At 37.1% G+C, this 72,089-nt stretch overlaps 3 protein-coding genes and 1 long non-coding RNA gene across 4 annotated transcripts; all 4 read left to right on the forward strand.

The window, feature by feature from the left end:
* The first annotated feature begins 25,603 nt into the window (after positions 1-25,603).
* On the forward strand, positions 25,604-28,133 carry LOC114286220 (F-box/kelch-repeat protein At5g15710). The gene is made up of 2 exons (XM_082897930.1): positions 25,604-25,839; positions 26,122-28,133. The coding sequence occupies exon 2, from the start codon at positions 26,271-26,273 to the stop codon at positions 27,591-27,593; it is 1,323 nt and encodes a 440-aa protein (XP_082754056.1). The 5' UTR covers positions 25,604-25,839; positions 26,122-26,270; the 3' UTR covers positions 27,594-28,133.
* A 1,655-nt stretch (positions 28,134-29,788) lies between these two features.
* LOC145804198 (uncharacterized) lies at positions 29,789-37,342 on the forward strand. The gene is made up of 2 exons (XR_014345821.1): positions 29,789-36,285; positions 36,383-37,342. It is a non-coding gene; the product is annotated as an uncharacterized LOC145804198 (long non-coding RNA).
* A 12,267-nt stretch (positions 37,343-49,609) lies between these two features.
* LOC114286221 (uncharacterized) lies at positions 49,610-51,629 on the forward strand. The gene is made up of 5 exons (XM_028229345.2): positions 49,610-49,782; positions 49,901-49,962; positions 50,049-50,178; positions 50,628-50,686; positions 51,030-51,629. Exons 1-5 carry the CDS (start codon positions 49,683-49,685, stop codon positions 51,336-51,338), a joined length of 660 nt encoding a protein of 219 aa, XP_028085146.1. The 5' UTR covers positions 49,610-49,682; the 3' UTR covers positions 51,339-51,629.
* A 1,524-nt stretch (positions 51,630-53,153) lies between these two features.
* On the forward strand, positions 53,154-59,064 carry LOC114286222 (calcium/calmodulin-regulated receptor-like kinase 2). The gene is made up of 8 exons (XM_082897940.1): positions 53,154-53,526; positions 56,087-56,457; positions 56,773-56,926; positions 57,358-57,484; positions 57,776-57,861; positions 57,940-58,011; positions 58,138-58,341; positions 58,431-59,064. Exons 2-8 carry the CDS (start codon positions 56,138-56,140, stop codon positions 58,725-58,727), a joined length of 1,260 nt encoding a protein of 419 aa, XP_082754066.1. The 5' UTR covers positions 53,154-53,526; positions 56,087-56,137; the 3' UTR covers positions 58,728-59,064.
* Positions 59,065-72,089: the final 13,025 nt, after the last annotated feature.

Genomic DNA, 72,089 nt, shown 5'->3' on the forward strand with positions numbered 1-72,089 from the left:
CATTGAGGCCCAAAGCGCGAAGGACTAAGTAAGAAGGCCGCAATAGATACTCAGGCCCAGAAGGGCAAAGTCACTCCGGCCTTGGGAAGACAAAGTTACTTCGGCCCAAGGAGGTGAAATTACTCCGGCTCAAGAAGAGATAGTTACTTCGGCCCAAGGAAGAGTAAAACTACTCCGGTCTGGAGGCAACTCACAGTTAGGCCGGTCTCAGAGTTAGTCCGGTCACAGTATGTTCTGAGAAGGCCGGTTTCGGAGTTAGTCCGGTCGTGACTTACAATGGTTAGGTCGGTCAGAACTTGTTACTTGGAAGTTTGATCTAAGTACGTCAAAGGTTGAAACAGAACAGCCGAAGTAATGAGTTAGAGGAGAAGACCGAGCTAAGGATAGTTCGGCCCTCTGTGGCTCGGTATAGCCAATTTTACTTCGGTCAAATGGAAGTTCGGCCATAAAGAAAAACATCCCACTTGGTTTAAGCAGTGGGGGAGGGTGTAAAAGGATAAGCATTATCCTTAGGAGAATGAATCCTAGGAGGACTCTGCATGGAGAAATACAAGTCCTACTAGGATTGTGCCATATGAAACTTATAAAAGCTCACAAGCATCACCTTGGAGGAGGTAATTGAACACAACCTTTTGGAGAACATAAAACTTTGTCTATTCGTCAAGCTTACTGACTTAGGCATCGGAGAGGTTTCCGGCACACACCCGCCGGCTAGCTCACGTTTGTGTTTTCAGGTGACAAAGCGACGTCGTACGGAGGAGCGTGGACTTGGTCAACAGGATTATACGAGGAGAATTATTTCCTCCCCGTACAATTGGCGCCGTCTGTGGGAAAAACAGACAAGAAAAAAAACCTTTTGACTAAGCTTCTCCTTTTCTCATTCAATGGCACACATTGAAGACTTGCCGCAGTCCGCCGTCGACGGACTAACTCCAGAAGGGGGCGCAAGACGTGAAGGATTACCTTCTGTCCCTCCCATGGCGGATTTAGAGCCCCAACAACATAATTCCAGGAGGAGTGGCAGGGGAAGGCGGAATAGCAGCCCTCGACATTCTCAGAGTCCTGACAGGCAAAGGAGGAGGATTGATCCTCAAGCCCTGGAAGATCGCGTAAAGGAACAAGATGAACTAATTCGGAAGATGGCGGCGGACGTGGAGGCTTTGAAACGCCAGATGAAGACCAAAGATGTGGCGACAGGAGAGGGGCGCAAGCACAAGACGCCCCCTCGCCACTCAGAGAATCGTAGTAGGAATACTACACCCTCCCAAGGAGAGAGCAGAAGCCTCAGGACAGGCGACACTCACTCCTTATCTTCAAGGACTCGTCACTCCAGGTCTGAGAGGACGAGATCCGAAAGATCATACACTGAAGGAAGCACGTATTGGCCTTCACATTCACACCAAACCAGATCCAGACAAACCGAGCTACCCAGGTCATCCGACTTACGAACCGTGCTAGAAGAAAAAGCACGATGCAAGGAAGATGCCAGGGCAAGGGATCCACACCGAATTTCGGCCTTACAACGGTTGGCTCCTCGGACGCACGGAAGCGTCGAGGTTGGAATGCCAATACCGCGACCGGCCTACGAACCAACGGACAAGGCATTGGCAAGACTACAGACCTCGCCGTTTGTCCCAGCGATCGAAAACGCGCCCCTACCATCAGGCTTCCTTCAGCCGAAGTTCAATACATATGAAGGGAAGACGGACCCGTATTCACACCTGAGCCACTTTCGCCAAGTCATGGCCGTGTACAGGCGAAACGAGGCCTTAATGTGCATACTCTTCCCGTCAAGTCTGGGCGACCTAGGCTTGACTTGGTTCGAAAAACTCCCAGAGGGCAGCATAGCCTCCTGGGCCCAATTGGCAGAAGCGTTCGTAACAAGGTTTCGGACAAATACTAAGACACCGGTGGAGATAGACCAGTTACTCTCCATCGACATGGGTGAAAAAGAGACCCTCAAATCTTACAACAGTCGCTACTGGGAGACATTCAACCAGATTGGCGACTGCCCCACCAATCTAGCCATTGCGCAATACAAAAGAGGCCTACCAGTAGGGAACCGACTACGGGATTCAATTACCATGACGCCACCCCTCACCATGGAGGCCCTGATGGAGAGAGTGCATCAGCACATCAGGGTAGAAGAGGATGGCGCACGTGCAAAGGCGAAATCTAGCGCAACCGTAGTACCAGAAAAGAAGACCTCAGCAAAGGTCAATACAGTAGATCGGCAGAATAAAAACGGGCGTGGCAGACGAGATAACGGAGAAGACCCAGACAAAAGATGGTTGAGAATCCGCACTGCCATAACAACGGTATTCAAAAAACCAATATATCGGATTCTGAGCGAAATAAAAGACGAGCCATTTGTCAAGTGGCCAGCCAAGCTAGGGGAAGCTCAGAAGAATTACGACGACAGGTCACGGTGCACCTTCCACAAAGAAAAGGGGCACCGAACTGAGAATTGCACGCCACTGAGACAGCACTTGGAAGAATTAGTGGCAGCAGGCCACTTGGACAAATACATTGAAGGAGGAGCGCAACCGGCCCCCCAAGATCATATTGACCATCCCAATAGAATGCCAATCGATGCACCACCTCAAGGCATTATCAATGTAATTCATGGAGTTTTTGAACCCAAGCGCGTATGTGAGCTCAGAGGTTCAATCAAGAAGGCTGAGCACTTTAGGGAAGTATTAAGTGCCCAACCTGCCATCAAGAAGGGGAGGACAGAGGCAACAAACGTCGTGACCTTTTCAGATAAGTACTTAGAACGAATTTACTGCCCCCATAATGATGCCCTGGTCGTCACTCTCCGAGTCAAGGATTTTGACGTCAAGCGGATTCTGATTGACCAGGGTAGTTCATGTGAGATCATGTATTACGACACATTCAAACAACTAAAGCTGCAAGACAAAGACTTGGCACCTGCAGTTTCTCCCCTGATTGGATTCAACTCCATGCCAGAGTGGCCTGTCGGCAAAATAATCCTTCCAGTCAGAGCAGGAAGTGTAACAAAACAAGTGGAGTTCTGGGTATTGAAGGTCCCCTCCACCTACAACATCATCCTGGGCCGAACATGGCTGCATGCCATGCGTTCGGTAGCGTCATCGTACCATCAGGTAATGCGGTTCCCCAATGACGCCGGTATAATTGAAGAAGTCTATGGCGATCAGATCATGTCAAAACAATGCTTCGCCACAGCGAATGGAAGCCGAGCTGCCAAAGGATACGTTCATTCGGTGGAAGAACCAGAGAGTAATGAACTATTCGCGGACGTCGGCAAAGAGGCTGATCAGAAAGCGGTGGAAGACTTGGTGGAGGTAAAAATAGATGAGAAGAACCCGGATAAGTTCTTCTTGCTTGGCTCATCATTGTCCAGCGCTGAGAGATTAGAGGTCTTGGAATTCTTGACCTCTAATATCGAAGTGTTTGCCTGGACACCTTACGACATGCCAGGCATTGATCCAAACTTCATCAGTCACCAACTCAATGTCCACCCATCCGCCAGACCAGTCATTCAACGCACACGCAGATCGGCACTCCACCACGCCGAAATAGTGGCAGAAGAGGTAGGAAACCTGCTGGAGGCAGGAGCGATAAGAGAAGTGCACTACCCAAAATGGATCTCCAACACCGTCGTAGTGCCAAAAAAGAATGGTAAATGGCGTGTCTGCGTCGACTACAAAACAGTCAACAAGGCGTGCCCAAAAGATAGCTTCCCTCTACCAAGGATAGATCAACTGGTGGACCTAACGGCAGGACATAACCGACTTCGCTTTTTGGATGCATACAGAGGCTACCACCAGATCGCCATGCATGAACCAGACCAGGAGGTCACATCCTTCACAACACCAAGGGGGTTATATTGCTACAAGGTCATGCCCTTTGGCCTAAAGAACGCAGGGGCGACGTTCCAAAGGATGGTCACCAAGATGTTTGAACCATTATTAGGCAGAACAATGGAGGCTTACATCGACGACATGGTGGTCAAAAGCAAGGATGAGAATGACCATCTGAATGATTTGGGCGAGATGTTCCAGATCCTGAAGAAACACAAGTTGCGCCTCAATGCGTCCAAATGCGCATTCGGAGTTGGATCTGGCAAATTCTTGGGCTTCCTGGTGACCAACCGAGGTATAGAAGCAGACCCCTCTCAGATCAAAGCAATCCAGGAATTGGAGAGACCAAACTCAGTCAAAGAAGTGCAGCATCTCACTGGTATGGCGGCCGCACTCAACCGGTTCATAAGCAGATCGTCGGACAGACTACGACCGTTCTTCCAGGCTTTAAAAGCCAAGTTTGAGTGGGATGAAGAATGCGACCGAGCTCTGGAAAGCTTGAAGGAGTACATGTCTTCCCCACCACTACTTGTTACTCCAGTACCTGGTGAAGAACTCTTTTTGTACCTAGCAGTCTCCCAGCACGCAGTCAGCGCAGTGTTGGTCCGTGCAGAAGGAATACAACACTTGCCCATCTTTTATGTCAGCAAGACATTGTTGGGAGCCGAAACAAGGTACTTACCATTGGAGAAACTAGCATTAGCATTAATGATGGCATCCAGAAAATTGGCACACTACTTTCACGCCCACACCATAGTCGTCCTCACAGCCTTTCCACTAAAAGCTCTGTTTGAAAGGGCGAATTTTGAAGTGGGCAGTAGAGTTGGGACAATTCGACATCAAATTCCAACCTAAAACCGCAATAAAAGCCCAATCCTTGGCAGACTTCGTCGCAGAATTTACTCCTGGAAGTCATCATATTTGCCCCGTCGACCTGACTGACACAACCGAGCTAGGGACGGAAGTTGACGCCGGAATAGCGCAACCCCTAGTGGAAGGTAGTCAATCAAGCACCAAGGCAGACCATACTAAGGACAACAAGGAAGAAGCAACGAACAAAGGCTCACCAGCAGTTCAAACAGAGGACGAAGGGCAGACAGCCAACATGGACTTTGAAGAAAACATCATCCTTGACCCCACGGCATCGTCTGATCCTTCCACTTGCTGGAAACTATTCGTTGGGGAGATGTGGAAGCTCTTCGTGGATGGAGCATCCAACCGACATGGTGCAGGGCTTGGCGTGGTCCTCATCTCTCCAGACGGCCTAGTTATAGAACAAGCAATCAACCTTGGCTTCCCAGCATCCAACAATGAAGCGGAGTATGAGGCGCTTCTCGCAGGACTCAAGTCAGCACACTTCATGAAAGCAACCGAACTAATGGTATACAGTGACTCTCTGCTGGTGGTAAACCAAATTTCTGGCGAATACGAAGCAAAGGACGACAGAATGGCCAAGTATCAAGAGTTAGTCAGAACGGAGATCAAGAAGTTTGATGTGGTAAGGATAGAACAAATTGGCAGGGAAGAAAACAGCCGAGCGGACGAGCTAGCAGGCCTTGCCTCAATGGCAGATACATCAATCCCTCATCCATTACTCATCAACTTCTTACCAAGACCAAGCATAGAAGACCACGAAGCAGAAGAAGTATGTTGCGCAGAATTAGGCCCTTCCTGGATGGATCCCATCATCTTATTTCTAAAAAACGGCATCCTACCAGAAGAGAAAAAAGAAGCCAACAGAATAAGGGCAAAATCGCAGCGGTTTTGGCTATCTCCATCTTTGGCATTATACAAGAAGTCGTTCTCTGGGCCTTACCTCAAGTGCGTTCATCCCAGCAAAGTAGAAGCATTCCTGTTCGAAATACACGAAGGGGTATGTGGAAGTCATCAAGGGGGAAGGTCGCTCGCTTACAGGGCTATTTCACAAGGATATTGGTGGCCATATATGCAAGCAAACTCAGAGAAATATGTGAAGAAGTGTGAAAAATGCCAGAAATTCGCGCACCAAATACATCAACCAGCAAGAGAACTCCTACCCTTAACTAGCCCATGGCCTTTCGCAATGTGGGGCTTAGACATAGTAGGACCACTTCCAACAGCACCCGGAGGCAGAAAATTCTTTCTCGCAGCAACAGACTACTTCACAAAGTGGGTGGAAGCAGAAGCATTGGCGTCAATCAAAGAAAAAGATGTGAAGAAGTTTGTTTGGCAGAATATTATCACTCGGTTTGGCATACCAAAAGCACTGATCTCAGACAATGGAACTCAGTTCGACGGCAGAATCTTTAGAAGCTTTTGTGAAGAATACAAGATAGAGTTCTACAATTCCACACCGGCATATCCTCAAGCAAATGGGCAGGCTGAAGCATCAAATAAAGTCATCTTGGATGGACTAAAGAAAAGGCTAGAAAAAGCAAAAGGCAAATGGGCGGATGAACATCCCCACGTCTTATGGGCTTACCGCACCACGCCTCGGTGATCAACTGGAGAAACACCATTTTCCTTAGCCTATGGCATGGAAGCAGTGATCCCACTAGAAGTTGGCCTCCCCACAATGCGAAGCGAAAATTTTGATCCAGACTTAAATGGAGAAGCCATAGCCTTAGAACTCAACTTTGCAGAAGAAAGAAGAGAAAGAGCGTTGGTCCACATCGCCTCATACCAACGAGAGTTAATCAGAAAATACAGCAAAAAGGTGCATCCAAGACAATTCAAGATTGGGGATTGGGTACTACGCAAAGTGATGGGAAACAGCCTGATCCCAGGAGACGGCAAGTTAGGCCCAAATTGGGAAGGTCCTTATAAGGTGGTTAGGTTAGCAGGCAAAGGGGCATACCACCTAGAAGACAAGGATGGCAAGGCAATCCCTAGGCCATGGAATACGGCCAATCTCAAGTTATTTTACTTTTAGCTTTTTCTTTTCAAACATATGTAATTTTCTCTTCCTTCAATAAAATGAGAAATTCTTTTTAGCACGAATTATTCTTTGTAAAAGTTAGCTTGAAAGACTAAGTATATTACAAGCATTCTATTCTAAGTTAGCTGGAAAAACTAACTTAGAGGTTGGCTGGATTAAACCAACACCCTTCCTAAGCCCAGGATAAGGATCCAGGCTGCAGGACATTTGGTCGGAATAACCAAATACTATAAGTTGGCTGGAAAAACTAACTTCAATAGTTGGCTGGAATAAACCAACACTTGTTACTCTTCAGCCGAAGTAAGTGTATGGCTGAAGAGTGGTTGGCTGGAATAAACCAACACTTGTTACTCTTCAGCCGAAGTAAGTGTATGGCTGAAGAGTGGTTGGCTGAAATAAACCAACTCTTGTTACTCTTCAGCCGAAGTAAGTGTATGGCTGAAGAGTGGTTGGCTGGAATAAACCAACTCTTGTTACTCTTCAGCCGAAGTAAGTGAATGGCCGAAGAATGGTTGGCTGGAATAAACCAACTCTTGTTACTCTTCAGCCGAAAGTAAGTGCATGGCTGAAGAGTGGTTGGCTGGAATAAACCAACTCTTGTTACTCTTCAACCGAAGTAAGTGCATGGCTGAAGAGTGGTTGGCTGGAATAAACCAACACTTGGTACTCCTCAGCCGAAGTAAGTATATCGGCTAAGGAGTGGTTGGCTAGTAAGCATATTTTAACCAGCCAAAACCGTAATAACAGTTGAAGTAATTAGAAGACATCATAGCGCAAGCATACACATCAAAACCGGAGTAAGAGCAAAATTTCCATTCATTGAAAAAGTAAGTACAAGAGGGGCATAGCCCGGTTACAAAGACGAAATAACAAAAAAAAAAGGGTACAAAATTAAGAGAAAAGTTCATCAATTTCAGCATCAAAAGCCGCATCATCAACTCGAAGACCAGTCTCAAGAGGAAGCTCACTCTCGGCTGCCATAATTCCTTCGGTTGGAACCACGTCTTCATTCGGCTGCTCGATAGGATGGTCCTCTACCATGGGTTCCAACCGAAGTGACGGGTCGGCACCAACAACCGGAATGTCTTCTGGAGCAGAGGAGTCATCAGTGTCTGAGTCCTCCAAAAACTCTTGTTGCAGAGCGTCTGCATACGCCGCAAGGGACTTCGGTATGAAGTATTCTGGAGGGTTGTAGACCTCGGCCTGTTGGTCATGACCGAGCTGCTCAACAGCCGCCCTCCAGCCACATTTGAAGAACAACTCCTTGGCAGCATCACATTGTTTCACATAGGCTTCCTCCGCCTCTTTGTAACCCCGCTTGTGCCCCTCCTTTTCGGCCGCCTCCATGTTCTTTTTTAGTTCGCTTATTTCGGCGTCCTTTCTCTTCTCAAGCTTCAACAACTCCCGCAGATACTTGTCCTTCATAACGATGGCTGCTTTCTGCTTCTCCGCTTCCGCCGAACTTACTAGATCGGCAAGACGACCGTTCTCCGCTTCTAGCTCGGCCATTCTCTTTTCGGCTTCTAGTAGTTCGGCCGCCTTTGCTTCGGCTTCCGCCATCGCTTGCCTTGTGGTCTTGCGGAGTTCTTGGACTTTCCTATAAGTGATATTGTTCTTTTGCAAGGCCTGGCAATACAAAGATTTCCTCTCAGCCGAAGTAAAAGTTGGAAGAATTTAGACAGAAAAAATAGACAGAGCTACTTACCAAGATCATGGACTTGGAAGCAGACCGAATTGATTTCATTTCGGTGTTCAACTGCTTCAAGTGGTGCTCCATGTCCTTGGGAAGGCATACACTTTTGGCCAGGTTAAAGGCCAGTTGGTGATCTTTTTCAGCTACGACCGAGTCAGTGGCTTTGATGTTTCGGTCGTTGAAGGTCAGCGGCGGAGCCCACTTCGGAGATTCAGCTCGGTCAGTTTGCTCCGATTGAGGGGAAGGTTGAGGGCTGTGGGGGACGGATTCAACCTCATCGACAAGTTGCTGTTCGGTCGATGTAGGTCGGGCGCGTTTGGAAGGGCGAGAAGAAGAGGGCTGCTGAGAAGGGAGGGCCACAACGGCAGGCTACGCCTCGACGGATGGCTGTACTTCGGCTCTGGTTGTTGAAGTTAGAAGGGCCCTGACTCTGCTCTTCTTTGCCATTTCTTCCTCAGCAGTTAATGGAACAAGTCTTATCTCGGGCAAAGTTGGGTCCGGTTCCGGTGCTTCCTCAAGAAGAAAATCGGTTACCTTGGCTTTTCGGCGACCGCTATACCGGTAGGTCGGCTCGAAATTCAGAAGCTTAGCCCAACTCCTCTCTTGGCACCGTAGTGCGGCTCGCAAAATTGCAAGGTTGGGATAACTATATAGAGAACGGAGGTGGGCAAAATCTGCAAAAAAGAGAAGGGTTAGTTCGGTCAATGGACTGAAGAACCGAAATAAAATGCAAGGAAGAAGACCGAAGTTAAATTACCAGGCTCTCCCATTTTCCAATTTATAGGTCGGCCAGGAATTTGAGCTTGAAAATCCTCAAAGTTCCCAGAGACCCAAAAGAAATCATCATCATTAAGATCTTTATCCGGAGTGTGTTTAATTATCTTCTCTCGGCGGCGGCGAATTCTAAGGTAATAGACCCACCCAGCATTCTTTGAGCCAATAGAGTATTGATGAAAGATCTCGGCCAAACCAAGATTTAGTCCGGTTTGGTGGTTTAATGCTGCTATTCCCATTATAATACGATATGTATTGGTGGACAGTTGGGTGGGGCACAACCTAGTCTGTCTAAGAAATTCGCAGATTAGCGGTTGGACAGGAAACCGTAGTCCGGTTTCTATTATGGATTGAAGGGTAAAAGGGACGAAGCCTTCATTGTCCCAGGGAGTAGCATCTTTCTTGGCCAACACCAGTTGGACATCATCAGGAAACTGGTAATCTTGCCTAAATTCGGCCATGCCACCAGGGGTTTCGACTAAATATCTATACTTACCCATTTGTTGTATAATTTATGAATAAATTATTTCGGTTCAAAAATTAGGCTCAGTAGCTCGGTTGAGCACACGCAGGAATGCCTGGGCAACCTAAGTCTGCAAGGTAGAAAACAAAGGGGTTAAGCACAGATCGTTGGACCGCGCTACAAATTATAAGCAAGATATGCAAATCCTACTTCGGCTTAGTGGGCTGGTTCTACCTCGGTTTATCAAAAGGTTTGTTAGCTCGGTCTTGAGCAGATTAGACCGGTTTATCGTCTAGGGGCAGCTTTCTGAGTTCGGTCTAAAAAACTAAGAAAGCTGGTCTAGCCCCAAGGCCTAAATCAGTTGTGGAATGAATAAAGTTACTTCGGTTAAGATTCTAGGGGCGGCTTTCTGAGTTCGGTTTAGGAACCAAGAAGACCGGCTTGGCCCCAAAAGCTTAGTTCGGTTGACAACCGAAGTTCCTAGTTTCCTATATTCAAAATGTGGTGGTCTTATTTCGGCTAAAGTGAGTCAGGCTCTGGTAACCCATTGAAGCATTTAAGTTCTAGTTCGGTTCTTGACTACAGAGATCTACCTGTGGGGGCAAACAGGATCCTAGTTCGGTTACTATGTGATTTTGGATCTAGGGCTGGTTTTCTACATAATAGTTCATACATGCATGGAGTTCTACTGGTTTCTTCATAAAAAGTACGAAAGCAAAGCAGATAAATGGAGAAAAATGTTTGCAAAAAACATACAAGGCATGGAAAGTAAAATACGAAAACATAGAGAGCAAGATGGTTAAATTTTCTTACCAGAAAAGAGAGAAAGGAGACTGGAGTCGGAAACGGTGGCAGCAAGAACACAAGCTTGAGTATGGAAGTAGAGGCACAGAAAGAAGATGAAGACAGAGAGAGAAGGTAGATGCAGGTAAATGATTCAGAAGTGGGAAAGTTATTTTGTGAAAAGGGACTGTCCTGTGTAAAAGCAGAAAGGGCGGGAACTGTTTCAAATTCACGAAGCACGAAGACGGCGTGACAGCCGTCCTTAGCCAATCAGAGCCTGCCACGTGTCACTGGAATGAGAAGCGTTACAGACGCTATGATTGAAGAGACGTTTTTGACCGGACAAAACAGGGCCCGGAGTAAAATTAGCTCGGCTGAAAAATTCGAGGGTTTTTAGCTCGGCTGGAATAGCTTAAAACGACGTCAGCTCGGCTGATGGACTGGTAATCCCAATCATGCTATGCAGATGGAATTAAGGGGCAATTGAGAGGGTAATTTTTGGGAAAAATTGGGCCGAGCTGCGAGTTGGGCATTGAGGCCCAAAGCGCGAAGGACTAAGTAAGAAGGCCGCAATAGATACTCAGGCCCAGAAGGGCAAAGTCACTCCGGCCTTGGGAAGACAAAGTTACTTCGGCCCAAGGAGGTGAAATTACTCCGGCTCAAGAAGAGATAGTTACTTCGGCCCAAGGAAGAGTAAAACTACTCCGGTCTGGAGGCAACTCACAGTTAGGCCGGTCTCAGAGTTAGTCCGGTCACAGTATGTTCTGAGAAGGCCGGTTTCGGAGTTAGTCCGGTCGTGACTTACAATGGTTAGGTCGGTCAGAACTTGTTACTTGGAAGTTTGATCTAAGTACGTCAAAGGTTGAAACAGAACAGCCGAAGTAATGAGTTAGAGGAGAAGACCGAGCTAAGGATAGTTCGGCCCTCTGTGGCTCGGTATAGCCAATTTTACTTCGGTCAAATGGAAGTTCGGCTATAAAGAAAACCATCCCACTTGGTTTAAGCAGTGGGGGAGGGTGTAAAAGGATAAGTATTATCCTTAGGAGAATGAATCCTAGGAGGACTCTGCATGGAGAAATACAAGTCCTACTAGGATTGTGCCATATGAAACTTATAAAAGCTCACAAGCATCACCTTGGAGGAGGTAATTGAACACAACCTTTTGGAGAACATAAAACTTTGTCTATTCGTCAAGCTTACTGACTTAGGCATCGGAGAGGTTTCCGGCACACACCCGCCGGCTAGCTCACGTTTGTGTTTTCAGGTGACAAAGCGACGTCGTACGGAGGAGCGTGGACTTGGTCAACAGGATTATACGAGGAGAATTATTTCCTCCCCGTACAATAATAATTTATGAATGCTTTATTTGAAAATTAAAAAGTTATTAAAGAAATAAAAGCTATGTTTAAAATATTTCATAAAAAGTCTATATGCTATTGCAAGCTCAAACCGACCATTATGCCAACTCTAAAAAAAGTAGCAAATCACAAGTTTGTCAATTTAACTCAATATATATGAATCCTTATTAATTTTATTCTGTTTTAAAGGGTTATTAAATGAATTGGATTCTTTTAATAATTATTTGAATTTAACTAACTAGTATAAAATATAAAATTAATATAATTATAATTTATCATTCCAAGCATAACTCCAAAAAATAAATGGACTCAAAATTTTAATTTAATTTTAGGCCAACCCAAAAATATTGGCTTGGGTTGCATCGGTCATTATTCTGCACGAAAATTCTGTATTAATTATTATTTTTATTTTTTTGTTTATATTCATCAATCTAAAATTATATAAAATAATATTATCATTGTATTTAATATTTATATTATATATTTTTTTAGGTGTCCAGCTGGGCTTGTGTGTTAGATATGGACATATGTATATGTATTGTTGGAGAGAATTGGATTAGACTGTGTAACGGTTGGAAATGATGGGGTCTGGAATCTGGACAAGGTCCCTCACGGCTGGCTCTGATGATCTGTTCCTCACGGCTGTTGTTCGTTCTATTCTGTGAAATGTCTCAAATGTATTATTTCCTTGGCTTCATAGGGATCCACACACATTAATCATATAAATCAAATATTTTTCTTAAAAATTTAATTTGAATGACAAAATTTATGGACAATGGGAATGTGAATTTAAATTGATTCTTCATTATTAAGAATGTAATTGATTTAGAACAGTTGGTATTTAGGTAAAATTTTACACCGAATTTATAATGACGGTTTTATTATATTGAGAATCAATATAAATCAATTTTTTTTATTAAACTGTACCAAATCGCATCAATTCAAATGGTTTGATTCGGAGCAATTTTTGGTTTACGATCTTTCAAATTTGAATTACTTCTCAAATTTTTAGTATATTAAATAATTTATATATAAATATTAAATTAGTCATTTGTATATTATTTCAATATCCAATATAATCATTTACAAAAATACAAACAAAATAATTAAGCAATACTAGTGTTTAAGTTTTTACCGAAGTAGAATTAAAAACAAAATATAATATGAAAACCAAAATCTTAGCTCTGAAGAAAAACTAAAATTTAAAACTATCCTCCCAAAAGATAAAATCACAAGTCTATCAAGTAGAGTTGAAATAAAAAAATTAAAAATGACATAAACATCTGATATAGCTACATAGACATAATTGTCACGACTTGCTCCTCGTACTTAAGGGTTAAGTATCGTGATAGCCAGTAACTGAAGTTACCTCTGGTCAATTCTTAAACAAATTACTAAACGCGAGTGGAAAAATATTTAAGTGAGGGTGCCAAAATGATTATTGGAGCTCTTATTTTTATAACAAAATTTATTGACCAAAAAGGTTGATATTTACATATGAAGAATAGAATTATAAATACTATAAAAGTGTTGCGTGTCTATTCCGCAAATCCGCGTCTAAGACTCTCTAAAAGCTATTTTTGAATTATTTTCTGAAAATTGGTAAATAGTTATAAGCACATGACAGAGTGAAAAATATTATACTGAGAGCATGAGGGTATAAAATCATCATGGATAATTATTGGGCTTAAAATATTATACTGAAAGCATAATTACCATAGAAATCATTTGGCATATATACAGAAATCATAGAAAATTATAACCACGGTATAAAACGGAACAGAACAGATGTATAAACAAAAAGAAGTGGCTTGTACGAACTTAAGAGGTGGCTTGTACGAACTCTAGAGGTGGCTTACACAATAGTGTAGCACTGTTCTGTACAACACTTTGCTCCACACCATAATTTAGAGGGTCAGTAGATCCATGACAGACAAAGGGTCATAGAGTAACTAATCAGATGGCCAATGGTTATTTAAGTTTTCCAAAGCATGAGACTTTCGTGTTGATACTTATAAAATAATTACTCAAAACACATTTTAATAAACAGTTATATCTATGGATTTTTCTTATTATATCAAATAAGATTCATAAATTAAAAATGCTAATATAATTTATAAAACACAAATTGCGTAAAATAAATTATGGTAACTCAAAATATATATAAAATATATTATGGTAACTCAAAACATACATCAAATATATTATAATAACTTAAGATATAATATAACTCACTTTAAAATTAATACTTCACTTTTTCTTTTCACTGTTCAAGACTTTCTTGATTTTCAATATTTTTTTTCCCTTTCTTAGGCGAAGTTTGGGAAGATGTAAAAAAGTCAAAAAGTCAAAAAGTTACTCAAAAAGCTAAAAAGTTAACACTATTCACTAAAAGTCAACAATTACGGCTGCACAACTTCCAAATCAATTTTTACCCTACAAATCAATTTTTACAATTTTTTATTACACATTTTTCAATAAAAAGTCAAAAAGTTAATCCAAACATCCATATTTTCAACCTCAATTTTTTAGTCCAAAAAGACAAAAAATGCACTTTTTTAGTCTTCCTAAACTTGGCCTTAGTTTGTTTGCCTTGTTCTCTTCAAAGCACCCCTTCTCATTTTAGACCAGGGAGCAGTACTTGCTCAGCAAGTTTTGGGACGAGTAGCCACACCACGTGGCCTTGCCATCAGTATGCTCTAAGCTTATCCCTCAAATGGATAAGTTTAAGTAATTGCGTTATTAGTCTTTTTTTTTTATTTTTTTTTATTTTTTTTACAATGACCCTGATGTAAATAAATTAGACTTTATTTTATTTTATTCTTACGAAATATTTAAGATTTTTTTTAATTTATAATTAAATAATACAAATATAAAATTTAAAAGACAATTTAAATTTTTGAGTTATTACAATAATAGTAGCAAAATTTGACACAAGCACATATGAGTGGCAAACTAACAATTTATTGTATTGCCAATATTTATTGTCAAAGTTGAAATATTTAAGAAAAAATAAACAATTAAGTGAATCAATTGAATTTTGTACTCAACCAACTTCATTACATATTTAATATGTGAAATTTTTGACTAATTTTGGTTTAATTTGATATACGAAGTACTTAAACTGCTACATAACCGGGAAAAAAAATTAACTTTAAAAATTACATAGATCGATTTATATTAAAAAATAACCAAATATGCCCTATTTGATAAACTTTTCTTACCTTCCTACTCATTACCTACTTTAGCCTCCGTTTGGGAAGTGGATTGATTTTTTGGCTTTTTTAGCCTGAGACTAAAAAGCCTGATTTGGGAAGGGCTTTTTAGTTTTTTGACTTTTTTTATGAGAGATGAGTGTAACGATTATGTGTTGAATTTGATGTTTTATTTTTTGTGACTATTTTAACCCCTAACTCACCAAAACCAACTTCCCAAACTATGCTAGGAATTCCCTATCTTGAAAAACAAAAACAGAAAAGTAGGAATTGTTTTTTCTAAATATTACTCCTTACGAGAAAGCATCTCCACAATTTTTGGTATGAGTTTTCTAAAAGCACTTTCAAAAAATTCTATCCTCTTATTTTTTATATTTTTTTTGTTTTTGTTAAATTTTTTTAATATTTTCAGTAATTTTTTAAAATTTTAGACACCTAACATAAATACACTTAAAAAGTATAATTTTCGTGAACAAAATTTTTAAAAAATTCACTAAATTCAAAAAATACAAAAAAAAAATTTAATATATTTTTCGTATTTTTGTGTATTTATTAATTTTTTGAAATATTTTTTCACAAATATTTTACTTTTTAGATACATCTAAATAAAGTACATCTAAAAAAATAAAAAAAAAGCTTAAAATTTAAAAAATATTTACTAAAAATAAAAAAAAACACGGAAAACAAAAAAATTCAAAAAACTAAATTCAAAAAACTCAAACCAAACATACCAACCAACCAAACCAAGCCTTAAGTCCCATCAAATGGGGTCGGTTAACAGATAATTTAGGAGCATTATACTGATTATTATTTATTTTTTTGTGTTTTTATATTTAGTTTTTTTTTTCAAAAAATAGGATTCATAATTTTTTCAAAAAAACCATATGAAAATTATTATTATTGCTTTTTCAATCTTTGGTGATTTTTTTTTTTTTGATTTTTTAGATTTTTTTTAAAAAAAATTGGATCATTTTAGATTAGAAAAGACCTGAAAAGTATATATATAAAAAAAACTGTTACAAATTTTAAAAAATGGCTAAAAAAAAAAAGAAGACTTTTTTATAATGTTAAAAATTTGGATTCATTGGATTGAAATCCATCCTCAAAACCAAAGTTCAAATCTATGCATGCGTCTACGCAAATGTGGGGTTTGGCTGATATTAATAAAGGAAACAATGGCCCATTTTATCTATAATACAATTGAGTGCCTCCAAAATATTTGACATTTCGTTTGGCAAGTGACTTTTTTAGTCAAAAAGTCAAAAAGTTATTAAAAAAATCAAAAAGCCTGTTATCCATACAAAAAAGTCAAAGATTTCATTTTCTCTTTATTTTTTGCACATCTTTTCGTAAAAAGTCAAAAAGTCATCCCAAACATACTAGTTTTTTTACATTACATTTTAGCCAAAAAGTAAAAAAGTTACTAAAAAAGTCTGTTCCCAAACGAGACCTAAGAAGGAGTTCTTTTAGAATATATTGTCAAAGGTGAGCCCTCACTAAAACTATCAGAAAATGATAGGATAAATTATTAATAGGTCATATTTTTGAAACTTATCATCTATTAAGTTTTATTGATAAATTTATCATATGATAAATTTATCAGTTTCTCTTATTTTTATGAATAAATTTACAATAATAAATTTATCAATTTCAAAAGTAAAACCTATTGACAAATACCCAAAAAAATAATAATTTATATTTACAGTAGAGTTAACTTTCATGGGTCAATGCCAATCTCAAACACCTAACCTCATAGTTTCTTTAAAACAAAAATTATATAAACAAATAAAAACCTCTACCTTTCCTTGGCTTTCCGTTATGAAGTTCTCATAATGAGAAAAAGTGTCTTTGTCTTCATACCCTTTACTTTTTGTAACCAATTGATTATATGATATGATGTTTTCAATTGCTTAATAACTCAATGAATATCTTAGTTTTAAATTCAACAATAGATTAAGCCATGGTTATATGCTTGATATACAATTACGATATTGCCCCACAATATATTTGTAATCACTACTAGAAAATAAGGCTTTTGAGTCGGCAGCATGCCGTCGCAAATAGCGTATTTGCCGACGCAAAAACTTTTTTGCGACGGCGTTTCGACGGCAATTCAAGGGACGAAAATAGTGAGGTCGCAAAAAGTTTTTGAGTCGGCAATTTGCAGACGCAAAAAGTTTTAATTTTTTGAGACGGTAGATTGCCAACTCAAAAAGTGATTAAATGTTTTAAAAAATTTAACTCATAATTTTCTCATTTAGGCTCCCAGGTTTCGAACACACACCATTTGGACAATTTGATCCGAGGTCACCGTACTAAATCCACTTCACCACCATACCTCTTTCAGATATTAAACGAGATATATATTATTTATAGTATATATACTCAATATTAATATAAAAGTATATGTATAAATAAATATATTTATTAAATATATTCAAGTAAATATATATATATATATATATATCTTCGCTATAATTTTTTTTTTTTTTTTGCTACGGCATCAGTTGCCGACACAAAAAGGTCTATCTTTTGCGTCGGTAAATTCAACCGACTCAAATAATGCTATCAAATATTAATTTTTTGTGTCGGCCAACGGTGCCGACGCTAAAGGTTTGGTATTTGAGTCGGTAACTCTGTACCGTCTCAAAAAGGCTACCTTTTGCGACGATAAAATTTGCCGACTCAAAAAACCGACTCAAAAGGCCCTTTCTTTAGTAGTGAATGTTAAAGAGAGAAACTATTTGATAAATGTAACCACCACCATTTACTTCATACCAAAGCATATAAACCAACCTCGAATGTTTGTTATTTGAACAATTTGATGATATAAAAACTCAGCATGGCCCTTCTCATAAATTTCAATATGCGGAGTTAGGGGTCTCACATGTGATTTTACAACACAAACTCAAAAAAATTATTCATGACAAAAATATATGTAAGCACATTCAATTGCTCCTAATAATTTGATATAGTTAAAAACAATCGTTCAAGGGTTTTATCTATTATATTCTCTTAATTTCCTAATTTTAACGACAATTTTGTAGTCGCAAAAAAGATATTATCTATGTAAACTCCTATATCATTTCATATAACGTATAATTTATTTATTTATTTATTTTTCTCATTCCACTACCGTTGCTAAAGCCATTCATGTTCATGCAAATACTTAAAGACGGAATGCGTAGCATCGCAAATATTTTTGCAAATCCACAACTGCATCTATCACTTGCGTCACTTTATTTATTTTTTATTTATTTATTTATTTATTTATTTTTTATTTTTTTTGATGCCCAGAACACCCCCAAAGCCGACCCCTGTGGAGCCGACTCTACAAGCCAAACTGGGGGGAGCTAGCCGCGCCACCTTAACCAGCGGACTCCCACTTGAGCAGCTAGGGGATTCGAAACCAGGTCCGTATGGAAGGGAGCAAACCTCCTTACCAACCCAGCTGGCCCCTCGGTGGTTTGCGTCACTTTATTACAATGGTCTTAACTTGGTACTATCTATACCAATACAAATGTGTTTTTCTAATGGTAGTAACACGAAACTTGAACTTCGATTTATAATGGTGACAACTAATGTTTTGAAGAAGTAAAACTTTTTGAAACAACCAAACAAGAGGACTTCACAACTTTAAATCTATCAGTTCTTAATTTGGAAAAAAAGGACAAGAAAAAGCTAATGTGACCTCCAAACATAGGTGAAGTGCAAGTCATTCTTGGTGGCATTTTGAGTTGGAGGACAGGAGAAGCAATACAAATAATATTGCAGCACCAACCTAAGCCTGGCCAGCTACGGCTACCACCTCTCCTAATTCGAGCTTCAACCACCACAGAGAGGAGAGAGAGAACCCACCACAAGGGACATCTTAACGGTGTCCAAGTGAATAGACATGATCACTAACTAATTGTCTTTAAAATGTCAAGGTTGGCCTTGGTAGCTTTAGAGTTTAGGATGTACACCTTTCAAAATTTTAGGTTTAAAACATTCTACGTGTAAATAATTAGGATCAATCCGTATAGAGTTTTGCTATGATTTTAATTCGAACCACATTGGGAGTAGTTCCTCGAATTAGTCAGTTTATTGAGTCAAATACCGAGTTATCAAAAAATTATATACTTCCTTCGTCTTAAAATAATAGTCTTTTTTGAAAAATTAAATTTTTTCTATAGTACTATTATTGCACTTCAAAAGGATTGATTTTTCAAAATTACCCTTTAATAGCACATTTTTTTAGAAATATCAATTGTCATGATTGTACTTTTTGTGTTATTAATGAATTTAAAATAATGGCAAAAATAGAAAATTCACATTATTTTAGTCCTTAATTTTTGAAAAGGGACTAACATTTTGGGACAATGAAAAATAGAAAAAGGGACTAATATTTTAGGATAGAGAGAATATTTGTCTTAAAAAAAAATTTTAAAAAAAACTTTGACAATCTTGATTGGGGATGATCTTAGGAAGCAACATGGTGTGATTTACAAACAAAATTTATGTACAAATTTTATATCACAATGATGTGTTGATAATATTTTTAAAATAATAAGTAACTTTCATTTTATTTGAATAAATTTGACATATTCGCCCCGTTTGGTAGAGCTGTGGAAAAGTGATTATACGTTATATCTTAACAGATTATGGCTTATAGCTGTGAACATAAGCTGTTAATTTGTTTGGTGCAGCTGTGGGATTATGGATTTATGATTATTTTGTCATTTTTTTCAGTTTTAATTAAAAAAAAATATTTCATTAATAAAAGTTAATATAATTAATATTAATTAGTATCAATTAATATAAAAATTGATACATTTGCTAAAAATGTAATGGAACTATTATTTTTGCAATTATTTTCCATTATAAATTAATTAGTATCAATTAATTGCTTAATTAGTATCAATTAATACTAAAATTATTAATTATTAATTATCAATTAATGGCTTAATTAGTCTCAATTAATATTAAAATTAATAATTAGTATAAATTAATATTAATATTTAATTTTTATTAGTATCAATTAATATTAATAATCAACAATTGTTATTAATTAGTATCAATTAATAATTAATTCATTACAAAAGTATACAATATTAATTTATTAATAATTAATAGCAATTAATATTGATTTTTTTTCTTTTTCTTCAGAAATATACAATTTTTTATTTTTTAATTAATATAAAAATATACAATATGAATTTATTAATAATTAATACCAATTAATATTTATTTTTCAATTAATATTGATTTTTTTTCTTTTTCTTCAGAAATATACAATTTTTTATTTTTTTAATTAACATTAACATTAATTTTAATTAATATTAATATTTGGGTATTGACGAGGGCATTTAAGTAATTTTAGCCCTCCACACTAGCTATGCGCTTAAGTAAAAAATTTGAGCACTCCCTGACCAGCTTTTGAGATAAGTTGAGAAATAATTTGATTTAAGTTATAAGCTGATTAACTTAAGTTGCACCAAACACAATATTTTAACTTAAATTAAGCTAAAAGCTAAAATAAATAACTTATAAACTCTACCAAACAGACCTATTATTTTATTTCTATCTTATTATTTATATTGAGAATTGAGAGTCAGAGTAAAAAAAGACCTAATTAGAGAAGTTATAGGATAGGTGGGTCTTTGATGTTATCATGCGATTTCTTCATAATAAAGACATGGCCATTTTATATAAAATAAATAAATAAAATAACTGCGTGTTCTTTTGTTATTTAAATAACATTTTTTTTTGAACTCCTGTTATTTAAATAATATATTAGATATATTTACATTTAATTTTGGGACATAAGACTGCAAATTTAACTCCTATAGAAAGCAATATACAATTTTTTTTGATGGTTGAACTTAGGCTTGGGTGTTGGGTTTGATTGATGTAATATTTTGTATATTTGTAATTATTTTTTTTATTAATTATAAAAATAAAAATAAAAACTTAAATTAATCTAAATGAATCAAATCAGCTGGTCAATCCCCACATCCATCACACATGTGGTGTGCATTTCATTGATAATTAGGCTAAGTTTGGGAACTTGTCAAAAAGTTAAAAAGTTACTCAAAAGGTTAAAAAGTTAACACTATTCATCAAAAGTCAACAATTACAGCTGCACAACTCCCAATTCGAATTTTTCCCTACAATCAATTTTTATAATTTTTTATTACACATTTTTTCATAAAAAGTCAAAAAGTTAACCCAAACATCCATATTTTCAACCTCAAATTTTTAGTCCAAAAAAATAAAAAGTGCACTTATTTAAAACACCCCAAACAACTCCTTAGAATCAAATGAATATCTTACACCGCCTGATTGCATAATAATGTTTGATTGGCCGTTTTATAGGTGAAGGAAGTGATTATTCAAAAAGAAATTACCCTTTAAAATATTTTTTAAAAATTATTATGTGAAAAATTTTATGATTTTAATAATTAATATTTATTACTTTTTATAATTTTTTTTCCACATCACTGATGTTATTTTCTCATTATTCAACACTTGATTACATTAGAGCATCCGCATCAGTCTAAACAAATTTTGAGTCAAATTATAACTCAAAATTTATTTTTTTATTTTAGCTAGCCTCTTTTTTATATACACACTCCATCAAACTCTCTATTTTAAAATTCTATTTCATTAAAATATTATTTTTTATTCTTTTATCTTTTTCAATTTAAATATATTAAAACCAGTATAAAATAAGACCCAAGACAGCACCAAAGCAACAATAAAACAGTAGCAACGCAGGAGTCAGGGTGGTCGACCGCCCGGACAACTGGGCGGTCGACCAGTTAAGCAAAATTTCAGCATTTTTCTTCTTCTCATGGGATATCCTGGGCGATGACCCTAGCTTTGCTCCAGTTCAGAGAGAAAGAGAGAGAACTTGATAAACTTCCAAGATGGTGAGAATGAAATTTGTGTGATGGCTCTGGTAAGTGTTGACAGTAATGGTGGTATGAGAGATAGTGTTCTTGTTGGTAGGAGAAAGAAGCACGGGAAAGAAAATATAACAAAAAATTGATTACCTTGTGAATAGTTTCTCACTTCATCAGAGAATGAACCGTAGCTTTGTCAAAATGAATGAAGCCCATAGCGACTCTGATGCATCAACATATTTACAGTTTGGCTATCTACAATAACGTTAAAGTTGTTGTAGCAACTCTGATGTTGATGCTCTTAGGAACCAAATTAGAGTACCATATCCATCATTGGATGCCTTAGGCTATGCTTGGCATAGCATTTTGGGACTATTTTAGTCAAAAAAATAAAAATAAAAAATAAGTTAAAAAGTTAATAAGACAAAATATCACATTCAAACCATAATTATTTTATTTTTTCTCTTACAAAAGTCAAAAAAATCTACCTCAAACGAGACTTTTTAACCCCAAGTTAAAATAGTCAAAAAATTAAAAAGTTAAAAAACCAATCTATATCTCAAACGAAAGCTAAATTATACTTCCGTGGCAAATAATAATTGGATTTGTCAAAAACGGGTTGCGTGTTATTCCCAGCCGATAATGCCGCCCATAATGAATTTTTTATTATTTTTATTTTTATATCTTAAATTATTATATTTTTATTTATTTAGTCTTTAAATTTTCTATTTTTTAGTTTAGGGTAAATTACATTTACCTCCCCTGAGGTTTCTGACAAATACAAGGACCTCCCCTGTGGTTTGAATAATTACAGTAACCTCCTTTACTTTACCTGACAATGTCAAGATTCCCTCAAACTGTGACTGTCGTTAGAAGATCTAACAGAAAGTGCTGATGTTACTCATTATAAATGATGAAATGTCCAAAATACCCTCATTGCGTTCTAATTCATCCAACTTCTACAGCCTCACTGCCTTCTAATTCACCTTCTACTCCTGTCATCGCCAAATACCAACCCATTCACCATTGTAGCACCTCCCACAAAATCAGAAATATACATAAGGGTATATATATGTAAGATATTTATGTATACATATGTGTGTATGTGTGTGCGAGATATAGATTGATTCAATTCTCTTTTTTTTTTTTTTTTATTCAATCAAATATATATATATATATATATAAAGGTATATCTATGTAAGATATTTATGTATACATGTGTGTGTGTGTGAGAGAGATATATATATTGATTCAATTCTTTTTTTATTTATTTATTCAATCAAATATATATATATATAAAGGTATATCTATGTAAGATATTTATGTATATATATACATAGGGTTTGACTCAATTCTCTGTTTTATGTTTGATAGATATATATATATATATAGGGTTTGATCACGCCGCGTTGGAGGGAGAAGTTCGAGAAGTCACCGTCGTCGGCGGAAATGAAGCGGAAATCGAGCAACGGAGACCAGAAAACTGACGCGTTTAAAGATTAAATATACGATTTTGAGGGAAGGTTCAGAGGAGGAGGAGGAGGAGGAGAAACGGCCTAGCACAGCGGCGGCAGCTTCAATATTGGAGAAGGAGGCAGAGACGACACCCCAAGTTGAAGCGAGCTCGAGAGGAGAGGGAAATGCTGAGAGACCCTCGACAGGGTTGCGATCGTGTGAGACAGAGACGAAGCAGTTGCCGTGGGCGTCTCAGTCGTAGTCGTTGCAGAGGAGGAGGTTATCGGTGGCTAACCATTTCTCTCTCTTTCTGAAAACCCTAACTGGTATGGGAGCTTCAAAACCCAAGAACTAGAATGGAAGAAATTGAAAGTACAAACTAATTTTTGCACAAGCTATTGAGGAGAATAATCGCCGGTGGGCTTTAGGATCGCCGGAGGCAGTTGTATTGGTCGGAGAGATCATAGGTAGGAGAGAGGAGGTAAGATGAAAGAGAGATAGGGACAAAGCATGATGTTAGTGAGGTATGTATGGGAGATATATGAATTAATGGGTATTTTGGTCTTTTTGTGTTCAAATGAAAGGGCAATATGGTCATTTTGTATAATCAAGTAACGTCATTTGTGCAAAATTAACGAATTGGGGGAATCTTGACATGTCAGGTAAAGTATGGGAGGTTACTGTAATTATTCAAACCACATGGGAGGTCCCTGTATTTGTCAGAAACTTCGGGGAGGTAAATGTAACTTACCCTTTAGCCTCCGTTTGGAAAGTGGGTTGGCTTTTTGGCTTTTTTGGCTATTTTAGCCTGGGCTAAAAAGCTTGGTTTGGGAAGGACTTTTTGGCTTTTTTGATTTTTTTTGTGAGAGAATAGTGTAATGATTATGTGTTGGATGCGATGTTTTGTTTGTTATGGCTAAAATAGCATATTTTGTTTTTTGTGACTATTTTAGTCCCAAAACCACTTGCCAAACACCACCTTAGTTTATGATGTCCAGCTGAAAATGATTGTACAAATCAATAATTCTAGAGCCTAATTTGATGATGGAAAAATTATTTTAAAATTAGAGCAATTTAATTATACAACCAAAAGCTTATTAAATTAGTTATGAATTGTAATTTATTCAAAACAATAGTAAGAAAAATAAGTGATTAATTATATGCCCAAATCGTTTAAATTTTGAATATTTTTTTTTTTACTTAATCAGACCAAATTTGAATGATTATTAATTTGTATAAATTATTTTTAGTTGGATTACATACATTGAAATAAATTTTGTTAAAAACTAAATAGACTATATTAATTAATAGAGTAATTTATGATTGAAATTTAAAAAAATAAATAAAAAATAATTGTGTTTGGTTTTAGTTTTCTAAATTCAGTTTTATGAAAATTAATTTTTTTTTTGTTTTTTTGTATTTTCAGTAAATATTTTTAAAATTTAATTTTTTTTTTTACTTTTTTAGACTAGATGTATCTAAATAGTAAAATATTTGCGAAAAAATATTTTAAAAAATTAATAAATACAAAAATATGAAAAATGTACTAATTTTTTTTTTATATTTTTGGTATTTGGTAAATTTTTTAAAGATTTTTTTCTACAAATATTATACTTTTTAAGTGTATTTATGTTAGGTGTGTCTAAAAATAAAATAAAAAACTACTTAAAATATCAAAAAAAATTATTGAAAACAAAAAAATACAAAAAAATAAAAAATATTAAATATTAAATAGTATTTTCTACCAATCAAGCCAAATAATAATTCAAGGTAGCGTTTGATTGAGTTTTCTAAATATTATTTGAGAATAAAAGTTGTATTTTGAGTTTGTGAGTTTTGAAATTATGATATGAGTGTAGAAATTTTTTTTGGTGAAAGAGTTTTGAAAATAATTTTGAATTGAGTGAGAAATTTTTGTTGTGTCATATGATATTTGATACAAAAATTTATAACTCATAACCAAATATACAATTCAAAAATCTATTAAAAACTCATAAATTTTTTTAAAAATATTGTTTTATTAAAAATATAAAAACAAATCGCACTATTCAGGTCAACTGACCGGACGACTGACCAGCGTGCAAGGGACGGCTGGTAGACCAAATTTCAAAATTTAAAAGTCTACTTGAAATGAATTTTCAAAAAGAGAAATGAAATTAATTTTCCAAAAGTCAACCGAAATACCATATTAAAATATGGGAGCAGAACAATGATTCCAAAATCCTTCCAAACACAGCCCAATATTCTTGAATATGTTTTGACCAGTAGCGACAAAAGCAATCAAACATCCATGTAAGCGAGCTACACAACAATCGAGAGGCAGAGAGAAAGAGATAGAGCTCAAGGTTAGGGTTTGCTTGCGTCTCTATGCCAGAAGGAACCGACTCTCGTCTGAGCTCTCGGTGCCATTCCTCTTTCAAGATAAGTCTGACGATTCACTTCCTCAAAGGTTAGCGTAGATAAAGCTTCAATCTTTGTGTTGTCATACTCATATCTCAATTTTTTTTTTCATTTCAATCACTTCATTATCTATGAAAAATGTTTCCTGTTTCGATCCGAGAGGAAAACCGAAGGTTTTGAAATGCTAGTTTGTTCCGCTGATTGTTCGAGTTTGTTGTGATAGCAGATGATCACAATCACGTTTGAAATTTTGAATATTTCGGCATATAAGAATTGAATTAGGTTTTGGTATTTATAGGGATTATAGCATTTTTGGTATTTTATATAGCAGGGTGGAATTGGGATGTCTCTGAATCTGGGTCTGGGAATTTCAGAAATTTTATGCTTCTTTCTTTGCACAGTAACTGAATTGGGTTTCATTTGGTGGTTTAAGAAACACTAGTAATTGGTTAGTGAGGTTTTTGGGTATTGATTGATACTATGGGTGAAATTGGGGAAACTTCTGAATCTGGGTCTTCTAGAGAATTGAGTTCCCAAGCTGTCAAAGCTGAGTCTTTTCATGAAGAGGATAGTTTTTGCAGACAAGTGACTAATTTTGGGGGAGGTGGGTCAAGGAATACAAGCCCACTAAGCCGAGCAGGGTCACGGAATACTAGTCCTTCCAGGCAGAAGGTGGCTAAGACTAAACCACGGGGCTTAGATGAGGAGGAGACAGTTGCTACATTTGCTAAGGCCATTCACCCTGATGTGCAAATGGAAGATAATATATGGGCAATGTTACCTGAAGATTTGTTGAATGAAATCTTGGCTAGGGTTCCACCATTCATAATTTTTCGGCTCCGATCCGTTTGCAAACGATGGAATTCACTTTTACAGGATAGTAGTTTTCTTAAGTTTCATTCACAAGTGCCATCTCATGGGCCTTGTCTTCTTACATTTTGGAAGAATTCACTGACCCCACAGTGCTCTGTGTTTAGCCTCCCATTGAAACAGTGGTATAAGATCCCCATGACTTTTTTACCACCGTGGGCATTGTGGTTGGTTGGTTCATCAGGAGGTCTTATTTGCTTCTCAGGACTTGATGGGTTGACTTTCAAAACATTTGTTTGTAACCCCCTTACACAAACTTGGAGGATATTGCCAAGTATGCATTATAATCAACATAGGCAGTTAATTATGGTTGTTGATCGAATGGATCGATCGTTTAAGGTTATAGCTGCTAGTGATGTTTATGGTGACAAGTCGTTGCCAACTGAAGTATATGACTCCAAGCTTGACCGTTGGTTGCTTCACCAGACAATGCCTGCTGTGAACCTTTGTTCCTCGAAGATGGCATTTTGTGACTCAAGATTGTATTTGGAGACTCTTTCACCCCTTGGTTTAATGATGTATTGGCTGGACAAAGGATATTGGGAACACGTTCCAGCCAAATTCCCAAGGTCTTTGTTGGATGGTTATCTGGTTGCTGGCACTCAGAAACGCCTGTTTCTTGTTGGAAGGATTGGTCTTTATAGTACTCTTCAAGGTATGAGAATTTGGGAATTGGATCAAGAAAAGATTGCCTGGGTTGAAATAAGTAGGATGCCACCAAGGTACTTTCGAGCTCTTTTGAGGTTCTCTGCTGAGAGATTTGAGTGCTTCGGGCAGGATAATTTGATCTGCTTCACGTCTTGGAACCAAGGGAAAGGCCTACTTTATGATGTGGATAAGAAGGTTTGGTCCTGGATTGCTGGCTGTGCTCTTCAGTCCTACAGCGGTCAAGTTTGTTTCTATGAGCCAAGATTTGATGCTTCAATCCATTAACCAGGGAATTTAGCATCATGGGTTCCATATGTTTATTGCTTAGGTTTCTAAAGAGCTTCAAATTTACAATTTTCATTATGCATCGTCTTCTTCCTCTCATCCCCCTGTGCCCCTTTTTGTCCACGATCAATGTTCAAATTTTCAAATTCAGCTGGGTCTGCTGTTATACCTTTATTTGGCAAATATCTGCAGTTCCTTGAGATTCTTCTGCTGGGATTATGTGGGCATTTTGTTTTCAAGAATTCTTACAACGGAGGTTTTGGTCACATTTTGTATAGGTTTCTACTTTCTAGGGGACATGTTTTTAGTGCTTTTTGCTGTCGTAATTGAATGAGGGTGGGTTACAAGAGGACTTCATGGATCATGACATTTAAGGAATAATTGTAGGATGATTTTTTTTATAATTATTCCGAAGGAGTACACTGACTGAAATTGCTTAGAACATCCAAGGTGCCTTGCTTACCTGTGTTTCTGTGATGACTCATTTATGTGATTACGGGTTCATCCTCTATAGAATACATCAAATTTATGTTCCTTGAATGTGATTTCTATGCATTCTTCCTGCTGCTGATTAGAGCTATCATTTTCTCTGTAGATGATGTGTTGGTAAAGAAGGCTGTCTTATTTGAGGTTGTTGAATTGCATTTGCTCTTACCGTCTGTACTCCTGTTGATATCTTCCATTTCTCCTGGTTATGCTGCTATAGTACCTGTTATATTGCGGATGAAAAAATATTATCTGTTAGTATTAAGTTTTGGTTCTTAGGCTTTTGGGGGAATTTAGGTTATTACTGGAATTTAGACCACTAGATTAATTGGCTTTAGACTTCATCGCACTGTCATATTTCAGTCTGAAGGGACCGAACCCAGGTTTCAGTTTCCTTTGTAAAGATAATCCACAATAGAATTCGCTTATGTTAAACTAGCTTCTATCCTTCGTTTACAAACCAAGCTTGAAAAAATGGTGCCTCCTGTTTGTATGTTCATATACTATTATACACCCGAACTGTTCCAAATCAATCAAAGCAGATCAACATACACAACCCAACAAAGAGAAAAAGGGATGGAAATATGGGGGAAATAAAATGAACTGGGGAATTTTTTGGAAGGCAAAAATAAATCAAAGAGGGGAAAATAATAAAATTAAAATCATAGGTAAGATCAATATTTAAAAAAAAAAGGAATGAGGGAAAATAAAAAATAATTTTAAATCACAAATAAAATTAATAATTCATACAATTAATTGGGCCTAATTTTAAAATGCCATTAGAGATTTGAATAGAAATTATGAAACTTTGTGGGTGTTTGGGAAGTGGCTATTTTAGAGGCATTTTGACTTTTTGGCTATTTTAGTAGGCTATTTTAGTTTTTGTGTTTAGGAAAATGAGATGAATTTTTATTTGAGTTGTTGTATTAAAAAATGCGTTGAAATGATGTTTGAAGTTAAAATGACAAATTTGTCCTTAAGATCACATTTTTTAAAAATTGATGTAAAGGGGCAAAATCGTCATTTACAAAGGGATGGCACAACTTGTCAATGTGACAGTGTAGGCACGGTTTCAGCTATATATATATATATATATTTTTTTTTAATATAAAATGTTGGTTTAGGTGCTTTTTGGTTTTTTTTTAGTTTGAGGTTATTTTAGCCTCAAACTACTCATTGGGGCAATTGCCCCCGTACTAGCTCCACCCGTTGCTTTAACTAAAACATTGCTGTTAACAACTAAGGCCTCGTTTGGCAAGAGGCTATTTTAGTCAATTAGCTAAAAAGTTACTAAATTAGCCAAAAAGTCAACAACCCATACCAAAAAGTCAAAGATTCTCTTTTCTCTCTACTTTTTGCACATCTTTTCGTAAGGCCTCGTTTGGGAACAGGCTAATTTAGTAACTTTTTGGCTATTTGGCTAAAAAGGTAAGTAAAAAAAACTTGTATGTTTGGGATGACTTTTTGGCTAATTACGAAAAGATGTGCAAAAAGTAGAGAGAAAAGAGAATCTTTGACTTTTTGGTATGGGTTGTTGGCTTTTTGGCTAATTTAGTAACTTTTTGGCTAACTGGCTAAAATAGCCTCTTGCCAAACGAGGCCTAATTAGCCAAAAAGTCATCCCAGACATACAAGTTTTTTTTACCTACCTTTTTAGTCAAATAGTCAAAAAATTACTAAATTAGCCTGTTCCCAAACGAGGCCTAAGGCCCCTTTGGGATAAAGGTTGGGGCTAAAATAGTTATATAGGATAAAATAGGCTATTTTAGTTAAATATGACAAAATATCATATTCAAATTCATAATTATTTTATTTTTTCTTTTACAAAAGTCAAAAAAGTTAAAAAAAATTCTATCTCAAGTGAGACTTTTTAATTCTAAACTAAAATAGCTAAAAAATAAAAAATTCAAAAAATTAACCTATATTGCAAATGAACCCTAAAGCAAACTCTTAGGAAACGTTAACAAACATTCGTGTCAAGCCTTCAATGGAATAGTGATATTTTTTACAAGGATCCAAATACTTTCAAAAAATAAACGGTGGTGCTAGAGACCACTAATTTAGTGGTTCTAAATCCACCACTAGTGGCAAAAAAAAAAAAAAAAACAAGTAGACATAATACAAACTAGGAATGGCAACAAGCCGGGGTGGGGCCGGGGACCACACCCCCCGTCCCCGATCCCGATGACAAAAATTTCCCCGTCCCCGGCCCCGGTCCCGGTCCCCGACGGGAAACCTATCTCAGTCCCTGTCCCCGCCCTCTAACGGGGATCAGGTTTCCCCGACCCCGAAAATTCCCCGGATCAAAAAAAAAAAAAAAAAAAAATCCAAACAGCAACAAATATCAACTGCAACATCATCATCAAACGACATCATCATCGATTCAGCGAACAACATCATCATCAAACAACATCAACACCAACATCATCAACATCACAAAAGAGAGAGAGAAAGAGAGAGAGAGAGAGAGATCTGAGGGAGATATCTAAGTATACAAAGAGAGAGATCGCCGAATGAGAGGACCTGGCGGATCTGAGTTCTGTTTGAACATCTGAGTTTGCAGATCTGAGAGATCGTCGAATGAGAGATCGCCGAATGAGAGATATGTGAGTTTGCAGATCTGAGTTCAACGGTGATGGAAGGCGGGAGACGAGGGCAACGGAGGAGGAAGGAGAGGAGGACAGCTGTGAGAGGGAGATCGGTGCCGGTGGTGAAGGAGAGGATGACAACGACGGAGGTGGGAGGAGGACAGCGACGGAGGTGGGAGGCTTTTAGAGATATAGAGAGAGAGAGAGAGAGAGAGAGATGAGAGGCCGTGTGAGATTGTGTGAGTGAATTGGGTTTGTTTTTTGGGTTTGGTTTATATATGTAACATGTATATATAAAGGGGTATGACAGTAATATCACTTCGGGGGAGATACGGGGCCGGGAACGGGGCTGTGAATGCTATCCCCGTCCTCGGCCCGAAATACTTCGGGGATTTAATTTCAAATACCATCCCCGTCCCCACGGGGGTATTTTTCGGGAAAAAACCATTTTGATCGGGGTCGGGGGGTCGGGTCCCCATCGGGCTGGGTTCAAATTGCCATCCCTAATACAAACTGTGGCAGTGGGTGCATCACTAGTGGTAGCTCTAATTAGAGCTCCCACTCATTTTCAAAAAACAAATTATTGAACTAACTGACATGTAAGACTCCGCTTCCTAGGCAAGGAAAATTTTAGGTTGTGTTTGAGTAGCTTTGTGAATATGATTTCAGTGCATTTTTCATTGCTTTGTTTGATTTAAGTTTTTAAAAATTGATTCTAATGTCACATTCCAAAACTTATTTCAGATCATGTTTGGAGAGCAGAGAGTTTTTTGAATTTTGAAAAGAGCGAATTGGGTCTACTCGACCGATCATCCTCTTGACGTCTCCATGGACGTCCAGCCGATTGATGGAAACAGCTTATTTTTTTTTGGGGGGAGGGGGCAATTGGCACCTGTTATTTGAAAAAAAAAAGAAGAGAATTTGTTTTTTATTTTTTTAACAAAAAATAATTTTTTTATTTTATATATTTTACATAAAAAATATTTTTAGAATTTTTTAAATAATTTTTTTTATCAATAATTTTTTGTTGAATTGAATTTTAAAAAGAGTTTGGTTATGAGGTTTGAATAGAATTTTGGGTTGTGTGTTTAATTATAAGTTATAAGTTTTTGAATCAAACAACTTTTCTAATTTAAAAATTCATTTCAAAAATTCAAAATTCAATACAAATATCTTTTCAAACTCATAATCAAACAAATTTTCTCTTTTCAAATCATAATTCAAAAACTCACAAATTCAAAATACAACTTCACACTTAAATCATAGTTCTAAAACTCTACCAAACGCTACCTTAGTCTTTTTTAGCCTAAAATTCACAAAAAGATAAAATAGACTAAAATAATTAATAAGACAAAATGTTATATCAAATCCATAATAATTTCACTTTTCTCTCACAAACATCACATCTAACTACAAAAAAATTCAATCATCTTCCTAAACACAAAAATTTTAACCTACTAAAATAACTAAAAACTAAAATAACCTATTAAAATAGTGATTTTTCAAACACCCACAATGTATCAAAAACAATTTTAAAGATGATAATCATTGATTAAAACTTCCACGTAATTGATTAGATGATCAAGAAAGCAAAAAAAATAGCAAACTAGACGGATGTGAATTTAGGTCTAGACATTTATTTAGAAAGTTAATCTATAGTAAAAAATAAAATGATTATGAATTGGATGTGATATTTTGTCATATTTAACTAAAATAGCTTATTTTGTCCTATATGACTATTTTAGCCCAAACACTCATCCCAAACGGGGCCTTATATTTAGATGGTATATTGAATTTTTTAGGTAAGTTCTGTTGGAAATTTTGATCTTATAGGCTTATTTTGAGCTATCTTTGAGTCCAAATTTAAGTGGGGCCCACATGTCTTTTTGAGGCGGGTCCAAGTAGTGACGTGTTCTTTGTCGCTTGGCAAGTCACACGGTGAAAACAAATTGTCAAAATCATTTATGAGTGAATGAGAAGTTGACGTTGTTTTCAGTTTCGTGAAATGGGAAGTTGAAGAGTCAAATATGAGTCATCTTGTTTTGGGTGTGCCACATAGAAACAATAAGAGAGCTTATATGAGTACATAAGTTTTAGGTTGACATACTTGAGATGGGTCCCAAGGGACACCCAAAATTTTGTAAGGAAAGGAGTTATGGACAAAGTGGGTTTGATCCAAATCCATCACACGTGCGTGGTAGGGATGGTGGGTCGGGTACTTGTTTGATTTTTTTCAAAAATCCTAACGGATTAATTCGAATTCAAATTTTTACTTCCCGAAATAGTGCCTCTCCAGTCGTCTCTCTTCATTTTTTAGCGGTTCCAGGTTTCACACTTGTTCAAAGGGTTTTATGCCCTTTTGAACAAACATCGCTTGGCCTATAAATACAGGATCCTCCAGCAGATTCTGTGGGTGTTGATTTTTGACCACATAACCAAAAAAGGGGGAACTCAGCTGGAGAGCACCGGCAGAATAGATTAAGCCCAACAACTTGCACAAGAATATGAGAATCCGACGGTGGTTTGTCCACCCAGGGGCACTCTGACGATCAAGTCAGTAAACAATATCTTTCACAGATAGTAAATAGTGCTTAAACTCACTAGAAAAAACTTACTTTAGACCTACAAGGGTGCCTTGTTTTTATAACTAGCAATGATCTGATCCCATTAGAAGCCTCACTTCGATGGATTCGGGTTTAATGCTCATCCTGAGCCTTCATCTAGATAGAGATAAACTCTCATTGAGCCTTATCTTTATCCAGACTGAGATCTTCCTCTGTTCTAGGACTCTGGTCCCTTATCTGCTTATCTCGAATTCTGGCATCTCCGCAAATAACCTCGGCCTTGCCGATATCACCTCGTCAGCATGACCAAGCCACGTGGCACCTTGGCTAACACTTCGGCATCACCTTTCCCACGTGTTGTTATTTACAAAATACTACCCCACAACTACCCCTAGGTTCTATTACTTTGGCAACCTAAGGTGATGGAACTTACACCGTTTGTCAATATAGCATGTCGGCTAAAATACATTCTTCTCTTTGATCGAGATCATGATCTGTCGGCTTCATATAACTAGGACTTGATTGTCCACTTTACCAAGAATCAGTTTCTTTTAAACACCTCAGCCAAAATCGCTCTTACAGCCGAGGTTATAGCCTCACTTAACTCAAGAATTCTTACTCCGTATGAGCTGTCACGCACAGTCATTCCAACCGTTTCACCCACATGTCCTTTCTTCATTGGTTCGTACCTGACACGCGCTATCCGGGTGCGTCATTCCTATCCATGCCACCTAACAAGCACGTTGTCCAAGGCAGCTCATTATGTTTTGCCGCATTTTCACATTTTTGACAAAACTTCTTATTTCTCTCTCTGTCTCTTCACTTCGCATTCTCCCTCTGTGCCCAAACTTTCTCTCTCTTTACAGTCTCACATCCTCCATTGTTGTGTTCTTGAGCTCCCTGCAATCGGTGCAATCATCTCCTCCGATGAGTTTTCCGTCGTTAGCTTCCGTCGTTTGTCTCCGGCAAGCCTTATTCCAACGTCTATTGTATCAGCTTCGCTCGGTAAGTCCTCAACTTCTTTTTAATTTTTGGCCATGTTCTTCAATGTATCTATCGCCATTGAATTTGTATTCATAGCTATACTCTGTTTATTTATTTATTTATTTATCCCCTAATTTTGGTTGCCATTGTTGTTCTTGAATTTGTTTTGTGCTGTTCAAATTGCCCTTGTGTCTTCATACTTTGTTCATGGTTCTTGCACACATCTATGCATTGTTTCACAATTTTTGGTTGCTCTGTGTATGCACATCTATTTTCTGTTTCTTTGTTTCATTTCTTGATTTCTGAATCATGTTTCTTTTCTGGTCTTCTTGCTTGGTGTCTAGATTCCTACATTCGATTCTTGTTACTACATAGACTTAGGTTTTAGGGTTTGATTTTAGAACTCTGTTTCTTAAGAAAATTGAAACAAAGATCCTCCTATTGATCTTTAGAAACCCTCAACCTAGTGCTTTCTAGGTTTTAGCCAAAGTTTTCGAACCCATACTAATCACTATTTTCTAAAATTCAGTACCAGTTTCATCAAGCCGACATCATGGGTATGTTTAGGTGGAGGGTAGACACTCCGACCAAACTAAAACACTTCAGGCGAGAGTTCTCTATTCCAGTCGACGTTCAAATCAGGTTGGCTAGAGAGGAGGACTCTATCATGCCTGATGGAGACTCCATGCCTTTTCCCATGGTTGCCTTCATTGAGTGTGGACTTCGATTCCCCTTAAACATTCTTTTCCGAGAAGTCCTTCACTACTACAAACTTAACCCCATGTAACTAGCCATCAACTCATATAGGGTCATAAACGATATAATCGAACTAGCAAGCCGAGAAAAAGCTAGGATTACATTTGCCGACACCTAGTTCTGTTATACCATGTGTGGCCTTAAGTCTGACAAAGGCTAAACGTACTACCTTAAACCTAGATCCACCACTTTCAAACTTATAGACGACCTCTCAGACTCCAATAGGGTGTTGGAGATGACTACTTGATCGTCTTAGGCAACTGGGAATTTGTGCCTGATGAAGATCTTCATCTCTTTCCTCTGTGCCGAGTAGTGTTTAGAGAGGATGAGGGTAAGAATTGAGTCATCTCATAACTCCATCTCTGTTAAGACTTGTTAATTTATCTATCTGTAATAATGTTTGTTTCTTGCCTTTTACAATTCTTCCCCAACCATCAAAAGACTTCGACCAAATTTTATTCTCTAACAAAGATCTGAAAAGGCTATTGGGCATGCCAGTTAAGAAACGCAGAGCCCCATTGTTGCTTAATTACATACCGACCTACCGAAGTCCTCTGCCCGACACTCCCAGAAGGAGCAAGGCTTCGGCAGCCACTCAACCAGCTACTTCCTCACCACGGCCTGATTAAGCCTCCTCATCTGATCCAGTGGACCAACCATCCATTTCAGTTCCAGTCCAACTCATTCCATCATCCCAACACCAGCGACATCGCCGAGTTCCTAATGCCCCTGTCGAACGAACCCGAAGTCGTAAGCGCCGAGATTTCGAGTTATTAGCGTACGATCCAAATAATTCTTCAATCGCACTGCCTGCAATTCACTTTGGCCCCAGAGTTACCGTTGCTACCACAATCGACGATATGGGCCGCAATCAAGCTATTGTGGAAGATTTACTGGCCGACCTTCTAAGAGTTTTTATCGTTCATTATTCCCCCTCTTAGTCCCAACAAAAGCCCAAGCCAAAGCAAAGGCCTTTACCACCTAAGTTGACCCCGAAGATACCGTGCCGATCTGCAAATTGGTCGAGATCGAAAAAAACACAACTGTCGTCGAGAAGAGGCCTGCGAAGGTCGAGCCTTCCGACCAACAGCGTTCCAAGAAGTCGAGGTCAGAAAGTTCAATGGGGCCATGTGTTTTCCGAGCTGATGAGCCCTGAGCTCTTGCATTCGTAGTTGAAGACCGACCAATGACTGCTGCTGAAAGTGCAATTTACCCGCTTTTTCCATCGCTGTTCTCTTGCCTACCAATTTGAATCGTATGGCCGAGATTACTAAATATGAAAATTTCACGTTGATGATGCAACACTCTGTTTTGGTAAGTTCCCAGCACTCATACTTTTTCATTTGGTTTCATGTTCAACTCCTTGTACTTTTAAGCCATTTTACTAACTTGTTTGTTTATTTCCTTCTAGGCTATCCAGCATGCTCACTCTTTCGCAGCGAAGGTCGAGGCTTTCAAAAAGGAACTAGTCCAGAAGACTCAAGACGCTGCTGGCTACCTTGTCTCCCTTAACAATGTCGAGACCAAGATCAAGGCTTTGCTAGATCAGGCTAAGGCTACTAGATATGCGCAAGACCAGGCCAAAGAGAGGGCTGAGATAGCCGAGACTGTGGCCGAGGTACTCAAGTCCCAGATCAAGAACACCGATGTCAAAACTACAGAAGCCAAAGCTGAGCTCCAAGAGGCCCTGGCCACAAAAGAGGTCGAGATCAAGGTGGTCGACGAAAAGGCGTTCTCAGAAGGGCAAGCTGTCGTCCAAGATGAATACAAAGCCCAAGTCAATCAAGCCTGCAACCGAGGTTATTACCTCGGTTGGACAGCGACACTCAATAAGTTGTCTGCCCCAATAGACTCTCCACTCCGAGATATCAACCAGCTCAACGTGCCCTTCCCCTCTCTCCAAAAGACTCTGAAGATGAAGCTGAAGAGGAGGAGGCCGAGGTTGAGGAAGTTGCTGAAGAGGAGGAGGTTGTTACTGGTGCCAAGTCTCTTACTTTAAATGATCAAGTCCTGGACTTGACTCAAGATGAGGAGGACGAGATTCCAAGAGTGCCTCTCCTAAGAAGAGCACTTATGAAGCTAAGGTCTAGGCCGCCGAGAAGAGCCTTGATGAGACCCTTCTCGAGATCGATGTCGAGATTGAGGCTGAGAAGACTGCCGAGAAGACCGCCCCGCTGTCTGCCAAGGCTGAAACATCGTCAATTGCCGAAGCAGGACAGTTTGCTCAGAGTTTTTTCCTTACTTGTACTTTTCTTCTTTCAGTTGTAACTTCTTGTTGTTTGAAAAGTTTCAAGTTTCAATTTGGCCGATGTGCCTTTTTTTGTATCTGGACAAGTTTTCTTTTCTGAATGCAAGTCTTCTTTTTGTCTAAGTGTTTGAATGCTTTCTTCATGTATGCTTACTGCTTTTCTTATATGCCTTGCATGTTTCCATACTTAGAATATTTTTGTAATTTTTCCAAATATACCTTAACTGTGTGATCATTTCGGGTTGGAACACATTTGACATGTATCACCTCGGATCCATTTCATCTTGGGTGCACCCTTAGTTGGTTATCTCAGACCTATTTACCTCGGAGTTCACCTTTTCCTGTGATCTTGGCCAACGGGTACTTTATAAAAACTCTTTGAATAATATTCAACAAGTATTTCTTCCTTACTTGCACTTGCTGGTTTTATTCAATACTTCAGTCTTTCAACCCTTTCAAGCTTGACAAACTGTTTGCTTACTTCGGGCAACAAATACCTCGGGTATCATCTCATCTGGTTTACCTCGACCTGACTCCAACTTGTAAATATTTCCAAAATTTCAACAAGTGTCAAGCCTATTCCTCATTTGTGCTTCCTACCCCCTAATGGGAACTTAAGTACCACTTATGTTCACATTAAGCATGCAACTCCAATTCTTATCGAGGTTTGATTCAAACAAAGATTAGTTGAGGTTTTCTACCGAGGTTTCTTTGTTAATCTAACTAGATCAAATTTAGTTCAACTTTGCCGTCGTGGCAAGTCTAAGTTACACATCATGTTTCATTCGGAAACATCGCCAACTTAGTTCAACTCTATCATATAGTAAGTATAATTCAACTTTACCATATAATAAGTCTAAGTTACTCGTCACGTTTCATTTGGAAACATCGCTAACTTAGTTCAACTCTATCGTATGGCAAGTATAATTCAACTCTACTATATGATAAGTCTAAGTTATTCGACATGTTTCATTTGGAAACATCGCCAACTTAGTTCAACTCTATCATATGACAAGTATAATTCAACTCTACCATATAATATGTCTAAGTTATTCGTCATGTTTCAATCGGAAACATCATCATAAGACTATTCAGTCCTATCGCGCAAATTTCAAATTCATAAAAACAAAATCAAACTAGCACTTTATTAAAACTTCGGCTAATAAAATCATGACATAAATCTCAAAAAACAAAAACTAATGATAAAAAAACTTCAGATTGCAAATGTTCTAGGGTTTTGGCAACTCTTTGTCATTAGTGTCTTCAAGCCGATATGCCCCATTGCCAATAATCGAGATGATTCTATATGGCCTCTCCCGGTTTGGGCCAAGTTTGCCCTCCCTAAGATCCTTCTTATTGCCGACAACTTTCCTCTGAACGAGGTCTCCTACCTTGAACTCTCTTGGGTTGACCTTCTTGTTGTAAGCCCTAGCAAGCTGTTGCTGGTATGCTCCCAACCGAATTGCTGCTCTCTCCCTTCTTTCTTCCAATAGATCCAGATCTCGGGCTAAGAATGCCTCATTGGTTCTATTCTCCACTTCCTTAGTTTTGATTCCAGGGATATCGACCTCAAGTGGAATGACTACTTCAGTGCCATATGCAATGGCAAAAAGTGACTCCCCAGTTGATCTTCTCAGTGCAGTTTGATATGCCCATAGCACATTGGGCAATTCTTCTACCCATTTTCCCTTAGTTGTTTCCAGACTTTTCTTAATCTCATCCAAAATATTCTTGTTAGACGTTTCTGCCTGGCCATTACTCTGAAGGAAACTAAGAGTAGAGTAATAGTTCTCTAATCTTGTACTTTGCATAAAAGTTTTTAATTAGTTTACTGTCAAATTGAGTGTCATTGTCTACTGTATTGGCCCTTGGAATCCCGAACCTGGTTATTATGTTCTTCCAAATGAAGTTCTTTACATTAATATCTCAAATCTTCTCAAGAGGTTCAGTCTCTACCCACTTTGTAAAGTAGTCTATGGTTACTAGCAATAACTTTTTCTGTCCAGTTGCCTAGGGCAGTGGTCCCACTAGGTTCATGCCTCACTAAGCAAATGACCAAAGGCTGGACACTGGGTTCAGATCTGCTACTAGTTGATGTATAAAAGTTGCAAATCTTTGACACTTCTCACACTTTCTAACATAAGCTTCAGCATCTTTTTGCATATATGGTCGCCAATATCCCTGGGATATGGCTCTATGGGCAAGTGACTTGCCCCCTGCATGGTTTCCACAAACTCCTTCATGGATTTCATATAAAAAGTCATCTTCCTGAGAGGGGTGCACACACCAAAGTAGAGGTCCAGCGAAGGATCTTCTGTACAAATGGCCTTATGTTGATAGGCAGAACTTGACCGACTTCAACCTGGTTTTGTGTGCCTCTTTTCGGTCGTCTGGCAGTCTGCCCTCTCTGAGGAACACAACTACAGTGTCTATCCAGTTGGGACCCATTTCCACACGCATTGCTTCGTACTCTGTTATCATAGGCTCTACATTTGGTCATGTCAGATAATCAACCATAATTATCCTTGGTTCCCTTAACTTTATTGGACTAGTCAGGTTTGCCAAGGCGTCGGCATGGCTATTATCATCTCGGCTAACCTACTATGGTCGACAATCTTGGAACAGTGCTAGCAGCCTGACAACTTCTTTGACATAGGGTATTATCCTTTCATTTCAGGCTGCATACTCGCATGTGGCTTGATTTACAATAAGCTGGGAGTCACAGAAGACCACCACCTCATCGGTTTCCATTGCTGCTGTTAGCCTTAGTCCAGAAATCAGTGTCTCGTATTCTGCTTCATTGTTTGAGGCCTTGAATCCCAAACAGATTGATTGCTCTATCATTTGCTTCTCTAGCGATACCAGAACCACTCTTGCCCCGCTCCTTGATGGTTTGAACTTCCATAAACAAACAGGCGGAATGAATCATCAATGTAGATGTCGCAGGGTTTTGGTTTCTCTTCCATCTTTTGCGCTGCTGGTGTGGGGTTCTTTGGCCCTAGTTGAGTTTCTTCCTGCTCTCTCGGATATCCTAAGTCGCAGCTCACCAAAGCTCGCCTTGGGATTGAGCCAGGAGTGAACTCGACCACAAAGTTGGCCAAAACCTAGCCCTTGATTACTATTCTAGGCCTGAATTCCAAGTCAGATCTCCATGCTGCATCTAGCTATTCTGCCTGTCAGATCTCCATGCTGCAATAGGGACTTTAAGGAATGCTTAGTTAACACCATAATCTTGTGGGCTTGGAAGTAGTGATTCAACTTTTTGGACGTCATCACCAGGGCTAGTGTTAACTTCTCCAAGGGTAGGTACCTGGTTTCTGCACTTGTTAGGGTTTTACTCACATAGTATACTGCCTTTTGTTCTCTCTCCTCTTCTCAGATTACCACTTCACTCACCGTTTGGTCTAAAACTGCCAAGTGTAGAAACAACTCTTCTCCAGGCATTGGATTTAACAGAATTGGAGCTATTGTCAGGTACCTTTTCAAGTTGACCAAGGCAATTTTGCACTCTTCTGTCCATAAGAAATCTGTGGCCTTCTTCAACAATTGAAAAAATGGTTTACATTTATCAGAACTTTGACTGATAAATCTATTCAGGGCTGCTGCCTTACCGATCAAAATTTGGACCTGCTTGGCCAATGTTGGACTCTTTAAATCAATGATGGCCTTGGTTTGATATGGATTTGTCTCAATGCCCCTTCTGGTGACCAAGTATCCCAAGAACTTACCAGGCTCGACTCCAAATGCACATTTCGAAGCATTGAGTCGGAGCCAATATGTTCTTAGGATATCAAAAACTACCTTCAAATCGGTTAGATGGTTCCCAGGTTTCTTGGTCTTCACGACTATGTCATTAATCAGATGCTTAAACATCTTGGTTACTAACCGCTTGTAGGTTGCTCTCGCATTGTTTAACCTGAAAGACATTACTTTGTAACAATAGAGTCCTTTCGGGGTGATAAATGCCATCTTCTCTTCATCTAGGGCATACATTGATCTGATGGTAGCCTCTATATGCGTCTAAGAAACTCATCTTCCCATGCCCTGAAGTGGTATCTACTAACTGATTAATCTTAGGCAGTGGGAAACTGTCTTTGGGGCAAGTCTTATTTAGGCTGGTGAAGTCCACGTAGACCCTCCACTTACCGTTTTTCTTTTTCACAACTACTGTGTTAGATAGTCAGATTGGGTAGTTCACCTCCCGAATGGCCTTAGCTTCCAATAACTTGTCCACTTCCTCCTTAACTGCTTCCACATGTACTAATGTCGGTCTCCTTGCCCGCTGGATGACAGGTTTAGGCGACCTGTCTACATTGAGCCTATGGCAAGTGACCTCGGGGTCGATGCCTGGCATCTCATAAGGTGTCCAGGCAAACACTTCTATGTTCGCTCGCAAGAAAGCTTCCAACTCCCTTTTCTCTTCCTCCTCCTCAGCTAAGCCTGAGCCGAAAATGAAGAAGCACTCTTCATCATCTTCCTGGACCAGAATCTTCTTCAAAGCCTTTTCGCTCTTATCGACTGGTTCTTTGCCGACATCATCTAGGACCTCCATATCCTTGTCTTCAATTTCAATTGTCTCTGTTTCCCGCCCATTGTAGGTAGACTTCATTGCTGCCATGGAGCAATTTTTTTCCTGCACCGGATCCCCTCTGACCTCCTTAATTCCATGCTCCGTTGGGAACCGCAATAGCTGGTGCAACGTTGAGGGAACATCCTTCATTGCGTACAACCATGGTCTTCTCAAAATAACATTATAAGGGGAGGGGGTATCAATTACTGTAAACTCTGTGCTTACCTTCTTGGTGTCTATCTGCACCTCCAAATTCGTGGTTTCTAGAGGCCACATCAGCGTTCCGTTGAATCCAACCATCGGGTTGTTGGATTATTCCAGGTCATCTAGGTGAAGACCAAGCTCCTTGTAACATCTAACATACATGATGTCACAAGAACTGTCTTAATCAACCAGTATGCGCCTCACCTAGCACTCTCGAATCTTTAGCATTATCACTAGGGCATCGTTGTGTGGATGTTGCACCATATCCAGGTCTACCTTAGTAAAAAAAACCACTGGCCCCTAGTACTCATTTGTTCTAGGCTTCTTTTGCTGGACCTGGTACACATGTTGTAGGTGCCTTACTCTCTAAGTTTCCCCACGTACATCATTCTCATTGACCTTTGAGTGAATCACATTAATCACCCAAGGTCCATGTGCTTGTTGTAGTGGTGGTGGTGGAGGTGGTGCCTGGGGTAGCCTTGTTTGTTCTTCCCTTGTTCTGGCGTCATCTACTAGGTTTCTTAGGTGACCCTGTCTGAGTAGATCCTCCAAGTGTGTCTTCAGAGCCCTACATCCTTGAGTCAAGTGCCCATCTTCGTTAGGTAAGCACAATACTTCCCAAGGCTCCTTCCTATAAACTCACCAGGGATCTTTTCTAGCGCTCTGTAGTACGGTTGGTTCCTGATTTTTTCGAGAACTTTGTAGATCGGAATTCTGAATATAGTGGTGACTGCCTGTGTAGCCCTCAACCCTATTTCCTACCTATTAAAACCTGTATTACCTCCGCCTTGCTTCAGCGAGCCGTTTTTCTTCTCCTATTTTGGTGTCTTCATTCCTGGTGTGTCCTCTTCTACTCTGGCATACTTCTCGATCCGTGCTATGAGCTTTTCCATACTTTTTGGTAAAGTTTTTGGAAGTGATTTTCGAAGTGGACATTCATCCTCCAGGCCGTTTTTTAAAGATACGACTGCCAGCTCCTGGTTACATGTCGATATTCAGTTGAACACCTCATAATACCGTTTGGCATAAGCCTTGAGGCTTTTGCTCTCGTTAATGTTCAAAGCTAGCAGGGAGTCTACCCCTAGTGGCTGTAACTTGTTTGTAACAAATCTGGCCACAAACATATCGGCCAGGCCTTTCCAACTCTTCACAGTTCCTTTCAGCAACTTATGAAACCAATCTGACGCGATCTCCCCAAAGGACGACAGGAACACCGTGCATAGCAACTGCTCTCTCCTGTTACCATCATAAATCCTGAACCTTGGAATGTGGAATCTCTTTGGGGCCTCAAACCTATCCAAATCCACTGAGAACGACATTCTTGGCTTGACCGAGAACATGACCTTGGCGTTAAGTCGTTTCCTCTGGCGGTAGTCTCTCAGATCCTCTTTCGTTCGACCGGGAGCTCGACTATCAATAGATTTCAGCCTTTTTGGCGCGCTGCTACTGGCGTCATTGTGCGTCCTCTTCGAATTCTCTTCATTCACTATATCAAAGCAAAGGCCTTTCCCCTGGATATGCCAAGGTTCCTTGGCATAGGTCCCTTTGGTTGATGGTGCCTTCTGTGACTCGCCTTTTGTTGGCTCTGCTTGCCCGACATCCCGTGAAGGCTGATGTGAGCGCTCATTTTCCTTGCCATGCTGCGGGACTGGGAGGATTGTTTTCTGGCCCCCTTTTTGGGCATCTGTCTTGGCTGCTGGTACCGGCGTGTCCTACAACGAGAACGGTGGTTGCATCACATTGTTTTACATAATGAAGTTGACAACCGACTGTAGGTCTACCAACTTGTTCGCTATTCCTTTCGTCTCGCCGTCCCTTCTTAGGCATCTACATTCCATACCTTCAGGTTGCTTTCGTTGTAGTACTCATTTCAGCCAACTTTTTTCGGGGAATTCCCCTCTTTGCCAACGTCCTTCTCCCTAAGATTCGGATCCTGTGCTTCTTCATTAATGTCATCCCCAATCTGTTCTTCATGTCCGTCATTGGCTATCTATTCTCCTTAAGTTCCCACAGACGGCGCCAAATTATGGGTGTTGATTTTTGACCACAAAACCAAAAACGGAGAAACTCAGCTGGAGAACACCGACATAATAGATAAAGCCTAACAACCTGCACAAGAAGATGAGAATCTGGCGGTGGTTCGTCCACCTAGGGGCACTCCGACGATCAAGTCAGTAAACAACATCTCTCACAGATAGCAAATAGTGCTTAAACTCACTAGAAAGAACTTACTTCAGACCCACGAGGGTGTCTTTCTTTTATAACCAGCAGTGACTTGATCCCATTAGAAGCCTCACTTCAATGGACTCGGACTCAGGCTCAATGCTCATCCTAGACCTTCATCTAGATAGCGATAAACTCTCCTTGAGCCTTATCCTTATCCAAACTAAGATCCTCCCCTGTTTTAGGACTCTGGTCCCTTATCTGCTTATCTCGGATTCTAACATCTCCGCAGATAACCTTGGCCTAGCCGATATCACCTAGGTAGCATGATCAAGCCACGTGGCACCTTGGCTAACACTTTGACGTCACCTTTGCCACATGTTGTTATTCTCAAAATACTTCCCCACAGATTTAATTCATCCCATTTTTCCTTTCCTGTTTTCCTTCTGCGTTGCATTTATTTTTCATATTAGTTCTTAGAGTTTTAACAGAGTTTCAGAACTCAGGTTGTGGTTCACCAGAACAAATTATTTGTAGTACTACTATAATCTGTGTGAGTGATCATTGTATCCTGGGAGATAGAAACCAATAATCCATGAGCACTTGTGCGATGGCGAATTTGTCTTAAGGATAGAGTGTCATACGCTCAACTTGATTGTGATTTTGCTGTTCTAACCAATGTTTTAAAAATCGGACCGGTGAGCAAACCAAAAAAGGGGATCGGGTGAACGAGTCACCGGTTCAACCTTCGGGTTGAATTGGAATCGAACCGTAATGTAATAAATATATTAAAATTATATTTAAATAAAAAAATAAGCAATAAAATTATAAATTAAAAAAATAAAAATATTAAATTATCTTAAATATTTCTCCTAATATTTTTTTTACTGAAAAATATAATAATATATTTTAAAATATATTATTAATTTTAAATTTGGAAGAGGAAATCAAATATTCAATATTCCCTCCATATGATTTTAATTCAATTAATTTGATTGAAAGAAGATCAAAAATTTTGGATGGATATCAAAATTTCAATATTTCCTCCAATATATTTGATTGAATCTCACATGGATTTCTTGAGTTTTTTTGAAATAATTTTTTTTTTCCTTATAAATAGGTAGAGACTTTCACAATAATTTCAAATTCTTAATGAGATTTCTCAGAAGAGTAGACCTTTGAAATAGATTTTCTAATTATAATTTTCTTATATTCTTATGTATAAAATAAGAAAGAATGAAATAAAAGAAAGAAAGAATAAAAAAAAAAGTTAGAAGAAATAAATAAAATAAAAAAACAAAATTTTCAATTTCATCGACCCGGTGAACCAACTTCAGGTCGGCCGATTCAAACGCCGATTTTCTCGATTCTCCCTAAATAGGCCGGTTTTTAGCTTCGAACGGTTTAGAGGGTATATCCGGACCAAAATCCTGACCAGTCGACGGTTCAACAGGTTGAATCGACCGGTCCGGTCCGGTTTTCAAAACCATGGTTCGAATTTCCCGGTGATTTTGTTGTTTTAACTTTTCGGTACAAGAACTTCCTGTAAATAATTTATTTACTTTGTTTCGGTTTTTATTTTTTACACAAAAAATTATTCCAACAAGTTATTGGGTACAAATTCTGAATATAAGCATTGTTGTTAAGAAAATTGATTAAAATTGATTTGGGTGAGTAACAATTCACCGACCAAATGTTTAACTCTATAAACTTTGATAATCAGTCATTCATGAGAAATGAGTCCCTTTCATTAGTTTGAAGGTGGGTGATTATATATCTACAAAACTCTTGTGCTATGCTTGGAATAGCTTAGATTTATATAGTTTATTTCAATTTTATTTTTCTTCAATTTCTTTCCTACTAATATTTGTCTCCAAATCCATTATACAAACTTCATGCTAGTTCAGACCATATTTCTCATTGAAATTCGTAAAGGACGAGAAAAGCAGAACCAAAATATGCTATCAAAATGGAATCATTTCTTGAATTGTCAAATAGCTTCTTGATTAAAAATATGATCATGTAATCAATATATATATCGTGACAACAGTGTAATGGTAGTGGCATACATACACATGTGATGATGATGTTGAAATCCAAAACATATTTTCAGTTTCTTTCAAAATTGAACACCAAATTCCCACAAGGACGGTTTTTTCAATGCCAATCCATACATGACACCTACGTAAGTGTTTATCCTCGTAAATTTGAAAATCTCCATTTTCCAAACGACATAAAAAAAAACCTTCACCTCTGCCTCCGGTGTGTTTGGTTTGAGGAATTATTCTATGAGATTGGATAATTAGTCCATTCAGACTAATAATCTATTGTTTGATTCAATTTTTTTTACTTCGGATTAATAGTCTCTCCGCATTATTAATATTAGTCCCTCATATAAGGGATTATTGTGTCGTAGGGGGAGATGTGAGATTATTTCCATAGGATTGGTATCACATAGGACTAATGTGTGAAATGTTCATTTTACCCTCATGCCATTACTTAATAAACAATTAGAAAAGGGTAAAATATTCTTTTGAACATTTATAAATGATTTTTTTAGTGTTGTTAATTTAAAATTATATATTAAATAAAAAATATAAATTATAAATTAAATTTAAAAATAATAAATTAAAAATTATGGCCTTATAAATTAAATTTTTTAAAAAATTTAATTTATATGTTAAATAAAATTATTTTTTTAGTGTTGTTAATTTAAAACTATGTATTAAATAAAAAATATAAATTATAAATTTAATTTAATTAAAAATAATAAATTATAAATTATGACCTTATAAATTAAAAAAATTTAGTGTTGTTAAATTATAAATTATAGATTACAAATTTAAAATTATATATTAAATAAAAATTATAAATTACAAGGGTAAAACAGTCTTTTGACCATTTATCAATTCGTCCAACCAAACATTAGATTCATTAAAAATAATCCAATCTAAACCTTTAATCCCATAACTAAACAAACATAGGATACAAATCCAGTCCAATCAAATAGTTCAGGAATAATGTATTCCAAAACTAATAATCCAATAAATTACAATCCCCTCTTATCTAATCCGCTCAAACAAACACAACCTTATTGAACTCCATATTTCGCCGTGTCCTAAGGTCCGCTACACTACCAATGTAGCAAATTTCAGGGTCGGTCGGCTGTAATCGATGGGTATGGAATTGATTTTTTTTAGCAGCTTTTTACGTTAAAATTTTTTTTAGCTTTACATTTTAAGTTCTGCTCTATTGGACGGATTAAAATAAAACAATTAAAAAAAAATTCGGTTAAAAATAATTTGCTTTTTGGGGGTTATCTTTAGTTGTTTTTTTCTTTTTAAAACTTTTTAGATCCTTTTATGCTAGATTTGTCAAAAAAATTAAAAAATATATATATATTTTGACACAAATTCATATAACCGTTGCTGAATTAGTGACAATTGTATTTTTTTCACAAATGAATATTAGTATAAAATTCGTGATTGTTAATATAAAAAATGTATTTTAGATCTTTATGTGTAAATTATTTATAAAAAAATTAAAATTATGACTAATAAATTTTTTGATAATAGATCATTGATTTTTTTAAAAAAAAAAAAACAAATACAATTATTGAAATAATTTGATTTTTTTTATGAATAATTTATACATAAAGATTGAAAAAAAATCAACCAAACATATCATTTACAAAAACTTAATAGCATGGTCTAGTTTTCTCTTCCAAATGAAGAGAAGTTGAAGCCAATAAATTAACGAGCATAATATCAACAATAAACCGACATATTACACCTCACAATTATATACATATATATATTCTCAAGAGGCAAGCACAAGCATCATCATGTTGGAGGACACAACCGCGTGTCCTAAACTCCTAACACTAATCTTTAACTTTTTCTAAAAAAATTTAAAATTTTAATATATTAAAAAATGTTAAAAAAATTGCCAAGTTTAGTAATTCTATGCAATAATCACTTGCCAGTGTCCCTTAAGCTCTTCATTTCATGCTCGTGCCTGTTCGGGAACCTCCTTGCTTATCACCCACCAACCCTTTAATATCAAGCAATGTTATAAGCAAAACAATATTCTTTCAATTTTTTTTTGTATAGAATTATTGATGTGAATGATATGGTAATGACATTCTTGAAAAAATAAGTTAATTGAATAAATCTATTATTTTAAATTAATAAAATCAAAATTTACCGCATCATTCTGTATTAAATTTCTTAGTTTATAATACTATTCTTGATATAAATACAATAGTCTACATACGGTAGATAAAAATTTATCAGACCATAGTGTCAACTAGCTCATTAAAACCCGGGTTGATATCACCTTCTTGCCCTTCCTTGGATTATTATTTTTTTTCAAAATATATAATTAATTCAATTGGGTTGTTTTATAAATATATGCTACAATTGCATGAAGGATTCTTGTGGCAGCAACCAGTTTTAATTCACTTTTGAACTGTCACTGTGTAGATTAATTTGATTTGATCTTGTAAACAAATCAGAAACTATTGGTAGAGAGACTCTCTTTGGTCAATTCTATTTTTAGTTTGGCAGGTGTCAGGACCTACCCATATAGCTGCTCAAAGGATTCAGAACCAAATCCTACATAGTAATACTAAATTATATATATTTTTTAAAATATGAAAGATTCCACTGTCATATTTTGAAAAACAAAGGGCATAATTAACTTTATCCTCAAAGGGTATCCAAGGGTTGATTTTTCTCTTCTTCTTCAAGTTGTGCACCAAATCTCTGACTCAGCCCTTTGGGATGATTGTGTCTCTATCTTGGACTTGCATGTTTGTTTTGTCACTCCATCTGATTTCATTACATAAATATATTAAGGTGATGAACAACTCTTGTTAAATAAATACAACTGCAATATGCAATTAAGCTCCATGCCTAGGCTAGCAGATGTGGAGATAAAGACTACATGTAACTAAAGAATTAGTCGGACCAAAATCTTAAACACCCTCGTGAGTTTAAAAATTTGCTAATGTGTGTTTTTAGAACACATTTTAAAAAATCTAAAATGATTATACATTCTACATGAAAATTAGTTCAATAAAAAGTGTACATTATTTTAAAACTTGAATAGAAAGTTCACACTAGTCTTACTGAACATTATCGTCAAAATTGCTTTTATTTATATTGTAGCCATCAAGTTTTAGAAGGGACTCAAGTTGTGGAAGGGACTGATAAGGCTTTCATATTAAATTTACCAAAAAAATGCTCTGTTTATGCAATACTTTTTAGTTAAGTTCAATTGATGAAATCCCATTCAAACATTTGACATGAAGACCATTATTTTTTCTTTCTGTCCTTTAAAATTCATATATTTATTTATTTGTATTTAGTTTCCCCAAGTCTTGCATATACCCAGGACTCATATTTTAATAGGCCAGGTGTAGAAACCCTAGCTTTGAGTTGGGTTTGAACTCTATAAAAACCAGATTGTGTTCCATGTTCTTCTCTTCCCTTTCTTGAACAATAAATATACCAGAGGAAAAAAATGAACTCAAAAATGGTACCTACTAGGTTTGCAAGTTTACTACTCTGCCTTCTTTATGCTTTGCATGCCCTAAGGGACTCTTCTATTTATGCTCATGAAGGTACATAGTTCCCTACTCCATTAAGTTCCTTTTTTTTCCGTTTTCTTTTTTGCCCTTTTCCCCCTCTTTAGTGAAAAGAAAATAACTCTTTTTTTTTTTTTTTTCATTCTTTCTGCAGGTAGTGAAATGCATGGAAATAGACTAATTTTGACAGGGGAAAATGTTTTCACTGTCCAAAAGGTATGCTGTTTATTTTGTTATTGTTATTTGTATGTTCATATATTTTTTATTTTGACAATCTAATGCAAAAATATGCATGTAACCAGGAACTACTTGGCGATGTTTCGAATGGTAATGCTAGGAAAATGAAGCTTGGAGGAAGAAAAATGATGGCGGGTGAAGTGCCAAGGAAAGAGATTGAGAAAGAAGTGAATGGAGAAGCATCAAAGATTTCAGGTGCAAGTGCAACCCATTATGCCAGAAAATGTTATGAGCTTGAAGGAAATCATGAATTGAATGTAAAATGTGTAGTACTTAGTTATAAAAGTAGTCTCCCCAAGAAGTTCAATGAGGGTAGTTTTGTAGCTTTCAGTGCTGATTACCATGTGCCAAGACACCACCCTCCTAAGAATAACTGATTGAGAAAGGGGCACATGTTCTTGAGATCCCCTTTTGTTTTGAAAATATATGAATACATATGTGAAATATCAAAACTTATGTATGCAAAAGATCTATATATTTCTGTTACAACAATGCTAAGGTTTGGTTAGTTGCATTTAAATACTAAGTTTAATTTGTGAAACTTACCATGCTATAGTTGTTTTGGAACCAAGTTAAAAGATGTCAGTTGTGGGAAAGGTTGGGTAGTTTGTGATTTAGTTTCATATTTTGTTGTTTGGATGCAGGAACGGATACAATTGCTTCAATGAGAACTGGAAGATTACAAGATCACTTAAATGTTCAGGTCTCTCTCTCTCTCTCTCAGATTAAATGTCAAGAAGGGTTTTGATAATCCAAGGAAACACTTAAAAAAAAAAAAGGCAAAACCAAGATTTTTGTCGAGTATCTAGGGACATAAATGATTTTTTTCACCAGTCGAACAATTGAATGCTGCATGGTGCAAAAAATACACAAAAAATTAAGGTTTTTGCTGATCAAAAAGCTTGAATGATACATGGTCAGGAAATCACAACCGATAGCAATAACTGTATTGTTGTTGTGAAAGAGAAAACTATCAGTGTTGTTTATGGCTCACCCCACTTGTATTTGACTGTATTAATAAGATTGTGTATATTTTTTAATCACAGAACAATAACCCAATGTTTGAGCCAAACACATTGAAACCAGCAAGCTTGGGAATCACAGAGAAGGAGCCAGTCCAGTTTGCAAGTACCAAGCCACACCAATTTCAAGATTCCAAGGCAGTTTCCACTAGTGGCACTTTGAACAGCTCTTCAAGGCCTAATAATAAACAAGTCTCACAAGATCAAAAAGATGAATCACAAGGATTTCTTGAGGCAGATGTTGAAGTTGTGAACATGACGAGTAAGGACTATGGTGGAATGGATAATCCGCGGCGCAAGCCACCAATCAACAATGACAAGCCTAATGATTAGATTAAGATCAATATGGTTCATAGCCAGTTAGGTTTAGGCTCACAATTTTGCCCCCCCTTGTAAAAGTGAAGTCTCCTAACAGTATTTATAGTTTAAACAAATTAACAAATATATATTGTTTTGTTTTTTGATGGGTCATAAAGACAGGCACAGTGATAGAAAGAAACAAGTTTAGTGTTGTATATTAAGTGTATGCCTTCATGGCTTCATAAGTCTTTTACTTGAAGTTAAGCTAGTTTTGTGCAGTCATATGTATATGCCTTTACTTCAAGTTAAGTTGTGATGTGAGCATCTTTTTTGTTTGGATTGAAAATGATTTCCTTCAGTGTAAGAAAATGAATTACATGGCAAAGTTTGTGGAATCCTAAAATTAATTAATTCATGTCAAACTTGGTTGATAGAACATCATATGCTACTTCATAGCTTCTTGTATAGCAACGGCGTCTTTGGAGTGGGGGTGAAGCTATGTCAACCCACCCGCCCCGAACCGTCAGTAAATCGGGAAACTCGACCCATTTGGGCCGGGCTAAAATTTCAATCTTAATAAGGTTGTCCAACAAATTGTTGAACAATTTGGAAAATCAAAGCACCCACTTCTACTGGCCAAAAGAATTGGCCTATGCTATTAAATTGAGTTGGCCCATATATTTGAACCCAAACCAGAAACCCAATCCAACTTTGAGGCAGCCCATTAACCCATGCCCATCCCTTTCCCTTTCCCTATTATTATCATTTTTTCTCTAGAGATATATAAAAATTTTACTTTTGGAATGTTTGGGAAGAAGGTTTTTTAGCTTTTTTTTTGGCTAAAATAATACAAAAAGATAAAATAGACTAAACAGTAATGATTTAGAGCTCTAAATCCACCACTAGTGAGGTGGAAATTGAAAAAAAAAAAAACAAGGCACAACATATACTCACATCAAACTTATAATCATTTAACTTTTTCTCTCATAAATATCACATCTAACTACAAAAAAATCCAATCATCTTATCAAACACAAAAATTTTAACCTACTAAAATAGCTAAAAATTAAAATAACCTATTAAAATAGTAATTTTCCAAACACCCACAATATTTGAACTTCTTATTAGCCTTTTGCAGCCCTTGGTAGAGGAATGCAACCCAAGCAGCTGGGTTGTCACTAAATAAGCATCAAATCTAGGATTTCTCAAGTTTTTTATCAAATTGAAAATAGATGTGTCTTTTATCAAATCACTGTTTATAACCGTTTGAGCTACAGGTCATTTTTACCATGGGAAGACCAGCCGGATGTTCGGTCGGTTGTCCCCTGAATGACCACCGGTTTGTAAAAATTTGTGAAAAAATTACACTGGCCGAACATCTGCCTGGTCGACCTGTGTTTTGATGACAGTTTAAAATCTTCTGTTGGAGCGTGTGATATTAGATGAAGTTTTTACTCAAATTTAGGTCTCGTTTGGCAAGTGTTTGTTTTAGTCAAAAAGTTACTAAAAAATCAAAAAACTTATAACTTATACAAAAAAGTCAAAGATCTACTTTTTGTACATCTTTTCGTAAAAAAACTAAAAAATTATTCTAAATATATTAATTTTTTTACCTTATATTTTAATCAAAAAAATAATAAAAATTATTAAAATAACATATTCCTAAATAACACCTTAATGAAAAAACAAATACAACATTAAAGATGGTCTTATAATATATATATTACTTCTAAATTGGCAACCGAGTTGTGCAATTGTTGGGATTGTCCCAAAAAAAAAAAAAAAAAAACATTGAAATATCAACCAAACAACAAAAACAAAACAAAAAGCCGATACGTCCAAATCTCCGCACATTTTGACCCAGTGCATGCCCGGCCGGTTTAGCCAATGGAGCGCTCTCTCTCTCTCTCTCTGCTTTCTCTCTTGGGCGGCCCTACCAAATCCTCATTCTTACATTCATTCCCATTCTTATACGTACCTCTCTCTCTCTCTCCAATCCCACCAAAAATCCACTGTGATTTTTCTCTTTCTATTAAAGGAAAAGCCTCCTTCAATTCCCTTCCTTCTTTCTCTCTATACTGTTTCTAACGTCAACTTTCCACTAGGGGCCTTTTTCTTTCCAGTCTTCTTTCTCTCTATACTGTTTCTTCCTTCAAAAACAACTCTGATATGCGCCAAATTTTAATTTACTCCTTCAAGTCTTGGTTGCAGAGCTCATGAGGTACGGCTTTTGATCCAAATTTATGGGTCTCTCTTGGTTTTTAGAATTTTCTTTTGATTACGTGTGTTCGTTTCTTGTTTTAGTTTTTATGTTTACTCTATTTGGTTTAATTGCTGATCACGAACGTCCCATACCTGCTTGTTGGTTTTGAAGAATTTTTTTGCTTGATCTGCTCTTTTGTTGGTTTTGGATTTTATGTGTCTTGTCATTATGGAGTTTTAAGGAGGCCCCTTTTAATCCTATTGAGAGATAGATGAGTATTAGTCTCGGTTCATGCCTGTTTGATCTGATTGGTTGCTATGTTGATCACTTCATTGGTTTTGATGTGGGCAACCTAATGATGAATTGCCTTGCTTTTTGATGGAATTGAAAATTTTCTAGTCTATCAAGGGTCTGTACCAAAATGAAATGAATCAAATCAAATCAAATTGAGAATAAGTAAAAAGTGATTAAAGATTTCTTTCTCCGTTTGAATGGGGTTTTGTTGTTGAGAATTTTGCGATAGGTGTAATTTCACAATTTTAACAGCAGAGAGAAAGACAGGTACGTATTAGACTAGAGAATACTTGAACATGAGTTTATGCATCACCCTCTTTCTTCATTTGAAATTGGAAACAAAACAAGAGTTCTTTTTAAGTAATTGATAAAGTCATTGACAAATGTATGAAATTGCTTTTCAATGGCTCTTCAAGTACAATTTGATAGACTTAACATTCTTTAGTTCTCCGTGTGTTGACAAAACTATGAAACAGAAAGGAAGCAAACACCCTCTGCTAAACAAGCCCTATGGTTCTGTATTAATGCTTTCACACAAGGAACTTTTGAATTCTATACAAACCCTAAATCAAGTTGCACTTGAATTTTCTTCTACTCTATGGGATTTGGGTGGTTTCCTTCAAAAAGGAATTTTCTATCCCACTTCTGGTGGGTTATGCCAACTTTATATCATCAGTATCACAAACAACAGTTGAAGCTGTTTGCAGAAAATTTTATGATAGTAAACCATGTCCATCCTCATCGTCATAATTACATCTTGAAGTCATCCAAGACAGTGGCTCCGTTTGGTAGAGTTTAAATTCAGTTTATTTCAGCTTTTAGCTTAAATTAAGTAGTTTTTGTGCATTTGGTGTAGCTTAAGTGATCAGCTTTTAGCTTAAATTAAGTCAAAAAGGTGATTATTCTTTGAGTAGGGGAGGAGGTGCTTTTCTGAATCAGCTTAAGCGGAAAGCTAGAATTGAGAGGCAAAATGACTTAAATGCCCCTCATCAATCTCAAATATTACCAAATGCCCAATATATAAACAACAATGAAAACACTATTCACTCCTCTCAAAGAGTGATAGGCAATTTCCAGCGTCTGGAGGTGATTTCCGGCATTGTGCTCTCTCTCTCTCTGTGATGTGTGTGTTTGTTCTCTAGAGCCATCGCGATTTGAACCAGAGTTGTCGTCATCGCAATCTCAAGACAAAACCCTACGCATCGCGATCTGAACTAGAGTCGCCGTCGTCACGATCTACTGTCGTCGTCTCTCTCTCTCTCTCTCTGTGTTTCTCACGAACCAGTTCCCATCTCCGACGTTGTTTAGGTAGGTGAACGGTGACGATCGACGGCGCTTTGTCTCTGTTGTTCTAGATTGCGGCGGTGGCTAGGGTTGTAGACCACCGACGGCGTACGGATGAAAGAGGAGAGAAGAGAAGGAAAAAAAAAATTAATTGGTATATTTTGTAATGAATTAATAAATTAAAAAAACAAGAAAATTTATTTTATTAATTGTAATGAAAAAAAATTATTGATGTAAATGAAACAAAATACATGAATATTAATTGATATAAATTTATTTCAATTAAATAACTTCTTTGGTATTGTAATAAAAAAAAAAAAATTTGTTCTAATTGATATTAGTGAAAACAAAATGAAATAACTTCTATTAAATGAAATAGAAAAAATAGAAATAACAATTGTTGTAATGAAATGTATCAATTTTTATATTAATTGATACTAATTATATTAACTTTTATTAATGAAATAATTTATTTTTTAAAAAATTAAAACTGAAGAAAATGAAAATTTAACAATTTTTATATCTTATAAGGGCAAAAAAGACATTACACAGCAAAAAACTATTTTATAGCTTATTCAACCAAATACTATTCTGCTGATTAAATCTATAATCTCATAGCTACACCAAATAGGTTAACAGGTTTTATTCAAAGCTATAATGTATAATCTGTTAAGCCATAATCTATAATTACTTTCCCACAACTCTACCAAACGAAACTAGTGTGTTATTATCATTTCTGTGCTGAATAAGTTGTTCTTCATTATCAGATAATGTCTACCCTCGATAACTATGAGTACTACTGCTAGTATTTCTTTTATTTGTCAAATATTGTCATATGTGTGTAGGGAAAATATAGTATTTTTTATTCATATACCAGGAAAAGCACTGCTTACTTAGAGTTTTCTTATTCATCATTCCTTTGTAAAGATTATTGTTATTACTATTACTACTATTATATTTTAACTTCTATGCTCATTTTGTGAATTCAATGACCCTGCAGCATTTGCCTCCAAGATGTTCTTTTTGCCTAATTCTCAAAAGAGGCCTGAGAATGGCTCATAGAGGTAATTTGGTTATTGTTGGCATCTCTGTTGGTCTGGCTCTTGGCATTTTTATAGCATCTCTCGTGTTTTTCGGCCTACGATGGTACAAAAAACGTGCTCATCTTCGGCGATGTGCAAATGAACGCTGCACAACAACTCTTCCGATACACATGAATGGCGAAGTTACAAGCATTGACTCGAGTGTGTCTCCATCAAATTCTGGTAAGGGATCAAATTACCTTTCCAAAAGTTCTCAGCACTCTTGGTGGAGCCCCCAAAGTAAAGATCGGTTTGCTTCAGCGTCTGGCATACCAAGATACTCTTACAAGTATGTCATCTCCGACACCTCCAATCTTTTTGGAGGGTATAGCAGACTTACATAATTTAAGAGGAAAAAAAAACTTTGATTAGATTAGGGTATGTCATCTCAAATGTTCTATTCCTACCTCGCCACTCTCATCTTTCAATAGGTTTGGCATAACTTCTCTTATCCCAGGCTAACAAAAGCTAAAAGACATTTTCGTATTTAACTAAAGAAAATCACATCTGCATTAGAAGCAGAACCAGCTATCGTCACTCAACCGAAGGAAAACATAACAATAATTCTTCATTAGATCTAATCCCTTATGTTGTGTGTTCCCAGGGACATTCAGAAAGCTACACAAAACTTCACAACTATTTTGGGACAGGGATCTTTTGGTCCAGTGTATAAAGCCACAATGGCTATAGGTGGGGTGGTTGCTGTGAAGGTTCTTGCTTCCAATTCAAAACAGGGGGAAAAGGAGTTCCAAACAGAGGTAAGAACTGAATTAACATCATGTTTGCAAGCAAGCAAAGCTGATAGCTCTTTACTTGTAGATCCCTTCATATATATATATATATATATATTACTAGTTGAACACGTTTCGTATCATCCAGAAATGATGCATTATTTTCTGAACATGGATGAATATTTGATCATAAACACATTGAGTTTCGTTTCCAAAGGTAGTTAAAACTATGTCCATGAATGATTATTTTTCTAGAATGCCCTTCAAATTTGGAAAAGACAAAATGAATTCATAATTAAGGATTCAATAGGTGATGTTTTTACCTTCGTTTGGGTATCCATGATTTATTCTCATGATTTTATCAGATTTGTAGTTGCTATCTGATAAGTTTAGAAATGGCTACTTGATGCTTACTAGTACTACTTGACTTAAATTGTTGTGTCCCGGTCTTTTCGCAGGTATCTCTACTAGGTAGGCTGCATCACCGGAATCTAGTGAATTTGGTTGGATACTGCGTAGATAAAGGCCAACACATGTTAATTTATGAGTTCATGAGCAACGGAAGCCTGACAAGGCTTCTATATAGTGAGTTTTCAGTCCACTAAGTTAGCATTAGACTTACAGTTCTGTTTGAGGTTTCGTTTCACATAGGCATAGAGTAGGTAGGAGTTTATTGTCATGCTGCTTAGTGATCTGTTGAACAAATCTTCTACTACTATTATGCAAATGCATTGGGTATAAGCTCAAAACCAACATTACTGAGTTATAGTTAGATTAAGTTGTCATGCCATCTCTGATGATCTAGAAATGCACTATCTCTATATTTTCCCTTATATCAAATCAAATGATAGATCATCTCATTGGACATTTTCTTAGGTCAAGAGGAACGGGTATTGAGTTGGGAAGAACGTCTTCAAATTGCTCTTGATATATCACATGGAATTGAGTATCTTCATGATGGGGTATGTCTGGTGTTCTTATAACTTTTTACTTCGTAAAAAATTATCGTTAGTTTTTTCATTTGACAATTCCTGGAACAGGCAGTCCCACCTGTCATACATAGGGATTTGAAGTCAGCGAACATATTGCTAGACAGATCAATGAGGGCGAAGGTAAGGCTGGTGCATGATGTTTTTTTATTCTTTTTGTTCTTTTATTTTTCTGAAATTAATAAACCATTTCATATTTGGTTGTAAGATCAAAAATAAAATAAAATTTATTGCCATAATTTTCAATAGGTTGCTGATTTTGGACTGTCAAAGGAAGAGGAATTTGAAGGCCGCAACTCAGGCCTTAAAGGGACATATGGTTACATAGACCCTACATACATATCCACAAACAAGTTCACAATGAAGAGTGACATCTACAGTTTCGGTATTATCCTCTTTGAACTCATTACAGCCATCCACCCGCAACAAAACTTAATGGAATATGTCAATCTCGTGAGTTCTTTGCTCTTCACTGCAGAGTTCATCCTTCTATGAATGTTGAGTTTTCTATTGAGAAGTTGTATTATATTTTGTTCTTAAAGGCTTCTATGAGTCCAGATGGCGTAGATGAAATTCTTGACAAGCGACTTATTGGAGAGTGTAACATTGTAGAAGCGAGGAGCCTAGCTGCCGTTGCTCACAAATGCTTGCACAAAACACCCAGAAAGCGGCCTTCAATTGGAGAAGTTTCACAGGCCATTTTGAAGATAAAACAGAGGCACAAAGAAGGTACTACGTCTTTTGCTGGAGAAGATATTTCAGGTGTGGTAAACTGGATAGAGCTTCAACAAATGGAGTTGAGTAAAATGAGCAGCGTAAAAGAGAAGATAACTGAATGACTCTGTTTCTAACCTCACCTAACCATCCTTTCCCCTTATTTATGCTCAAGTAATACCTGTGATAGCATAGAACACATGAAATTGAAATATAGAGGAATGAATCATGATCTGCTTCTTCAAAGCAAGTGTTTTGGATATCATACGAGTCCTATAGCAGTCAGTCATCCTGAGCCTGATTCAAGAAGGGTCATAAATTTTGATAAACAAGAAAGATGAAAGCTTTTGTTTTATTTAAAAACGCCCTTTGTTTAGGGCCAACATATCAGTACTAAGAGGGACATATGTGAAACAGATTCAATTGTTAAAACATGTTACTCGTGGTTCTTGTTCCTTGAAATCATTGAATTCTTTCATTTTCTACTAGCCAATGTAATTACCACAAAAGATACAGTGTTTTTTTTTTTTGGAACTATAAAAGATACTGTTGTTCGATGAGTGATCTTTATCTTATCTACCTCGCCCTGGATGGTGGACCTGTTTCTGTCCTCGGATGCACGGTAGTGTTCAAACATTGCCATAAATTATGTGGAATGAAATAATTGTTGACTATGAATGATTTTTCTTCCTGTGCTAGTGATCAGTGTTGAGTACCCATTTGAGCAAGAAATATGCTAAAGAATTCGAATTGCTTTCATTACCCCACATCCTACCTCTGCTTTTCAGTATTTCTTCATTATGATTTACCTGCCATTTTTTTTTCCTGTTATCATCCCCTGCCAGATCTCAATATTTCATATGCACAAGCTGTGTCTAAACTCTAGGGGGGTGTGGGCTTGGTTCTTTAAAAACAATTCCAAAATATGACTTTAACTTTAAATCTGAAATCGAGTTTTCAAAACACATCTAGAGGAGAAAAAAAAAAAAAACTAGGTTTGGCGGTGTACAACCTTCAAAATTGGGATAAAAACTAGTAATCAGTGATTGTTCTACTTTTGCAGTGAGGCTATTGTTGGTAAGGAATTTGGCAAGTGGACATTATATATTGCAATTTTGTCTGCTACAAGATAGGAATAAAAATAATATGGACTGATTGGTATATTAATTAGTATATTGATGGATGATATAAAATAGTTTTATTAATTTTGAGTCTTTATAATTTGTATAAGGAGTGAGGTTTACAATTTAAAATTTACATTATTATAACATGTATTGATATACTAATTAATATAATAATTGATGTGTAATGCTATTGATGAAATAAATTTAGTGGTGCTACATACACTAATTAGTATACATACTAGCGTACTAACTAGTATTATAATATTATTATTGACTATATTTATTATATAAGTTACAAAAATTCAAAATCATCCAAATGATATCGCATCATCTGATCTGTTAATACACTAATGTATATATTAATTAATACATATAGTATTATTCAAATAAATTTTATTGGCACAGCTGTGGACTTGGAAGTCAGTCCAACCAAGAGGTCCGAAAAAAAACAACCCCTTTCTCTTTCAGGCTAGTAATTACTTCATGTAAATTCTCTCAAATCATGCAATGAATGTTCCACCTACTCTTCTTTTAAAATGCATTCATTGTCCATTTACATCTTCCCCACCAAAGGAATCTTTCATTCCCAATTATTTCTGCACTTTTTAGTGACTCATGAATCAATTACAAAATAAAATCGGTACTATATATCAATTAGTGTATTAATTAATATATTAATATTAATTATGATATTATTATTAATTTCACTCATTAATCATATTATAAATTCTAAATTTTTTTTAAATTATGACATATCATCAATTGATAGACTAGTTAGTACACCAATTAATATATATAATATTATTCAAACAACATATTTTGTATTGGGTTGGTTCCGTAATTAGGCTAGGTTTGGCATATTAAAAAAAAGTCAAAAAGTTAAAAAGTCACTATTCTATTTAAGTCATATCATCTCATTTAAGTCACATCACCTCTCTACTACATCACTTTAAACTCAATCCATATTTCACAAAAAGTCAAAAAGTACACTTATTTATAATATCCCAAACAACCCCTTATGCCTCCGTTTGGGAAGTGGGTTGACTTTTTGGCTTTTTGGCTCTTTTTGAATTTTTTAGTCTGGGCTTAAAAGCTTGGTTTGGGAAGGGCTTTTTGGCTTTTTAATTTTTTTGAATTTTTTGTGAGAGAAAAATGCAATGATTATGGGTTGGATGTGATGTTTTGTTTGTTATGGCTAAAATAGTCTATTTTGTTTTTTGTGACTAAAAAAGCTAAAAAAGCCTGCAAACCCACTTGCTAAACACAGGCATAGTGTTTGATTATGCAATTGATATGTATTCTTAAAATTTTTATCTTTTTGTTTTTTATTTTAAAATATTCGTAATTATTAAATAATGTAAAATTTTTGACATATAAAATCTCGAAACTTACAGTACTGGGTGTTTTGGGACATAATGGTGGTGTTTGGTGTAGCTGTTAAAACAGATTATAGATTATAGCTTAACAGATTATAAATTATGACTTTAATCAGAAGCGGTTAATCTGTTTGGTATAGCTGTTGGATTATAGATTTAAGTTGCTGAGTAGTGTTTGTTAAATAAGTTGTGAAGTAGCTTTTTCAATTAATTTTTATTTTTTATTATTCACTATTTGTCTACATTTTTCATAAAAAATAATAATAATATTTAATAGTCCATTTGAGTCTTTTTCTATTTTTAAAAAAATAAAAAATAAAAAAATCTAAGAGTATAATCGTGAATTAACATGTCCACAGCAGAAGCTGATAATCAGAAGCAAGGGGTGAGCAGCTTCTCAGAATCAGCTTTTTTGACTTAAAATAAGTTGTTAGAATCAGAAGCTGTTTGAAATAAGTTTAACCAAACAGTCCAAAATAACTTTTTAAAAGCCAGAAGCCATAAGTTGGCTTAAAAAAGCTGCACCAAACACCCCCAATAATGGGAAGATTTAGGAGCCTAATTGCATAGGATAACTAAAGTTAGGTTTTAGTGGAGTCAAAATTTCAGAAGTCACCTTTGAATGTTACTATACAATAAAATTATTTAATCATGTAGTGGTAAGTTATAAACTCATACACAAATAGTAATTTGAACTCACACTTTAACACTTAGTTCACTTAAATTTAAAATTTTATCTTACTAACTATATATATTATCACCCAAATAATTAGAGTTGTTTTGGAAATATAGTTAAAAGTAATTTTTTTTTGTTTTTTTCAAAAAAAAAATTGTAAAAAATGTAAGAGATAATATAACCTAAAATGAATTAAAAGTTGATTTTAATCACCTTCCTAAAATAGTCCTTCATCTCAAACCCAATCGCACCCTTCTAGTTAGGGACATAAATTTTGTGGCTTAACAAAAACTAATACCCTCTCAGTCTCAAAATAATAGTCATTTTTTGAGAATTTAACGTTTTTGATAATACAATTATAACACTTTAAAAATATTAATTTTTTAAAATTATCCTTTAGTGGTATATTTTTTGAGAAATATAAATTGTCATGATTGTACTTTTAGTATTATTAATAAATTTAAAAGGAGGACAAAATAGGAAATTTGTTATTGTAGTTCTTGAATTTTGAAAAGAAACTAATATTTTGAGATCATAAAAAATGAAATAATACATTAACATTTTAGAACGGATGGTGTATACATACATTTACAAATGGCTAGTATTATTATGCCTCCGTTTGGGAAGTGGGTTGGCTTTTTGGCTTTTTGGTTTTTTTGGCTATTTTAGCCTGAGCTAAAAAGTTTGGTTTGGGAAGGGCTTTTTGGCTTTTTGGCTTTTTTGACTTTTTTTGTGAGAGAAGAATGTAATGATTATGGGTTGGATGTGATGTTTTGTTTTTTGTGGCTAAAATAGCCTATTTTGTCTTTTGTGGCTAAAATAGCCAAAAAAGCCCCGTTTAGCTCTTGACAAACGGAACCTATGTGGGTGTTTGAGAAGTGAGTTTTTTTAGTTGTAAGATATTATTGAAGAAATTTTTTTTTATGTTTGGGAAGATAGTTGGATTTATTTGTGATTAGATGTGATGTTTGTGAGAGAAAAAGTGAAATGATTATAAGATTTGATGTGATATTTTGTTTGAATTTATTTTTTTTTGATTTTGTAAAATATTTATTTTGTAGTAAAAAAAAAAAAAGCCTACCCAAACACCACCATAATTTTTTGGTTTCTCAATGTGAAAAGTTTAATCCACTGATTTGACTCAATATTTTCTTCCATTTAGGTATGATTAGGAGGCTGCACGGTGCAGTTTCGGCAGTTCAGGAGTAAAATTACAAATTAAATGGTGGGTTAGTAGATTAACGGATTGACAAATTATAATTTGAAAGGTTTTTGATGGATTAACTAATTGAAAAATATTCTAATTAATTATCACTAATTTGTATAATATATAACACTAACAGATTGGCTAATTGCATAATATATAATACTAATTTGTATAATATTTTTTAAATATATAACACAAAGCAATTTTACATAAGATGTTTTATATATATAATCATTAATTTGTAATAAATTTAATATCTTAAATCTCTCTCACACTCATTTTTATATTGATATTTCATTAGAAGTTAAAAAATATATATGTATTTGGAGCAAATCAGTTTGGTTAGCGGATTATAAATTTTAAAATTTAAACCACGGTTAGCAATTAGAGCGGTGTGAATTGATGTGGATTGATGCGATTATAACAATTTGAGCGGTATTTTACACAACCCAAAATATGACCACGATGGCTCTATCTGGGAACCAAGTTTTTTAGCTTTCTTTTTAATTTTTTTTATATATATTAAAACAGTTAATAAAAATAAAATAAATTAAAATAGTTAATAAAAAATATCATAATTATTTATTAAAATAATCAATAAATATAAAATAAATTAAAATAATTAATAAAAATAATATCATATCATATCTAAATTATAATTATTTTATTGTTTCTTTCACAAATCAATTATAATTTTTTTTAACTATCTTCATAAATATAATTTTTTTAATCAAATTAAAATAGAGATTTTTTTTTTGACAAATCTCATTTAGAAGTGTTCTAATCTAAGAAATCCATGAAGGAATTTTTTAACCCACTTAGTCCCATATATTTATACTTTTATTTCATAAAATCTTTTTTCTTAATGTACACTATTTTCTTAGACTCTTAAACCATGTTTGATTCACAAGACTAATAGTGAATGTATTAATGATCCCATCAAATTAGTATGATATTCACTATCCAATTAGATTAGTAGGATAAATTATCTTCTTATCCATTGTTTGATTTGCATCGAATAATAAAATATATGAAGGTAAAAAAATATTTTTATTTTATTTCTTAACTCAGGATATATAATCTCACATCTACCCCATTAATAATAATCCTACAAATTTGTTGGATTAATTATTAATTGGATTAATATTTCTGAAACAAAATTTCAAAACAAACTTAAGATTATTGGGACCACGAATTAATTATCCCAATCTCATACTCTAATCTTGTCAATTAAACATGCCCTTATACCTTTATATTTAATTTTGATATTTAATATTGGGGATGAGAGAGAAGAGAAAGGATCAAGGTATAGAAAATTTTATACACAAACTAAATAACATTAATACTATTATTTTATATTATTATATAATGTAAATATATTTTTAATTGACAACACATTAAAAATAATATGAATATTCTATCTCATCTGATGTGAATATATTTTTAATTGACAATACATTAAAAACAATGTGAACATTCTCTCTCATATAATGTGAACGTTTACAACACCTTTTCAAAAAATTCCCTCTCATCTAACGTAGTGATGTGAACGTTCACAACATGTAAACCTTCTTATTTTTAATTGATAATATATTAAAAATAACGTTTATTATATTTTTAATTGACCCCACATTCTTATTCACAACATGTACTGATGTGAATGTTTACAACATGTGAACATTCTCTTTCATCTAATGTAGTGATGTAAATGTTCACATTAGTATGTTTTAGTATGAACATTCACATCATGTTGTGGGGACATATTTTCTGAATACCAACACGTGGCATGGTGACGCCGACGTGTCAGCCGAGGTGCCACGTGCCCTGGTAGTTAAGCCGAGGTAATCTCGGAGAAGCCGAGGTCATCTCCGAAGATGTCGGAATCCGAAGATAAGGGACAAGAGTCCTGAAGCAAAGAGGGGACTAAATTAAGATAAGGATAAACCTCTTAGGGAGTTTATCTCTATCTCCTAAAGAGTCCAGAGTAAGTACTAAGATTGGGGTACATAGAAGTCATATTTCTAGTTGGACCTGGATTGAGTATATTATAAAAGAGAGGCACCCCCGTGGGTCTAAGGTATGTAATTCATACTTTGAGTATTCAGTTTAATACTTGATTATCCTTGAGAAACATACTGACTTGATCGTCGGAGTGCCCCCGGGTGGAAGAACCACCGCCGGAGCTTTTCCTTTCTGTTACAGGTTGCTGGAGCCATCTATTCTGCCGGTGCTTTGCTGCTGATCACTAAACGGGCAGTGTGGTCGGAAAATCACCCACACAATTTGGCGCCGTCTGTGGGAACGAAGGAAGAATAGATGGCCACTAACGGACAACAGGAAAATATTGGGGATGACGCTTCCACTGGGAGTGGCAGACCAATTGGCCTCGACATTGAAGGAGACAACCACAATTCAGAAGCCCGTGGCCAGGGCCACAGGGAACACGACGTAAACCTGGAAGGCGACACGTCAAAAAGAACAAACCAAGGAACGTACTACAATGAAGATAACCTCCAGACATGGAGGGACAGGTGCCTACGGAGGGATGAGGAAGTAAAAGAGTTGGCGGACAAGTTGGCAGACCTTCAGTCAGTCATCAACTTCATGATGCAAAACAATGTAATGCAGCCACCATACCCGCTGCAAGATACGCCGATACCAGCGACCAATACCCAAAAGGGCGGAAGAAAAACAATCCCCGAGGTTCCTCAGCATACCAGGAGCGGAAGGCACTCTCACCGGCCTTCCAGGGAAGTCGGGCGAGAAAAGCCAAGGCAAGAAGAGTCCCGAAGGACGCAACACATGAAGAATCCAGACCCCAAAGAACATCGACATGTTCAGGGGCAAATACTCCACTTTGACACAACCCATGAAGAAAGACCCAAACGGACCCACCTCGAGGCCGAAAGCAGTGTGCCAAAAAGATTAAAATCCAGAGACAGCCGAGCTCCAGGGAGGAGCAAAGAAGACCTAAGGGACTACCTCAAAAGGAGGCAGCAGAACGCGGAAGCCGAGGTAAACTCTCCGGTAAAACCGAAGACAGCCTTCTCGGTGGAACTGGACAAATTCGAACCACCCAAAAGATTCAGTATGCCGAGGTTTCAAATCTATGATGGTAAGTCAGATCCAAACTTTCATGTCGGGCTGTACCTAAATTCAATGGCATTATATAGCGGGAACGAGCCGTTGCTCTGCAAAGTATTCCCCTCATCCTTTGGGGAAATTGCATCTGATTGGTTCCATAAGTTACCAAAAGGAAGCATAAAGACATGGGAAGGCTTGGCCGAGATGTTTGTGGCCAGGTTCATGACCAACAAGCTACAACCCCTGAGGGTTGATGCTTTGATGGCCCTAAGAATAACCAAGGAAGAAGGCCTTAGGGCCTATGCGAAGAGGTACTACGAGGTGTTCAACCGAATACCTGAATGCAACCAGGAAGTAGCAGTTGTGTCTTTCAAGAACGGCCTGAAAGATGACTGCCCACTACGGAAGTCTTTGGCAAAAACATTGCCAAAAATCATGGAAGAACTCATGGCAAGAATTGAGAAATACGCCAGGGCCGAGGAAGATACGTCGGGAAACAAAGAGGTGAAGCAAGAAAAGGGAAACGGCTCGCCAAAGCGAGGCCGAGTCAACAATGGACCCACCAGACAAGAAATAGAATTAAGAAATAAACAGGCGGTAACCACGGTATTCCGGATCCCAATCCATAAAATCTTGGATCGGATTCGAAATCAACCATATTTCAGGGCTCCGGAAAGAGCACCAGGGGAATTCATGGGAAGAAACGTCGGCAGACGTTGCGCCTACCACAATGAAGAAGGGCATCCAACTCAAGGTTGCAGAGCCTTAAAAGCACACTTGGAGGACCTAGTAAGGCAAGGCCTCCTGAGGGACCTGGTCGATGAGGCCAGAACAAGGGAAGAATAGGCAAGGTTGCCTCAAGCACCAGCAGCACCCCCTCCCCCAGCACAGCTACCACAGGCAGGAGAACCAAGGGTGGTCAATGTGATCCACTCAAGGGTCAACGAAAACGAAGTCAGAGGAGAAACCCAGAGGGTAAGACATTTACAGCATATCTACCAAGTTGGGGACAAGAGACATCGGCCAGAAGAATGCCAAGGGCCAATGATAGCCTTTACCGAAGCCGACCTAGAATTGGTCCAACATCCGCATAATGATGCCTTGGTAGTATCCCTCCAGGTTGGGGAGTGCCAAGTAAAACGCATCCTAATAGACCAAGGCAGCTCCTGTGATATCATGTACGTCAGATGTTACAAAGAGCTAGGCCTTCACCCCGATGACCTAGAGCAATCCAGCGGCCCGATGGTCGGCTTTAATGGAACGCCGACATGGCCACTGGGTGCAACAAGCTTGGAGGTACAAGCCGGCACTAAGAAGATCAGGACAGAATTCCTGGTCATTGACACACCCTCACCATACAACATCATCCTTGGAAGACCATGGTTGCATGCAATGGGGGCAGTTCCCTCGACGTTGCATCAACTACTCCGGTTCCCAACAGAGCATGGGATTGAAGAAGTCAGAGGGGATCAACTACAAGCCAAAAATTGCTCCATGGCAGCAATAAAGTCCACCTGTAGTATACGGGAGCCAAAGAAAGCAGAAGTTGAAAATGAGGACATAGAAGTCCTGGAAGATGTTGGGAAAGAACCAGCCGAGAAAAGCGAAGAGGCGCTAAAGAAAATCCTCGTCCAGGAGGGCGACGAAGAACGATTTTTTCTTCTCGGCTCCGGCTTAGCCAGAGAAGAGGAAAAGGAACTGGAAGATTTTTTAAGGGCAAACATAGAGGCGTTCGCCTGGAAACCCTATGAAATGCCTGGCATTGACCCCGAGGTCACTTGCCACAGTCTGAACGTCGACAGATCGGCAAAACCAGTGATTCAACGAGCCAGAAGGCCGACGTTATCGCACGTCGAAGCAGTGGAAGAGGAGGTAGACAGACTCCTTGAAGCCAGGGCCATCCGAGAAGTTCAGTACCCGACATGGCTGTCCAACACAGTAGTAGTAAAAAAGAAGAATAGCAAGTGGAGGGTTTGTGTAGATTTTACCAGCCTCAACAAGGCTTGCCCAAAAGACAGCTTTCCCCTGCCCAAAATCGACCAACTGGTAGACGCCACCTCGGGACATGAAATGATGAGTTTTTTAGATGCATACAGAGGGTACCACCAGATTGCTATGTACCCTCCAGATGAGGAGAAAACCGCGTTCATCACCCCGAAAGGCCTGTACTGTTACAGGGTAATGCCTTTCGGGCTGAAAAACGCAGGAGCAACCTATCAGAGGTTAGTGACAAAGATGTTTAAACACCTGATTGGCAAAACGGTGGAAGTTTACATCGATGACATGGTCGTAAAGACCAAGAAATCAGAAGGTCACCTTGCCGACCTAAAAGAAGTCTTTGACATACTCAAACAATATCGGCTCCGACTCAACGCCTCGAAGTGTGCCTTCGGAGTTGGGTCAGGTAAATTTCTAGGGTATCTGGTAACAAGAAAGGGCATTGAAGCCAGCCCAGACCAAATCAAGGCCATCCTGGAACTACAGAGTCCAACATCGGCAAAACAAGTTCAAGTGCTCACTGGAAGGGCCGCAGCCCTGAACCGATTCATCAGCAGAAGCTCAGACAAGTGCAGACCCTTCTTTAACCTGGTGAAAAAGGCCACAGACTTCCTGTGGACAGAAGAATGTGAAGCTGCCTTAGCCGACCTAAAAAAGTACTTGACCACAACCCCGGTCCTTTCTAACCCAATCCCAGGGGAGGAATTGTTTTTGTACTTAGCAGTCTCTGAGCACGCAGTCAGTGCAGTGCTAATCCGAGAGGAAAAAGGGGAGCAAAAGGCTGTCTATTACGTAAGCAAAACTCTGGCTAACGCAGAAACAAGGTACCTACCACTGGAAAAATTGATGCTAGCCTTGGTAATGGCCTCAAAGAAATTGAGCCATTACTTTCAGGCACACAAGATTGTGGTTCTAACAGAGCACCCACTGAAGTCCTTATTACATCAAGGAGACTTAACAGGAAGAATAGCAAAATGGGCAGTAACACTAGGCCAGTTTGACCTAGAATTTAGGCCAAGAACAGCAATAAAGGGCCAAGTTTTGGCCGACTTCGTCGCAGAACTCACACCTGAAGCCATCACACCTCGGGCTCCGTCGAGCCAAGAGGAACATTGCCCCGACAAGCAAAAAGAATCCCAGTCAAAGACAAAAAAGCAAGAGAAAGAAAAACTCAGACCATGCAGCATCTACATCGGCGATTCATTCAGACTATTCGTCGATGGAAGTTCAAACCGCCAGGGAGCAGGAGCAGGAGTACTGCTGATATCTCCAGATGGAGAAATTGTAGAACAATCCATCCGTCTGGGGTTCAAAGCCTCCAATAACGAAGCAGAATATGAAGCATTAATTGCAGGGCTAAAGCTAGCAGCAGCAGTAGAGGCAGACGAGGTAATTGTTTTTTGTGATTCACAATTGATTGTTAACCAGTCAACAGGGGAATTTGCAGCCAGAGACGAAAGAATGTCGGCATATGCAAAGGAAGTCATCCGACTGGCAGCCCTATTCCAGAACTGCAGATTACTCCAAGTAAGCCGAGATGACAACACCCACGCCGACGCGTTAGCCAACTTGGCCAGCTCAATTCAAACTGGAAAAACAAGGACAATTATGATCGACTACATGTCGGCCCCGAGCATAGATAAACAAAGCATTGAACAAGAAGCAATGTGCGTGGGCCTTGGACCAAGTTGGATGGATGCAATCATTGCATTCCTAAAAGAGGGAAAGCTGCCAGAAGACCATAAAGAAGCACATAAAATTAGGCTGAAATCGGCCAGATTCAGTCTAACAGAGGAAGGCCATCTCTACAGGAGGTCCTTCACTGGACCACTTTTAAGGTGCGTACATCCTTTGCAGGTTGAAGATTTCCTTTACGAGATTCATGAAGGAATTTGTGAAAGCCACGCAGGGGGCAGATCGTTAGCCCACAGGGCCATTACCCAGGGGTATTGGTGGCCTTACATGCAAAAGGATGCTGAAGCTTATGTAAAGAAGTGTGAACAGTGTCAAAAGTTTGCACCTTTGATACATCAGCCAGCTGCCGACCTAAACCCAGTATCCAGCCCCTGACCGTTCGCCCAATGGGGCATGGATCTGGTTGGACAACTTCCCCAGGCAACTGGGCAGAGAAAATACTTGCTGGTAGCAACAGACTACTTCACAAAATGGATAGAGGCAGAACCTCTTGCCAAAATCCGAGATGTGGATGTCAAGAATTTTATTTGGAAAAACATAATCACCAGATTTGGGATTCCAAGAGCTATAGTTGCCGACAACGGAACACAATTTGACAGCAAACTTATCAAAAACTTTTGTGCAAAATTCAAGATCAAGAATTATTTATCAACACCAAGTTTTCCTCAAAGCAATGGGCAAGCAGAGGCGTCCAACAAAGTAATCCTGGATGGAATAAAGAAGAGGCTCCAGGCAGCAAAAGGAAAGTGGGTGGACGAGCTGCCCAACGTACTTTGGGCATATCGGACTACGCCGAGAAGATCAACAGGAGAATCCCTCTTTGCCATGGCCTATGGCACAGAAGCAGTCATCCCATTGGAGATCGGCATCCCAGGGATCAGAACCCAGGGAGTAGAGAATGGCACCAATGACATACTCTTAGCCCGAGACCTGGATTTACTAGAAGAACGAAGAGAGAAGGCTGCAATTCAGCTTGCAGTATACCAGCAACAGCTTGCCAGAGCTTACAACAAGAAAGTTAATCCAAGGGATTTTCAAGTTGGCGACTTAGTCCTAAGAAAAGTCGTCGGGAACAAGAAGGATTCCAGGGAGGGCAAGCTTGGCCCAAACTGGAAAGGACCCTACAGAGTTACTTCAGTATTAGGCAATGGAGCATATCGGCTTGAAGACAACGAGGGCAAAGCATTGCCCAGACCTTGGAATACTTGTAATTTGAAATTTTTCTATCATTAGAAAAACATCATTGTTTGGCCGATGTTATCAATAAAATCTTTTCAGAATCCTTCCAACATGATCGATTGATAAAGTTATGCATGGATGTTTTTGAAGACATATCAAACTCAAAGTTAAGCCGATGTTATTCCTTAATCCACTTGTTCAAATTTGTAGCAATTTACAAGTTGGAATTAAGCTGATTCCTTATCTTCACTTGTTGAAATTTGTAGCAATTTACAAGTCGAAGTTAAGCCGATGTTATTCCTTAATCCACTTGTTCAAATTTGTAGCAATTTACAAGTTGGAATTAAGCTGATTCCTTATCTTCACTTGTTAAAATTTGTAGCAATTTACAAGTTGAAGTTAAGCCGATGTTATTCCTTAATCCACTTATTGAAATTTGTAGCAATTTACAAGTTGGAATTAAGCTGATTCCTTATCTTCACTTGTTGAAATTTGTAGCAATTTACAAGTTGAAGTTAAGCCGATGTTATTCCTTAATCCACTTGTTGAAATTTGTAGCAATTTACAAGTTGGAATTAAGCTGATTCCTTATCTTCACTTGTTGAAATTTGTAGCAATTTACAAGTTGAAGATAGGCCGAGGTTATTGCTTAAGTTTTCATAGCAATATGTGGGTTGTTTAAACCCTAGAGAAGATGCTTAACACTTGTTCAAATTTGTAGCAATTTACAAGTTTATGTTAAGCCGACGTATGATCACCCACTGAGGTATACAGAAAATTAACGGGTTGAAGCAAAGGTTAAGTATATTGTTTAGACACTTGTTGAAATTTGTAGCAATTTACAAGTAGATTAGAACGAAATCATTATTTAAATACTTGTTGAAAACTTGAAAAAAAGATGGCAAAAGTATACATTGAGTAGTATATGTTTTGTGCCTATCAAAATTTATACAAGGTTTGCAGGTCAGTATCTTGCCGAAGTAAAAGCTTTCCAGTTATACCCGAGGTATGTAACCCTGAGAAGATTGCACAAAGAAAGCAGAAAGCAAGCAAAAATTTCTAAGTATAGAACTACGCAGAAGCAAACAACAGAACATCATAAGATTGAAATATCCATAGCAAGAACAGTTGCAATTACATACTGAAAA

This window comes from Camellia sinensis, chromosome 1 (assembly GCF_055761805.1).
Source record: "Camellia sinensis isolate YWXY chromosome 1, ASM5576180v1, whole genome shotgun sequence".
Lineage (NCBI taxonomy): Eukaryota > Viridiplantae > Streptophyta > Magnoliopsida > Ericales > Theaceae > Camellia > Camellia sinensis.

Coding starts and splice junctions, on each gene's coding strand:
- LOC114286221 (XM_028229345.2), top strand. CDS start 49,683: ATGAACTCAAAAATGGTACCTACTAGGTTTGCAAGTTTACTACTCTGC. Junction 49,783..49,900: donor TTCTATTTATGCTCATGAAG/GTACATAGTTCC, acceptor TTCTTTCTGCAG/GTAGTGAAATGCATGGAAAT. Junction 49,963..50,048: donor ATGTTTTCACTGTCCAAAAG/GTATGCTGTTTA, acceptor GCATGTAACCAG/GAACTACTTGGCGATGTTTC.
- LOC114286222 (XM_082897940.1), top strand. CDS start 56,138: ATGGCTCATAGAGGTAATTTGGTTATTGTTGGCATCTCTGTTGGTCTG. Junction 58,012..58,137: donor ACAGATCAATGAGGGCGAAG/GTAAGGCTGGTG, acceptor AATTTTCAATAG/GTTGCTGATTTTGGACTGTC. Junction 58,342..58,430: donor TAATGGAATATGTCAATCTC/GTGAGTTCTTTG, acceptor TTGTTCTTAAAG/GCTTCTATGAGTCCAGATGG.
- LOC114286220 (XM_082897930.1), top strand. CDS start 26,271: ATGGGTGAAATTGGGGAAACTTCTGAATCTGGGTCTTCTAGAGAATTG.